Source organism: Lotus japonicus, chromosome 3, assembly GCF_012489685.1.
Source record: "Lotus japonicus ecotype B-129 chromosome 3, LjGifu_v1.2".
Lineage (NCBI taxonomy): Eukaryota > Viridiplantae > Streptophyta > Magnoliopsida > Fabales > Fabaceae > Lotus > Lotus japonicus.
The window spans coordinates 29,752,469-29,824,557 of NC_080043.1; the positions used below are offsets into that span (position 1 = coordinate 29,752,469).

At 35.9% G+C, this 72,089-nt stretch overlaps 4 protein-coding genes, 2 long non-coding RNA genes and 2 other non-coding genes across 11 annotated transcripts; 6 read left to right on the forward strand and 2 right to left on the reverse strand.

The window, feature by feature from the left end:
* Window positions 1–4,511: 4,511 nt before the first annotated feature.
* On the forward strand, window positions 4,512–4,618 carry LOC130709642 (small nucleolar RNA R71). Its single transcript, XR_009010121.1, has one exon. It is a non-coding gene; the product is annotated as a small nucleolar RNA R71 (small nucleolar RNA).
* Window positions 4,619–7,525: 2,907 nt separating this feature from the next.
* On the forward strand, window positions 7,526–7,831 carry LOC130743918 (uncharacterized). The gene has a single exon (XM_057596132.1). The coding sequence runs from the start codon at window positions 7,526–7,528 to the stop codon at window positions 7,829–7,831; it is 306 nt and encodes a 101-aa protein (XP_057452115.1).
* Window positions 7,832–22,783: 14,952 nt separating this feature from the next.
* LOC130749049 (uncharacterized) lies at window positions 22,784–25,005 on the forward strand. Of its 4 annotated transcripts, none has more exons than XR_009022834.1 (5): window positions 22,784–23,054; window positions 23,511–23,642; window positions 24,099–24,162; window positions 24,386–24,462; window positions 24,671–25,005. It is a non-coding gene; the product is annotated as an uncharacterized LOC130749049 (long non-coding RNA). The 4 variants fall into 4 exon arrangements; XR_009022832.1 differs by having other exon boundaries at window positions 24,116–24,215; XR_009022835.1 differs by having other exon boundaries at window positions 24,116–24,162.
* A 29-nt stretch (window positions 25,006–25,034) lies between these two features.
* On the reverse strand, window positions 25,035–28,871 carry LOC130743919 (non-specific lipid-transfer protein 1-like). Its single transcript, XM_057596133.1, has 3 exons — window positions 28,528–28,871; window positions 27,740–27,755; window positions 25,035–25,106 (listed from the first exon to the last, which is right to left on the reverse strand). Exons 1-3 carry the CDS (start codon window positions 28,869–28,871, stop codon window positions 25,035–25,037), a joined length of 432 nt encoding a protein of 143 aa, XP_057452116.1.
* A 5,382-nt stretch (window positions 28,872–34,253) lies between these two features.
* Window positions 34,254–35,163, forward strand: LOC130748992 (uncharacterized). The gene is made up of 3 exons (XR_009022818.1): window positions 34,254–34,547; window positions 34,833–34,952; window positions 35,104–35,163. It is a non-coding gene; the product is annotated as an uncharacterized LOC130748992 (long non-coding RNA).
* Window positions 35,164–35,448: 285 nt separating this feature from the next.
* On the forward strand, window positions 35,449–36,394 carry LOC130743920 (uncharacterized). Its single transcript, XM_057596134.1, has 3 exons — window positions 35,449–35,531; window positions 35,594–35,690; window positions 35,912–36,394. The coding sequence occupies exons 1-3, from the start codon at window positions 35,449–35,451 to the stop codon at window positions 36,269–36,271; spliced, it is 540 nt and encodes a 179-aa protein (XP_057452117.1). The 3' UTR covers window positions 36,272–36,394.
* A 24,210-nt stretch (window positions 36,395–60,604) lies between these two features.
* On the forward strand, window positions 60,605–62,071 carry LOC130743921 (uncharacterized). Its single transcript, XM_057596135.1, has one exon. It carries the CDS (start codon window positions 60,605–60,607, stop codon window positions 62,069–62,071), a length of 1,467 nt encoding a protein of 488 aa, XP_057452118.1.
* On the reverse strand, window positions 61,166–61,272 carry LOC130709639 (small nucleolar RNA R71). The gene has a single exon (XR_009010118.1). It is a non-coding gene; the product is annotated as a small nucleolar RNA R71 (small nucleolar RNA).
* Window positions 62,072–72,089: the final 10,018 nt, after the last annotated feature.

Consider the following 72,089-nt stretch of genomic DNA (forward strand, 5'->3'; position numbering starts at 1 on the left):
TGCTTCATCGAGCTCACAGGACTACAGGAGATTGTGTCACACATAGAGAGATTGGAGGTAATTAGGGGAAGAGGGAGACGAGGATGACCGGCGAGAGCTCAGAGTGAGCGGCGGACAGGGTCTCAATCAACACGCTAGAATGCGCGCCACCCCTCCTCTGGGGCGTCTTCGGCATCGCCTTCTGCATCTTTACCCAGCAGCAACTCGTCTTCTTTCATCGTGCAGGGGGCACAATCGACCCCTCATTCGGACTATGGTGTAATTACCAGAGCCCGTCGTGCATTGTCTCTAGGTGCCACAGTTTGTTCACGTCACCTGATCCCACAAAAGCCAAAACCTTTATCTTCACACCAGCAATGTGTCATATAGCAATTGGTCCCAGCTTTAAGGTTGAATTCCAGTGCTCCACGCACCACCATTCTTACGGTGGACCTTCGTCATGATTGTAGCACGTGGCAGAGAAGAAAATATCAACCGCAGGATCTCCGCAGGTGCGAGGTAGATTTCATGGAACAGCAGCGCCGGATCCGCTCTTTTATTCCTAATTTTAACATTAAATAAAAATCAGATAAATAAGATAAAAATCTCAAAATAAACCAACTAAATTCTAATCAAATCTATAATTCAAAAAGTCCTAATTAAAGATAGATAAAAACTAACAAAATAAAAATAAGATAACAACTTAAAATAAACTTATCTAATCCTAAATGAAAGTAAATAAATCCTAATAATAATTAAATAGAATATAAAGCTAATTTAAATCCTAATAAAATCTAGAGAAATAATATAAAATGTAGAAAAATACTAAAACTAAATAAAAATATTAAAATGCATGAAATAGGTCTAGAGTGTCCTAAAATGATTAAAATATCTTAAATAATACATTAAAATGCATGCAAATAAACTAGGAAAATAGCCTTAAATCCCGGGTCATCATACCCCTATACTCAACGACAGCTTGTCCTCAAGCGAAAACTTAAGGTTGCTTGTCCTCAAGCTCAAGAAAATAGTTCAAAGTAAGATGCTAGTATACATATTTTCACAAAGATACATGGAATGAGTTACTCAAAATAGTTCATGCAGAAAATGAAGCTTTAAAAAACTAAGTAACCTTTAGTAAGTGCAAACAAGAATTATATAAAATACCAAGATGTGGGGTTTCACATTTTATTCCTAATTCCCCAACCCCATATTGAGAATTCACTACTGATGGCCAACAGTCTTATTTTATTATGAGCACACACATGTTTCTTTCCTTTTCAATTTAGCTTTTTCCCAACCCTTCACAGTTATTACCAACTTAGGGCGAAATTGTTGTCTTTTATTTAACAAGGTCAGAATATGATTGGGGGTATGCTCAGTGGTGCAAATACTTCCCATTCCCTTACTCACATTCTTTCCCTATTATTATTTTTTTCATTTTTAGCACTTTAGCTTTACTTTCACATGTGTGCCCCATTTTTAACCTCACAGCCAAAAAGAGTGTAGACTCAATATAAAGATTAAAAGGAAAACTACATATTTTATGCATTATCCCCACTAACCTGGAATCTTAATAACCTTACTGCACTTTCCCAAAACTCACTGAAGTCTCTATCACCTCACTCTCCACATGTTCCACAAGTTTCACTCACACTCATGCATCAAACACTTTTTATTATAACTACTAGCATCAAACCCAAAACATATATTAAAAACAACAAGCATTATTCAAGCATAAAAGTGTGAATACCAAGAATCCAAGGCATGTGCATACTAGTGTGTGCAATCGAAATAACTAAATGTTAAATGCATGATCATGAAATTAAATGAGAGATGAGTGGTTCAGTAAAACTCCATGCACTCAGATTAGGTGCAAACTTGAAAGCACCAGGACATGGTCAGTTGGGCCCTCTAACTCAGATTAATTCCTGTAAAATCACTTAATCCTTGCAAAAATGAGCACACAAATTAAAACACCACAAAATAACTCAAATAATTCATGAGAACACTAAGACTCAATAAAAAAATAGAAACTCAAACTAAAAAGAAAAATCTTTTAATTTTTTAATTTATAATTTTTTGAAATTTTCTAATTTTTCCTGAAATTTTTAGATATATGTTTTTTCCAGAAAATTGAAGAGAAGGGAAAGAAGAAGAAAACCGCGTGAATGAGAAAAGGAAATAGAGAACAAGAATACGTGACTAATAAAACAAAAGGGAAAGAGATTGTTTTTAATTTTTTTAAATAAATGAGATAAGTTTTAGATAAAAACCAAATCTTTTATTTTTAAAATCAAACTTGGTGCTATAGCACCAACCTTTCAAAGGAACCGCGCCAAATTAGTGCTGGAAATTCCAGCCCACCCTTAGCTTATGCTATAGCCTGGAAATTGCCTTGAAATAGCATCGTTGTCGTGCTGCAATTTCCAGTGGCCGTGACTAGCAGTATTTCTTTTTTTTTTTTTTATACTAACATTAACAATAAGAAAACAAAAGCAGTAAAAAAAATTAAACCTAAGAAACCAAAACGAAATAGGAATTAAAACTAAGGAAATAAAATTAAAACTATCACTTGGGTTGTCTCCTAAGAAGCGCAATGTTATAGTCTTTGCTAGACTCCCCTAGACTCAGAATGTCATCCGGGGTTTATCCTATAGTGCATTGCACTTCCGGGATCTTTCAGCTGAGCACACATATTAGTTAGATTTTTGCATGCAACCTCAAGAGCAAAAACACAATCATTACATTTTGAATTAAGAGGGATAGGAAATTTTTCATTTTTCTTACGCTTTGGCTTCCATTGGAAGCACTCACCTTTTACCTTCTCCTCTGAGTTGAGAACCTTGCTCATTGAGTAGACTTTCTTAGTTTGGTCGCTCTGCGTGTTCTCCTTTTTCTTCTTATTTGATGCTCCAGCTTTTTCTTTAAGGAAGAACTGCTTCAATTTCTCATCACTCCACTCGTCCATCATCTCCACCAAGAATGCATCATTCTTCTCAATTTGCTTTGGCTTCTGGTCAAATATGGTGAAAGTGATTTTCTCATCAGCTACCCTTAAAGATATTGTTCCTTTTCCCACATTTATTTTCGCCTGGGAAGTGGCTAGGAACGGTCTTCCCAGAATCAATGGTATTTTAGAGTCCTCGTCCATATCAATTATCACAAAATCCACCGGGAACTCAAACTCTCCTACTCTCATTAGCACATCTTCAACAACTCCCCAAGGAGTCACCATGGAGCGGTCTGCTAGTTGAAGCATCACCATTGTTGGCTTCAGCTCTCCAATATTAAGTCGCTCGAACATTGATAGGGGCATTAAGTTGACGCTTGCCCCTAAATCACATAAAGCTCTCACTTCCTTTGAAGCCCCAAAATTAACAGGTAGAGTGAAACTACCTGGATCCTTTCGTTTAGGTGGAAGCTTCTTTTGTAGAATAGCGCTACACTCCTCAGTAAGCTCAACGATGTCATTCTCTTCACTCAACTTCCTTTTCTTAGAAAGTATCTCCTTCATGAACTTGGCATATTGAGGCATCTTTTCTAAAACTTCAAAGAATGGGAGATTCACACGCAACTTTTTAAACATCGAAACAAACTTGGAGAATTGCTTCTCCAACCTTCTTTTTGCTATGTTAGTAGGGAAAGGGGGAAAAGGAACTTTTGTAAACTTATTATTTTCTAACTCTACTTTTCTCTCTTCCTTTTCTTTCTCTTTCCGCTCTTTCTTTTCCTCAATGCTCTCTTTTTTCTCTTTTTCATTATTCTCACCCCCTTTTTCTTTTCTCTCGCTCAAAGTTATTCCGCTCCTTAATGTAATAGCAGAACAATTTTCCTTGGGGTTAGGCACAGTGTTACTAGGAAACATACCTGGCGGTCTTTCAGCGAGTTGTTTTGAGATTTGACCAACCTGGTTCTCCAGATTTTTGATTGAAGCCTCTTGGTTCTTGAAATTATTGCGAGATTCATTGATGAAACTCTTGGTGGTTTGAGCCAATTCCCCCACAATGTCTTCCAAGCTCTTCTTTCCAGCTCCTTCATCTTGTTGAGGTGGTTGCCTTTGCTCCTGATATTGACCCCGCTGGTTGGAATATTGTCCTGAATCTCCTGATTGAGTCGACTTATTTTGCCCTCCCCAAGAGAAGTTGGGGTGATTCCTCCAACCTGCATTATAAGTATTGGAATATGAATTATTTTGGGGGTTAGTCAGTATTTTTACCTCCTCATTGAATTTTGCATCATCATTGCCCACATGGCAGTCATCCAAACGCTTCACTATGGCATCCATTTTCTGAGACAACTTCTTATTTGAGGCTAGAACGACATCATATGTGTCTACTTCTTGAACACTTTTTCTGTTCTGCCTGTCGTTGTTGGAATGCATAGCTCTGGTTGCTAGATTATTAATTATCTCTAAGGCTTCACTGGTGGGCAAAACATCAAAAGCTCCACCTGGAGCTGCAGTATCTAATTTGTCTCTGGTATAATCATTCAATGAGGTATAAAAAATTATTACCTGATCAGTGAGAGAAATATTATGGCTTGGGCATTTCCTTAGAAGCTCATTGAACCGTTCCCATGTCTCATATAAGTTCTCTTGATCCATCTGGAGAAAGGAGTTGATCTCTTGCTTTAACTTCCTCGTGCGGGTTGCTGGAAAAAACTTTGATGTAAATTTCTTGGCTAGGTCATCCCATGATACAATACTGTGTGGAGGTTGAGACCTCAACCAAGATGCAGCAGAATCCCTTAAGGAAAAGGGAAACAACATCAACCTTACTGTGTCTAGAGTGATTCCCTGTTTCTTCAATGGGGTGCATTGCTCTGTGAATGTAGCCATATGAGCATAGGGATCTTCGAGTATACTCCCTCCAAATTGGTGCTGGCTCACTAGGTGCATGAAGTAAGTTGGCACCTGGAAATTTTCTGGAACATCAGTAGGTGGAACAATACTTCCCTGAAATTCAAAGCTTATGTAAGGAGTAGTTATCTCCCGGATGGATCTCCTGGCATTTTGTTCTTCTAACTCTCTGTCTCGTTGAATTCTCCGGGCTTCATAATCTGCATCATATTGCCCTTCAAATTCAGCTCGAATCCTCGCCTCAATCTGTTCCGGTGTCTCAGCCATTGTTTTTGCTTGTTTTTGCTTTCTCTATTGAGCTCGATTCTTTCGAGCAGTCTTCTCGATCTCAGGATCAAAAAGAAGGGAATTACGATCAACGGTACCTCGCATACACTAGCAAAAAAATGTTAGTAATACCAGCACAATAAAAGCAAAGATAAAAAAAATATAGTAAAATCTTAAAAGTAAGAAATAGGTTCTATTATTCTAGACTAAAGTGCAATCCCCGGCAACGGCGCCAAAAACTTGATAACTCCTAGGCAAGTGTACCTATTCGTTAAGTAGTAATAAATTATCGAACTCAAGGATTGCGGTCGTCTAAAGAAATTTAACCTATTAAATAACTAAAAAGACTAGTAAAAAGGTTTTCGGGGTAAATAATTGTTGAAAAAGAACTTAATTTAAAGTTGCAAAGTTTAGCGAAAAGCAAATACGTAGTATTGAGAGCAATCAAAAGGGGAAGTACCTAGGGTAGGATTTCATCAATTTCACTTATGTTCTTAATAGACTAATTAACTCATGAATTTCCAAACTTATTTATGATGCTTGCCTAAGTTTCTATGTGATAATCTCTTAACTATGCAGAACTTCCAATTAAATTGCTAACACTAATCTCTTAGTTCTTAGACGAATTTAATTGGAGAATTAAAACACTCAGTTACTAGCCAACACAATTAGAAGTTACCCTTATCTCTAAGGCGTAGGCGTTCCTAATCAATTTCTCACCGGATCCCTATTTTCTACCGATTTCTCAATCGCATACAAAATAGCAAAGTTAATCTTCATGCATAAAGATTCAAATATAAAAGATGAGAAATTCATAAATAAAACTAGGATTCATGAGTCAAAAACTAAATCAAAACATAAGGTCAAGAGAATCAAACCAGACACCCCAAGTACCTACGGAGGTTTAGCCAAGCATGGCTTCCATGATCAAATAATTTATTGAAATAAAAAGGGTTCTTCAAAGAGCACAAAGTGGTGCTAGGGTGAGAAGAAGGCTCAAGCTGCTCTCAATATCAATTTCACGTTCTGCTTTTTTAATCCCCCCATCACGTTCCAATCTCCCAATATATATACTTCCTCTTTCTTTATATTGGCTGCGTGTTCTATTACTTTTTCTTTTTGTTCACGTCACCTGATCCCACAAAAGCCAAAACCTTTATCTTCACACCAGCAACGTGTCATATAGCAATTGGTCCCAGCTTTAAGGTTGAATTCCAGTGCTCCACGCACCACCATTCTTACGGTGGACCATCGTCATGATTGTAGCACGTGGCAGAGAAGAAAATATCAACCGCGGGATCTCCGCAGGTGTGAGGTAGATTTCATGGAACAGCAGCGCCGGATCCGCTCTTTTATTCCTTATTTTAACATTAAATAAAAATCAGATAAATAAGATAAAAATCTTAAAATAAACCAACTAAATTCTAATCAAATTTATAATTCAAAAAGTCCTAATTAAAGATAGATAAAAACTAACAAAATAAAAATAAGATAACAACTTAAAATAAACTTATCTAATCCTAAATGAAAGTAAATAAATCCTAATAATAATTAAATAGAATATAAAGCTAATTTAAATCCTAATAAAATCTAGAAAAATAATATAAAATGTAGAAAAATACTAAAACTAAATAAAAATATTAAAATGCATGAAATAGGCCTAGAGTGTCCTAAAATGATTAAAATATCTTAAATAATACATTAAAATGCATGCAAATAAACTAGGAAAATAGCCTTAAATCCCGGGTCATCAGTGCTTTTTATATGGCAACTGATGGAAGATAAGATTGCGGTCAAATTGAACTTGCTGAGAAGGGGAATCCTTATTGAGAACCATGGGCTCTGCGATTTATGTGGTCTTGAAGGAGAAACTATATTTCACCTCATGCTGTGTTGTCATAGAGTTTGGGGCCTATGGACTGCAATTTTGGCTAGAGAACAGATATCGTTTTGCATCCCCTCTACCTTTCAGCAACTAATGTCAGAGTGGCCATCTCTTCGTATTAAATCAGATTTGCTTCTATGAAAAACCATACTTTATGCCCTGTGCTGGTCAATTTGGCGTGCCCGCAATGATACGATTTTTAAGCAGAAGGAATTTTCCTCAGAAGCAGTGTGGGATAGCCATATTATGCATATCATGTGGTGGGTAAAAGCCTGGTGGATCGAATGCCCATTCTCCATGTATGATTTTACTTAACATTTTGAGAAGATAAGACTGAAAACTATGGCTCCTAAGGTACGTGTGGCTGATTGGAACCACCACCACCCCCTCTGCGCCTGGCCTGCTTAAATTCAATGTTGATGGCTCCTCACGGGGAAGTCCGGGGACCAGTGGGATCGGGGGCGTGTTGAGAGATGCTCATGGCACTATCTTGGATCATTTTTTCCATGGCAGTAGGTTCTATGTGGGCATATATGGTAGACGTAAAAGCTATCCTCAATGCTCTTTTATTCTGCAAAAATTATGGCTTAAAAAATGTGATGGTAGAGAGCGACTCAACTCTCGCGGTTGGATGGGTGATTACTAAATCAAACCGACCTTGGAAGCTATTGAATGACATCAACCAAATTGATCATCTTATTTCTGAAGTGAACTGTACAAGAGCTTTCCACATTTTCAGAGAAGCAAATACTATTGCAGACTCTTTGGCAAAGGAAGGATGTAATCGTGTTGCTCCTTTGGTTGAAGTTCTTCACTCTGCTGCTGTCTTGAATTCCTGATTTGCAGTCTCTCCACTCTAGCGTATTGCTGCTACAGAAGTGTCGCCTATCTCTAGTGATTTGGTCTCTTGTTTTGTTGTCTGTTAGAGTTTGTTTCTCTCCTGTTCTAGCTAGTTTTATTCCCTTAGCTTTAGTTTATATATCTTTCTGTTGCTCTTTTGTTTCCGTTCTGTTTTGGTACTGGATATTTTTACTTTGGGCCTTGTTTTTGCCCAGTTGACTCTTTTGTAACCTTTGCCTTCTATGATTAAATTCAGCATCTAAAAACAAATTAAGTATTGGGTACCGATTAAGAAGGTGACGACTTTACTTATTCACGGTGCATACTTGGGTACCCATAAATTCAAATGAGTGTAGGCTACAGGAGTGAGGTGTACCAATAATGTGTGGACACTAGATCCTTATTTATACTATTCATGTTATGACCTCAGTTGAATTATAGCTTACTAAATATGCCCTCACACTTTTTAATAATTATGTATGTAAAACTATTTTACCACTGTTAAAATTATGCCACTCACGTACAAAGTCAAAATAAACATTACAAACATCAATACAATGAGAGAACAAACATGAAAAAACGAGGAGAAAAAACAGAGGGGAACGAAGACCCAGTACAAACAGAACACAGTAAGGGAAAATATAAGAACACTGAATGATTTTGCAAACCCCAAAAAATGCAAAAGCAAAAACCAATCTCACTGCAAAACACCTATTCTTCGGATCCATCCCTCACTTTCTACCGTAGAGGCATCCCTCTCACGCGCGAAGAAACCGTCGGCACCGTCACGCTCCGCGACCACAAGCCCAACCGATTCCTCAGGTTCGCAATCGACGAGGGCACTGGTTGCACCCCCTGCATCCTCTGGCTCAACCACGTCTCCTCCCCGCATCTCGCACGCCGCCGGAGGCCGCATGATATTTGCCTCATCGCCGACGCAGCTGAGAGCTCTGCCGCGCTGGTGAAGGTGGGGGTGGTTGCGCGGGTGAGGGGGCGAATCACGACGTTTAGGGGTTCGGTGCAGATCACGGTTTCGGATGTTGTGTTGGAGAGGGACCCGAATAAACAATAAACACAGCATACCGCGATCAGAATGAACGGCCAGGAAAAGGACACAATCAGTAGAAGCAGGAAAAGGCGGAATGTCCCAGCAGATTCATGTAGCCCAGACACAAATTGATTCGTTAACCCACAATTGGATCCAGAATATAAACTTGCATAAAAAATAAGGATTCCAAAAACTAAAAACTCAACAGGAAACGAATCTCATATTGATGAATCCGCTTGTCCAGACAAAGACTAGAAGGAATCAATGCAACCTCAGAATGAAGAACGAAGCGTAGAGAGGAAACAACACTCCGAACTCTAGCTGGAACCTTTCTATGGAGCCCCAAACCACGATCGTTGCAGATTCAGCAAAGTATTGTGATCAATTCAAAAACGAATAACAAAACGTAAAACCCAGAAGTGAAGGTGAAACAGGAAGAAGATATAGAACCCTAAAACCACAGGAAAACGAAAGTGAAAGAAGGGGGGGAAAGTGAAACAGGATGAACATGGGTGAAACGAGGAGAAAGAAGGTGAAAAAATTAATCTCATTATCATCAAATTTTTTCACCTAACATAAGGACTGAATTCAAAAAATAGAAGTATTGGGTCAGTTTATAATTACAATAAACTTGCAGGGTTGATTTAGAATTTTAAGAAGTCCACAATATCTTCTATCCTTAATTTCCAAATCCCAATTTTACTGTTCACGGGGTAATTTTTTTTTTGGGGCAACTACTCCTTACTTTTCCACATGATGGGCTTTTGTCTGATTCAATATTCAATATTTGGCCCAAATTCTAAAACATCATCACCCTAAGTCCTAACAGCTTCACGTCTCTTTTGTTGCTGCTTCTTCCTGTTGTTCGTCATCACCTTCGTCCTCCTACTCTCATAGCTGTGTTAAGTGGCCATGGCCCATGGCAGTCCTGAAGTTTGCGTCACTGGTGCAGTGTATTGAATGAACATCAGGAAAGTTCTATGGTACCAAGCAATGAAGAAAACAAGCTCACACAAGTTACAAACTCTAAAGTGATTCCTAGCAGGGTTGATACAAGTTGTGGACAGCTCAGCAATTCTGTTATAACAAATTTGACAGCTAAGCAAGCCAACTCAGCAAGAGGCAGTTATGGCTAACTGATTTGGAAATAGAATAGGGTGTAGTAGAGTAACATAATAGTTATGGTGTACTCTATTATAGCTAGTATAAATAAGTGCTGTACATTGTAAATCCATATACTTTCAATCTTGTTCAATACGATTCTTCTTCTTCAATTCAATTTGCTCTGCAAATTTCTGATGGTATCAGAGCTCCTACACAGGGGCTCTGCTATCTTCCGCTGCATCATTCTTTCTCGCTTAGGGTTTCAATGGAAAGCATGAAGATCGTGGTCGTATGATTCTGATCGGTGATGTGTTGATTTGTGTTCGTGTTGATCGATTGGTGAAATTTCTCAATTTCTTGCTTCCAAATTCTTAATTCTATTGAGGTACTGTTTCTTCCTGTTCGTGATTGACTTCTCTCTGAGTCAATTTCTGGTTCAATCTACTGGTTCGTTTTTTCATGGCGAGGAAGGCAAACAACGCACACGCTGAATCTTCAGGTGTCAACAATGGAGTTATTGATCCTTCACTTGATCCTTTGAGCCCATACTTCGTTCATCCAGGAGATGGACCTTCTACGGTTTCTGTCACACCAAAACTGACAAGTTCAAATTACCAGACATGGATGCGTTCGATGCGAAGAGCATTGAGCTCCAAGAACAAGTTTCGGTTCGTCGATGGAAGCATTCCAGTTCCAGATGCGGATCAACCTCTCTACTATGCTTGGGACAGGTGCAATAATCTAGTTCACACTTGGATTATGAATTCTGTTACATCTTCTATTGCACAGAATTTAGTTTACATTGAAAATGTCATTGATGTCTGGAATGAGTTGAAGGAACGGTTTTCACAAGTAGATTTGATTAGAATTTCAGAATTGCAAAGTGAGATTTACAATTTGAGACAAGGTTCATCCACAGTTACTGATTTTTTCACTGAATTGAAGACTTTATGGGAAGAAATTGATGGTTTTAGACCATTACCTATATGCATCTGCAATGCTAGATGTCCATGTCAGGGTCATGCTAAGTCTTACAAGGATCAAGATTATATAATCAGATTTTTGACAGGTCTTAATGAAGAATTTGCTACTGTTCGTTCACAAATTCTACTCATGAAACCTTTACCAACATTGAATGAGGTGTTTTCAATGGTCATACAACAAGAGAGGCAATCTGCCTCAGGAAGTTCAAGTCAGAATGTGAATGAGTCAAGATCCTTGGTTAATGCTGTTGATTCAAGAAATGGTTATGGTAGAGGCAGAGGTCAAGGAAATCAGAACTATAGTGGAAATCAGAACTATGGTGGAAGGAGTTCTACTCCTGCTGCTAACACAGGGAATGGTAGAGGATACTATCAAGGCACTGGTAGAGGGAACAAAATTTGTTCACACTGTGGGAGGATAGGCCATACTATTGACACATGCTATAAGATCTATGGTCTTCCACCATCTTTTAGATCAAATAATTCTGGATCTGTTAATAATTTTCAGTCAGATGACAGTCATCATGGTGACCATGCTGTTTTAAATGAAGAAAATCAGTCTCTGCAATCAGATACAAATCATTTTTCTCATGTTAATGGGACTAGTTCCTCATCTGTTTCTGCACCATCATTCACAGGTTTTACACCAGAACAATGTCAGAAGCTTTTAAGCTTGATTCAAGGAACTACTGATAACCAATCTGCAAGTTCTTCACATGTCAATCAGCTAAGGATTCAAGAGAATCCACATCATGTTAATCATTTTCATGCTCAGCATAAGTCTCATGATACCTCTCATGTTACAGGGAAAGGTAGAACCATAATTCTATCTTCTTATACTACTTCTGCACAAGCTTGTAGCTCCTGGATATTAGATTCAGGAGCCACTGATCATGTGTGCTCTTCATTGGATTTATTTCACACATATTACAAGATAAGTCCTATTCATGTCCAGTTACCTAATGGTACTATTGTCAATGCTCATTTGGCTGGTACTGTGGTTTTCTCTCCAATGGAAAGCATGAAGATCGTGGTCGTATGATTCTGATCGGTGATGTGTTGATTTGTGTTCGTGTTGATCGATTGGTGAAATTTCTCAATTTCTTGCTTCCAAATTCTTAATTCTGTTGAGGTACTGTTTCTTCCTGTTCGTGATTGACTTCTCTCTGAGTCAATTTCTGGTTCAATCTACTGGTTCGTTTTTCATGGCGAGGAAGGCAAACAACGCACACGCTGAATCTTCAGGTGTCAACAATGGAGTTATTGATCCTTCACTTGATCCTTTGAGCCCATACTTCGTTCATCCAGGAGATGGACCTTCTACGGTTTCTGTCACACCAAAACTGACAAGTTCAAATTACCAGACATGGATGCGTTCGATGCGAAGAGCATTGAGCTCCAAGAACAAGTTTCGGTTCGTCGATGGAAGCATTCCAGTTCCAGATGCGGATCAACCTCTCTACTATGCTTGGGACAGGTGCAATAATCTAGTTCACACTTGGATTATGAATTCTGTTACATCTTCTATTGCACTGAATTTAGTTTACATTGAAAATGTCATTGACGTCTGGAATGAGTTGAAGGAACGGTTTTCACAAGTAGATTTGATTAGAATTTCAGAATTGCAAAGTGAGATTTACAATTTGAGACAAGGTTCATCCACAGTTACTGATTTTTTCACTGAATTGAAGACTTTATGGGAAGAAATTGATGGTTTTAGACCATTACCTATATGCATCTGCAATGCTAGATGTCCATGTCAGGGTCATGCTAAGTCTTACAAGGATCAAGATTATATAATCAGATTTTTGACAGGTCTTAATGAAGAATTTGCTACTGTTCGTTCACAAATTCTACTCATGAAACCTTTACCAACATTGAATGAGGTGTTTTCAATGGTCATACAACAAGAGAGGCAATCTGCCTCAGGAAGTTCAAGTCAGAATGTGAATGAGTCAAGATCCTTGGTTAATGCTGTTGATTCAAGAAATGGTTATGGTAGAGGCAGAGGTCAAGGAAATCAGAACTATAGTGGAAATCAGAACTATGGTGGAAGGAGTTCTACTCCTGCTGCTAACACAGGGAATGGTAGAGGATACTATCAAGGCACTGGTAGAGGGAACAAAATTTGTTCACACTGTGGGAGGATAGGCCATACTATTGACACATGCTATAAGATCTATGGTCTTCCACCATCTTTTAGATCAAATAATTCTGGATCTGTTAATAATTTTCAGTCAGATGACAGTCATCATGGTGATCATGCTGTTTTAAATGAAGAAAATCAGTCTCTGCAATCAGATACAAATCATTTTTGTCATGTTAATGGGACTAGTTCCTCATCTGTTTCTGCACCATCATTCACAGGTTTTACACCAGAACAATGTCAGAAGCTTTTAAGCTTGATTCAAGGAACTACTGATAACCAATCTGCAAGTTCTTCACATGTCAATCAGCTAAGGATTCAAGAGAATCCACATCATGTTAATCATTTTCATGCTCAGCATAAGTCTCATGATACCTCTCATGTTACAGGGAAAGGTAGAACCATAATTCTATCTTCTTATACTACTTCTGCACAAGCTTGTAGCTCCTGGATATTAGATTCAGGAGCCACTGATCATGTGTGCTCTTCATTGGATTTATTTCACACATATTACAAGATAAGTCCTATTCATGTCCAGTTACCTAATGGTACTATTGTCAATGCTCATTTGGCTGGTACTGTGGTTTTCTCTCCAATGGAAAGCATGAAGATCGTGGTCGTATGATTCTGATCGGTGATGTGTTGATTTGTGTTCGTGTTGATCGATTGGTGAAATTTCTCAATTTCTTGCTTCCAAATTCTTAATTCTGTTGAGGTACTGTTTCTTCCTGTTCGTGATTGACTTCTCTCTGAGTCAATTTCTGGTTCAATCTACTGGTTCGTTTTTCATGGCGAGGAAGGCAAACAACGCACACGCTGAATCTTCAGGTGTCAACAATGGAGTTATTGATCCTTCACTTGATCCTTTGAGCCCATACTTCGTTCATCCAGGAGATGGACCTTCTACGGTTTCTGTCACACCAAAACTGACAAGTTCAAATTACCAGACATGGATGCGTTCGATGCGAAGAGCATTGAGCTCCAAGAACAAGTTTCGGTTCGTCGATGGAAGCATTCCAGTTCCAGATGCGGATCAACCTCTCTACTATGCTTGGGACAGGTGCAATAATCTAGTTCACACTTGGATTATGAATTCTGTTACATCTTCTATTGCACTGAATTTAGTTTACATTGAAAATGTCATTGATGTCTGGAATGAGTTGAAGGAACGGTTTTCACAAGTAGATTTGATTACAATTTCAGAATTGCAAAGTGAGATTTACAATTTGAGACAAGGTTCATCCACAGTTACTGATTTTTTCACTGAATTGAAGACTTTATGGGAAGAAATTGATGGTTTTAGACCATTACCTATATGCATCTGCAATGCTAGATGTCCATGTCAGGGTCATGCTAAGTCTTACAAGGATCAAGATTATATAATCAGATTTTTGACAGGTCTTAATGAAGAATTTGCTACTGTTCGTTCACAAATTCTACTCATGAAACCTTTACCAACATTGAATGAGGTGTTTTCAATGGTCATACAACAAGAGAGGCAATCTGCCTCAGGAAGTTCAAGTCAGAATGTGAATGAGTCAAGATCCTTGGTTAATGCTGTTGAATCAAGAAATGGTTATGGTAGAGGCAGAGGTCAAGGAAATCAGAACTATAGTGGAAATCAGAACTATGGTGGAAGGAGTTCTACTCCTGCTGCTAACACAGGGAATGGTAGAGGATACTATCAAGGCACTGGTAGAGGGAACAAAATTTGTTCACACTGTGGGAGGATAGGCCATACTATTGACACATGCTATAAGATCTATGGTCTTCCACCATCTTTTAGATCAAATAATTCTGGATCTGTTAATAATTTTCAGTCAGATGACAGTCATCATGGTGACCATGCTGTTTTAAATGAAGAAAATCAGTCTCTGCAATCAGATACAAATCATTTTTCTCATGTTAATGGGACTAGTTCCTCATCTGTTTCTGCACCATCATTCACAGGTTTTACACCAGAACAATGTCAGAAGCTTTTAAGCTTGATTCAAGGAACTACTGATAACCAATCTGCAAGTTCTTCACATGTCAATCAGCTAAGGATTCAAGAGAATCCACATCATGTTAATCATTTTCATGCTCAGCATAAGTCTCATGATACCTCTCATGTTACAGGGAAAGGTAGAACCATAATTCTATCTTCTTATACTACTTCTGCACAAGCTTGTAGCTCCTGGATATTAGATTCAGGAGCCACTGATCATGTGTGCTCTTCATTGGATTTATTTCACACATATTACAAGATAAGTCCTATTCATGTCCAGTTACCTAATGGTACTATTGTCAATGCTCATTTGGCTGGTACTGTGGTTTTCTCTCCAATGGAAAGCATGAAGATCGTGGTCGTATGATTCTGATCGGTGATGTGTTGATTTGCGTTCGTGTTGATCGATTGGTGAAATTTCTCAATTTCTTGCTTCCAAATTCTTAATTCTGTTGAGGTACTGTTTCTTCCTGTTCGTGATTGACTTCTCTCTGAGTCAATTTCTGGTTCAATCTACTGGTTCGTTTTTCATGGCGAGGAAGGCAAACAACGCACACGCTGAATCTTCAGGTGTCAACAATGGAGTTATTGATCCTTCACTTGATCCTTTGAGCCCATACTTCGTTCATCCAGGAGATGGACCTTCTACGGTTTCTGTCACACCAAAACTGACAAGTTCAAATTACCAGACATGGATGCGTTCGATGCGAAGAGCATTGAGCTCCAAGAACAAGTTTCGGTTCGTCGATGGAAGCATTCCAGTTCCAGATGCGGATCAACCTCTCTACTATGCTTGGGACAGGTGCAATAATCTAGTTCACACTTGGATTATGAATTCTGTTACATCTTCTATTGCACATAATTTAGTTTACATTGAAAATGTCATTGATGTCTGGAATGAGTTGAAGGAACGGTTTTCACAAGTAGATTTGATTAGAATTTCAGAATTGCAAAGTGAGATTTACAATTTGAGACAAGGTTCATCCACAGTTACTGATTTTTTCACTGAATTGAAGACTTTATGGGAAGAAATTGATGGTTTTAGACCATTACCTATATGCATCTGCAATGCTAGATGTCCATGTCAGGGTCATGCTAAGTCTTACAAGGATCAAGATTATATAATCAGATTTTTGACAGGTCTTAATGAAGAATTTGCTACTGTTCGTTCACAAATTCTACTCATGAAACCTTTACCAACATTGAATGAGGTGTTTTCAATGGTCATACAACAAGAGAGGCAATCTGCCTCAGGAAGTTCAAGTCAGAATGTGAATGAGTCAAGATCCTTGGTTAATGCTGTTGATTCAAGAAATGGTTATGGTAGAGGCAGAGGTCAAGGAAATCAGAACTATAGTGGAAATCAGAACTATGGTGGAAGGAGTTCTACTCCTGCTGCTAACACAGGGAATGGTAGAGGATACTATCAAGGCACTGGTAGAGGGAACAGAATTTGTTCACACTGTGGGAGGATAGGCCATACTATTGACACATGCTATAAGATCTATGGTCTTCCACCATCTTTTAGATCAAATAATTCTGGATCTGTTAATAATTTTCAGTCAGATGACAGTCATCATGGTGATCATGCTGTTTTAAATGAAGAAAATCAGTCTCTGCAATCAGATACAAATCATTTTTCTCATGTTAATGGGACTAGTTCCTCATCTGTTTCTGCACCATCATTCACAGGTTTTACACCAGAACAATGTCAGAAGCTTTTAAGCTTGATTCAAGGAACTACTGATAACCAATTTGCAAGTTCTTCACATGTCAATCAGCTAAGGATTCAAGAGAATCCACATCATGTTAATCATTTTCATGCTCAGCATAAGTCTCATGATACCTCTCATGTTACAGGGAAAGGTAGAACCATAATTCTATCTTCTTATACTACTTCTGCACAAGCTTGTAGCTCCTGGATATTAGATTCAGGAGCCACTGATCATGTGTGCTCTTCATTGGATTTATTTCACACATATTACATGATAAGTCCTATTCATGTCCAGTTACCTAATGGTACTATTGTCAATGCTCATTTGGCTGGTACTGTGGTTTTCTCTCCAATGGAAAGCATGAAGATCGTGGTCGTATGATTCTGATCGGTGATGTGTTGATTTGTGTTCGTGTTGATCGATTGGTGAAATTTCTCAATTTCTTGCTTCCAAATTCTTAATTCTGTTGAGGTACTGTTTCTTCCTGTTCGTGATTGACTTCTCTCTGAGTCAATTTCTGGTTCAATCTACTGGTTCGTTTTTCATGGCGAGGAAGGCAAACAACGCACACGCTGAATCTTCAGGTGTCAACAATGGAGTTATTGATCCTTCACTTGATCCTTTGAGCCCATACTTCGTTCATCCAGGAGATGGACCTTCTACGGTTTCTGTCACACCAAAACTGACAAGTTCAAATTACCAGACATGGATGCGTTCGATGCGAAGAGCATTGAGCTCCAAGAACAAGTTTCGGTTCGTCGATGGAAGCATTCCAGTTCCAGATGCGGATCAACCTCTCTACTATGCTTGGGACAGGTGCAATAATCTAGTTCACACTTGGATTATGAATTCTGTTACATCTTCTATTGCACAGAATTTAGTTTACATTGAAAATTTCATTGATGTCTGGAATGAATTGAAGGAACGGTTTTCACAAGTAGATTTGATTAGAATTTCAGAATTGCAAAGTGAGATTTACAATTTGAGACAAGGTTCATCCACAGTTACTGATTTTTTCACTGAATTGAAGACTTTATGGGAAGAAATTGATGGTTTTAGACCATTACCTATATGCATCTGCAATGCTAGATGTCCATGTCAGGGTCATGCTAAGTCTTACAAGGATCAAGATTATATAATCAGATTTTTGACAGGTCTTAATGAAGAATTTGCTACTGTTCGTTCACAAATTCTACTCATGAAACCTTTACCAACATTGAATGAGGTGTTTTCAATGGTCATACAACAAGAGAGGCAATCTGCCTCAGGAAGTTCAAGTCAGAATGTGAATGAGTCAAGATCCTTGGTTAATGCTGTTGATTCAAGAAATGGTTATGGTAGAGGCAGAGGTCAAGGAAATCAGAACTATAGTGGAAATCAGAACTATGGTGGAAGGAGTTCTACTCCTGCTGCTAACACAGGGAATGGTAGAGGATACTATCAAGGCACTGGTAGAGGGAACAAAATTTGTTCACACTGTGGGAGGATAGGCCATACTATTGACACATGCTATAAGATCTATGGTCTTCCACCATCTTTTAGATCAAATAATTCTGGATCTGTTAATAATTTTCAGTCAGATGACAGTCATCATGGTGATCATGCTGTTTTAAATGAAGAAAATCAGTCTCTGCAATCAGATACAAATCATTTTTCTCATGTTAATGGGACTAGTTCCTCATCTGTTTCTGCACCATCATTCACAGGTTTTACACCAGAACAATGTCAGAAGCTTTTAAGCTTGATTCAAGGAACTACTGATAACCAATCTGCAAGTTCTTCACATGTCAATCAGCTAAGGATTCAAGAGAATCCACATCATGTTAATCATTTTCATGCTCAGCATAAGTCTCATGATACCTCTCATGTTACAGGGAAAGGTAGAACCATAATTCTATCTTCTTATACTACTTCTGCACAAGCTTGTAGCTCCTGGATATTAGATTCAGGAGCCACTGATCATGTGTGCTCTTCATTGGATTTATTTCACACATATTACAAGATAAGTCCTATTCATGTCCAGTTACCTAATGGTACTATTGTCAATGCTCATTTGGCTGGTACTGTGGTTTTCTCTCCAATGGAAAGCATGAAGATCGTGGTCGTATGATTCTGATCGGTGATGTGTTGATTTGTGTTCGTGTTGATCGATTGGTGAAATTTCTCAATTTCTTGCTTCCAAATTCTTAATTCTGTTGAGGTACTGTTTCTTCCTGTTCGTGATTGACTTCTCTCTGAGTCAATTTCTGGTTCAATCTACTAGTTCGTTTTTCATGGCGAGGAAGGCAAACAACGCACACGCTGAATCTTCAGGTGTCAACAATGGAGTTATTGATCCTTCACTTGATCCTTTGAGCCCATACTTCGTTCATCCAGGAGATGGACCTTCTACGGTTTCTGTCACACCAAAACTGACAAGTTCAAATTACCAGACATGGATGCGTTCGATGCGAAGAGCATTGAGCTCCAAGAACAAGTTTCGGTTCGTCGATGGAAGCATTCCAGTTCCAGATGCGGATCAACCTCTCTACTATGCTTGGGACAGGTGCAATAATCTAGTTCACACTTGGATTATGAATTCTGTTACATCTTCTATTGCACTGAATTTAGTTTACATTGAAAATGTCATTGATGTCTGGAATGAGTTGAAGGAACGGTTTTCACAAGTAGATTTGATTAGAATTTCAGAATTGCAAAGTGAGATTTACAATTTGAGACAAGGTTCATCCACAGTTACTGATTTTTTCACTGAATTGAAGACTTTATGGGAAGAAATTGATGGTTTTAGACCATTACCTATATGCATCTGCAATGCTAGATGTCCATGTCAGGGTCATGCTAAGTCTTACAAGGATCAAGATTATATAATCAGATTTTTGACAGGTCTTAATGAAGAATTTGCTACTGTTCGTTCACAAATTCTACTCATGAAACCTTTACCAACATTGAATGAGGTGTTTTCAATGGTCATACAACAAGAGAGGCAATCTGCCTCAGGAAGTTCAAGTCAGAATGTGAATGAGTCAAGATCCTTGGTTAATGCTGTTGATTCAAGAAATGGTTATGGTAGAGGCAGAGGTCAAGGAAATCAGAACTATAGTGGAAATCAGAACTATGGTGGAAGGAGTTCTACTCCTGCTGCTAACACAGGGAATGGTAGAGGATACTATCAAGGCACTGGTAGAGGGAACAAAATTTGTTCACACTGTGGGAGGATAGGCCATACTATTGACACATGCTATAAGATCTATGGTCTTCCACCATCTTTTAGATCAAATAATTCTGGATCTGTTAATAATTTTCAGTCAGATGACAGTCATCATGGTGACCATGCTGTTTTAAATGAAGAAAATCAGTCTCTGCAATCAGATACAAATCATTTTTCTCATGTTAATGGGACTAGTTCCTCATCTGTTTCTGCACCATCATTCACAGGTTTTACACCAGAACAATGTCAGAAGCTTTTAAGCTTGATTCAAGGAACTACTGATAACCAATCTGCAAGTTCTTCACATGTCAATCAGCTAAGGATTCAAGAGAATCCACATCATGTTAATCATTTTCATGCTCAGCATAAGTCTCATGATACCTCTCATGTTACAGGGAAAGGTAGAACCATAATTCTATCTTCTTATACTACTTCTGCACAAGCTTGTAGCTCCTGGATATTAGATTCAGGAGCCACTGATCATGTGTGCTCTTCATTGGATTTATTTCACACATATTACAAGATAAGTCCTATTCATGTCCAGTTACCTAATGGTACTATTGTCAATGCTCATTTGGCTGGTACTGTGGTTTTCTCTCCAATGGAAAGCATGAAGATCGTGGTCGTATGATTCTGATCGGTGATGTGTTGATTTGTGTTCGTGTTGATCGATTGGTGAAATTTCTCAATTTCTTGCTTCCAAATTCTTAATTCTGTTGAGGTACTGTTTCTTCCTGTTCGTGATTGACTTCTCTCTGAGTCAATTTCTGGTTCAATCTACTGGTTCGTTTTTCATGGCGAGGAAGGCAAACAACGCACACGCTGAATCTTCAGGTGTCAACAATGGAGTTATTGATCCTTCACTTGATCCTTTGAGCCCATACTTCGTTCATCCAGGAGATGGACCTTCTACGGTTTCTGTCACACCAAAACTGACAAGTTCAAATTACCAGACATGGATGCGTTCGATGCGAAGAGCATTGAGCTCCAAGAACAAGTTTCGGTTCGTCGATGGAAGCATTCCAGTTCCAGATGCGGATCAACCTCTCTACTATGCTTGGGACAGGTGCAATAATCTAGTTCACACTTGGATTATGAATTCTGTTACATCTTCTATTGTACAGTAGAGAGGTACAAAGCTCGCTTAGTAGCTAAAGGCTATAATCAGATTGAAGGGATAGATTATTTTGACACATTCTCACCAGTAGCTAAACTTACTACTGTCAGAATGGTCTTAGCCCTTGCATCTGTGAACAATTGGCATTTGCATCAACTAGATGTCAATAATGCTTTCCTTCATGGAGATCTATATGAGGATGTGTATATGAAGGTACCAGAAGGGGTTTCTTGTGTTGATTCTGGAAAAGTCTGCAAGCTTCATAAGTCTTTATATGGACTTAAGCAAGCTAGTAGGCAATGGTATGCCAAGCTCACTAGTTTGTTAGTTACTTGTGGTTATAAGCAAGCACATTCTGATCATTCTTTGTTCACTAAAACTCAAGGCCAGAGTTTTACTGTCTTGCTTATCTATGTGGATGACATTATCTTAGCTGGAAATTCTTTGGATGAGTTTACAGGGATCAAAACAGCCTTGGATAATGCTTTTAAGATCAAGGATTTAGGAGTCTTAAAGTATTTTCTGGGTTTAGAAGTTGCTCATTCTGCCAAAGGTATTTCTTTGTGTCAAAGGAAATATTGTCTTGATTTGATTCATGATTCTGGAGTCTTGGGCAGCAAACCAGTGAGTACTCCTCTTGATCCATCTTCCAGATTATCTCAAGATGGGGGGCAACCCTATGAGGATATCTCTTCATACAGAAGACTCATAGGAAGACTACTTTATCTTACTACAACCAGGCCTGATATAACCTTTGCAGTTCAGCAGCTAAGTCAGTTCCTCTCCAATCCAACTGTGACTCATTATGCTGCAGCTCATAGAATTCTAAAGTATTTGAAAGGGAGTCCAGGAAAAGGGTTATTTTTCCCAAGGAGCTCTGCAGTACAATTGTTGGGGTTTAGTGATGCAGATTGGGGAGGTTGTGTAGACACTAGAAGATCAGTGACTGGTTATTGTTTCTTCATTGGAAAGTCATTAATTTGTTGGAGATCAAAGAAACAACAGACAGTATCTAAGTCATCCTCAGAAGCAGAGTATAGAGCCCTAGCTTCAGCCACTTGTGAGCTACAATGGCTTACTTATCTGCTAAAGGATCTTCAGATTGAACCTGTAAAACCTTCAGTCATTTACTGTGATAACCAAAGTGCCCTTCATATAGCTGCTAATCCTGTTTTTCATGAAAGAACTAAGCATTTAGAGATTGATTGCGACATAGTAAGGGAGAAATCAGAAGCTGGTTTAATGAGGTTATTGCCTATTTCTTCAAAATTTCAAGTGGCAGATTTCTTCACAAAGGCTCTTTCAGTAGGACCTTTCTCTTTCCTATTAAGCAAGCTCAACATGTTAGATATCTACCATGGTTCAGCTTGTGGGAGGCTATTGAATGAACATCAGGAAAGTTCTATGGTACCAAGCAATGAAGAAAACAAGCTCACACAAGTTACAAACTCTGAAGTGATTCCTAGCAGGGTTGATACAAGTTGTGGACAGCTCAACAATTCTGTTATAACAAATTTGACAGCTAAGCAAGCCAACTCAGCAAGAGGCAGTTATGGCTAACTGATTTGGAAATAGAATAGGGTGTAGTAGAGTAACATAATAGTTATGGTGTACTCTATTATAGCTAGTATAAATAAGTGCTGTACATTGTAAATCCATATACTTTCAATCTTGTTCAATACGATTCTTCTTCTTCAATTCAATTTGCTCTGCAAATTTCTGACAGTGTGACGTTTTTTTCTTGGCATCTTCTGTAGGAGCCTCGAAGAAAGGGCATCCTATAACCTCCAACCTTCAATTTCGTTGGATGCTCGGTGGTCATCATCTCACCTCATGCTGCCAAATCCAGCTGTTTCATTTGCTTTACAGATGGGTTCCAACCTCCGTGCATTTTGAAGGCTCCCCCGTTCACTTGTAAGCAACTTTCGCCTCCTATAAATTTACCCATATACTGAGTGTATTTGTATGCCCGTCGTTGTGCCCTTGCTGAAACGTTAATAGATATGGCTGGGCGTGGTCATCTCTTTGTACTGAGTATTACTCATCTCTTTGTTCTGTTGTTTGACTTTGTGTGTGTTCTATGATCTTTCTTTCTTTCTTTAATATGGGGTCGTGGTCTTCTACTTCCATCTTCTAGAAATTTCTCCATAGATCTATTTCAGTTTGTCAGGAAATTTTAAAGCACTGTGGGAACATTTTTCCATAAGTGATTGGAGAGGGTTAAGTTGACCCGTCTTATAACTTACAGAGGCAAATTGTATAATCAATTAGTTTCGAATTTATACTCATTCCTTAAATCGTACATTTAAGCATCTCTGAGATATTTCCTGGACTCATTTGATAGGACTCAAATTTAGGAAATGTTCGTAGGTACTTGAAACAGGTTCACTAGCTTCACCTGTTGGAGCTTGGAAAGATAATGCAGTTCATATTATCAGTAAGATGCTCAACCAACCAGTTATATGTATTTTTGTGCCAATACTTCCTCATATGTTGGCTAAGGTAGGCATGAATGGATATTATGTTAACTTTGTAGGAGCTTGATAAAAATAACACACACTCTCTGTCATCAACTATGTTGAGTTTTGTAGAAATTGATGAAAATTGAATCTCATATTTTTCCATCCCATGTTTTGTGACAGATTTCATTTTATCCAATTATTTGAAGCACTGCACTTTATACTGTGTACACATCTTCAGTTTCAAAAAAAAACTTTGTAGGAGCTTGATAAAAAAAACACACACACTCTCACCCTCTCACATCATTTTCATTGTTTAATCATATGAATAAAGAATTAAAAAAATGGGCATTGAAAGCTTTGAAGGGGGGCAAGGAGGTTTACAATCGGCATTTTATCTTATCTTTTTGTTATCACTTTATCTCTTTGAATTAGTCATGAGCCCAACTAATCCCTTTTTCTTCGATCTCCTAATAATTGAATGGAAATTTTCATGTAGTTATTTCCACATTTCAGGAGGTGGTAAATGCTATTGAATGCAACAATGGAAAGTATGACTTGAAGTAAGATTTTTGAAGATTTTGTTGAAAGCGGATTTCATCTTTTTTTTTTGTCGGTTAGTTTTACAATGCATCAGAACTGAAACCTCTTTTGTGGGGTTTATTTGTATCTAGAGTCATAATTTAGTTTTATGACTTCTATCTATCTGTTTGTTTTTTAGGATTTGGTAAGTTGTGAAAATAGGGAAACTAATTTAAACTAACTTGTTTGTTTTTTTCATTGCAGTGACATCTCCTAAACGGATTATAGAACTGATGCAAGAGGAAGGCTTGACTAATGGTGAAGGGAAAAGCTATTTACAAGTGAGTGTGATTGTATTTAATCAGATTAAGAGTATTAGACTACACATGGTTGATATTATTTTCATTTTCTATATTTAACAATAATTTAATAGTCTATTAAATCTTATTGGCATGCTCACTGAAACTAAGACAAAATATTTAGCAATTGTATATATGATTCTGTTGTGGGGAGTGAAGGATGGTGTTGTGATGGTTGTGCAATGGCCAGGTAGCAGAGTTGATGTGGAGAATATGGTCTCTTAATTTTGATTTATGGGTTGAAGAATTGGTGCTCTAAAAAAGAGAGAAGAGATAGGGGCTGATAAGGGAGTGATGCTAAAAAGGGAACACCGAACTTGGACCTGTGCTGGACTTATCCCTTAATTTTGATTATGGTTTAGTAGGTTTACCTTATGGATGGTTTGCTTTCTAGGTTTTTTTCTTTCTAGCATTGTTAATTTTAAAATTTGAATCTTGCAATGCCTAAAAGAGTGACATGTGCTCGATGATAGAAGCTGAAAATGGTGATTGGTAATTTTTGTTGAATGCCATAAAATTCAGAGATGAAGAGAAACCTTAATCATAGGCAAAATTCAAAGATGTAAAGAATCATTCTTATGTACAGATAGAGCAGCAACATGCTTAGGCAACCAGAGTGATATACCCTGTGCAAAATCAATAAAGCAAAATGAAATCTATGATGGAATAAAGATCTTGTGACTTTTTTTAATCTTTCACTATCCTTATTCCTTTACGTCTTTGGGCTTTGCAAGGCTAGGGACAACCTTTTCCAGTTTTGGAAACAAACCAGAACTCTGGCTATATATTTATACTCAATGTTTGGGGTTGAGTTATATTATCATAGCAGAGTTGCTGGTGTTCTTCATTGGGTTACCAAAACAAAGCTGGTCTCATCAAAGCTCGCAAAACCGTGAACCCGACATGTGTGCAGGTCTCTTTTTTTCATTGTTTTAATTGAGAAACTAATATATAATTGAGTGTTGTATTTACCATCATCAATTTCCAGTAACTTTCATTTGACACACCTTCCTTCTGTCTCTCCATATGTGCAGTGAATCCCTTTAATTATTGACAGAAATTGATGTCTCCTTGAAAAGCCTTTCAGAACACCAGAATTAAAAGGAAGTTAAATCATGATTTTCACCTTGGCAATACATATAGGCAAGCTAAATCATTTGTTGATTTTCATAAGAACTAAGAAAAGATGGGAAGTAAAAGCAGTGAAGGAGATTTTGCAGAGGGAGTCTTCATAAATAAGGAATGATGTAGGAATGTAGAAGGAATAACAACTAAACCAGAGCATCGTGATTTCTCATACTGTCCTTTTTGCTTTCAATCTCTTAACATCAGTTTTGCTTTCAAGCTCTTGGGAAAATCTATTCATGGTTTTGAAGAAGCAATATGGTATCTTATGGCTTTGGGGATATAGAAGATCTTTATACAGAATCCAGCACAAGAAATATAATCTTAATTTGTAGATCCAATTTTAGCATGAGTTAGTTTTGATGCAGCTGGTAGGGGATCTTAATTGGTTTATCATGTAATTGACATTTTGAGTTTTGGGTTTTCATAGAATTAATCATATAGGGTATAATTGCTTATATGACTTTATTGCTAGATTGTCTTATTCTTAAATGAAATTTGAAATATTTTTGTTAACACATAATTTTAGACTAGACTAACTTGAATGCTACATTTAAAAAATTAAAAAAATCCTACTTATACATTGCAAATTTTAATTTCATGGCTTTACATATTAGTTAGGGAAAAAATAATAGTCAGATGGTTTCAATATTTATAATTAAAAAAATTGCACCATTAAAAATCAAATTGCATAATTTTTTTTTGAAACTAAATTGCATAAATTTAAATGGATGGGACGTTGTACATATCCCATACATATATACTCAATGGTTGGCAATCAAGTGGTGATATCCCCTCAATAGGTTTTTTTTCAACAATGATATATACACAGCTTATGTTTTAAACACTTCATTTTCACCTATTTTTATTTCTATTTCTCTCCTATTATCATCTACTCACATCTTATATTTTCTCTCTCTTACTTTTTCTTTTCTTCCTATCTCTTTCCTCCTCCACCTCTCTCCACCTCATTTTAGAGGTGTGAACATAACATTATTCAGTTTTTTTTTTCATTTATACGATCTATAAGTAATTTAATAATTAATATTATATAAAATTTAATAGTCATAAAACCAGATAAAATTACGTATGAAGCCCCGTGCATCACACGGGTCTCAATCCTAGTTATTAACAAATAATCCAAGTGTAATTTTCCTATTGGGCCGCGCCATGTCACTCCTGTATTTAACCCATGATTTTTTTGCTTGTACCCGAGGAAATGCCTCATTCACAACCAAGAAATTATTGAGGTAGAGATAGAACCTACATGGCTACATGGGAGGGCAAAGTTAAGCCACTGTATGCGATGCGTATTTTGGACATCTGACTCGTGGACGCTATCCAGCAAATGATGATACAAATTTTGCAGATAACACACAATCTGTGCATTAAGGTAAAATGTTTCACTTCAATCGCATCAATTTTTTTTTCTAATATTTCAACAAAAGAATGAATAGAAGCGTATTTGATGTATTTTATAATACTTAAATTAAATCATAATTTGATATATGAGTATGTAGAGCAGTTTCTACTTTCTATCTTATGTTATATTTATATGACAATTATCACACACACATGTATATATATATATATATATATATATATATATATATATATATATATATATATATATGATAATGCTAATTTAACTTATGAGTTAAATCCTTTGTCTATTGGTTTCTTGAGGTCCCTAAGTTGGTAAACATATATACTGCGTACCGGAGACAAAAAGGTAACTTTTTTTTTAAAGCAATATATATATATATATATGAAATGTTGAAAAACAACCCTCACAATAAGAGCACAGTACCTAGCCAGCATACATGACCAAACCTTAAACATAGAAAAAAGCTAATGATACATTTTAGGAAAATTAAACTTAGTGTGGAATCTAATTATTAATCAATTCAAACAACAATCTCGATCATTTATTTAAGCTAAAAGCATTACATGATAAACCACATAGAAATGATTAAACTCGGTGAAGTCTACAACAGAAGACCAGCTCGCCTTTTATTCTTTTTCCTAGTAGCTTATAGTTCCTTGGAAAATTTATCGCGCCTGATTCATCATCCAAACCCTTCTCTTTAACTGATTCTGCAATTAATTAAAAAATAACAACAAAAACCATTACCCTATCAAACATATAGCTAGAGAACCAGATCATGTAAATAAAGGTAGTTCAATTAATATTAGCAATCCATTAAACACAACTTAATAGAGTGTTCATTAAGAGGGATTAAGTTATTTTTAGCCCTATTATTTAGTGTTCATTTTATGTCATACTAATACTAACGAAATTATGTAATGTCAGTAAAAAACGCGCAAGTATTATTGCAATTTTGAAGTTACCTAAGTGATTTTAAAGATATATATGACACAATTTTATTAATAAAAACATGAAAAATAACACAAATATATCAGTAAATAAGATTTCAGAGTCATTAACCGAGGTTACAGCCACTAAGTCCCAAGTACTACTATTAAATGCTCTATTTTTTATTCAGCCCGTGCCATTTGGAAAAAAAAATCAATACAACTCCTTAGTATAATTACTTATTTCAATTTTAACAAACAAACTTGAAAAGTTACTGTTTTCTATCTAAGAAATGCAGTACTGACGGGCCACCACTAGGCGCAAATGCAATTGATCAGTAATCATGACAAATGGGATTGTCTAATCTACATCAGTAAAATATACAGTACGTGTATATGTATATTTTAACTTCTAGAGCAATTACTAATTAGTGACAAAAAAAAGATTTGTAACACATCAGGTTAATAAGATAAGAACATTTGAAGCAAAAACTATTGAATTAGTGGATAGTTTGCATGAAATATTGATTATTCATTATTTTTTGAAAGGTGAAATGAATTCGTGTATATATATTGAGAATTTAAGTGTGAGTTGAAGTTATATACCTGGCACAGTCGATGGAGGTACTGATCTTATAGGGAATGCGAACGTTGCATTTGCCGGGGAGAGACTCAGCATTTCTAAGGTTGATTCCTTGGACTCTAGCAGCAGCAGACTTCAAGCAGTTGCAAGCGGTGCGGCGGTCCACGGTGGTCCTCGCCGCATTCGCAATGCTCCTAATTCCGTTGCAGCATCGCGGAGGAACAGGGCCGCCGCGCTGGAGATAGCTCACGCAGGGTATGAGACTGCTCGCGATTTGCCCGCACGTGATGGCATGTACGGCGTGCGGTGTGCATGCCACCAAAGCCATGCACACAAGAACCATGCATGCCAACTTGGGGTTAGCCATTTCTCAAAAGTTTGTATATATGGAAATTAAAAGTAAATGTTTATGTTTGGTGATTATGAGTGTATGAGTGTGTGTGAGGTTAAGTGAGAGTGAGCGGGTGTTTATATAGTGATCTTGAAGAGGGTTGGGTTTGGTGGTGGTTGTGTTGTATTCAATGCTTGTTCATCTCGAGAGACTTGGGATATGGGCTTTCTGTATGGTATTTACTCTGCTTCTATTTGGAGTTTTCAATTTATGAACGGGACGGCACCGCATGGATATTTCTTGAAGAATATTTAGAACTTCAATTGAATGAAGAGCTTCTATTTTTTTAGCTTGTTTTCTGTAAATGATGCGTGATACTCACTCGTCCGTTTTTTTATAAGTTACTCCATCGTTTTCAAAATGTAAGTTGTTTTAGAATTTATATTATATTTTAAAATATAAGTTGTTTTGCAAACCAAAGCATTTTTTTTCTCTTTCTTCCTCATATACCCTCAAATATTATATCTTTTAATTATCACCTCTAATTTTCACCTATCACAACTCTCAATATGCACTTAACCAATAATAACATGTCTCTCCTTAATGTAACACAACTTTAATGCTTTGTTTGGTAGAGAAGAGAGAGATAGAGAAGAGAGTAGGGAAGAAAGAAGTTGAATAGAGAGAAATAAGTGAGAAATATAGTGGATTTAGAGGTTGTTTGGTATGATAGAGATAAAAGAGAGATAGAAGAGAAAGAATGACGTGTAAAGTTATATTTTGGGTAAAAGTACATTTTCTCTTAACATATATAATATTAAAAATAGAGATAGTGATAACTTTAAGGGCAAAATAGAAAAGAAGAAAAAGTAGCATCAACTTTATTGATTTCTCTTTAGAGAATCCAAAAAGCTACCCATCTCTCTCCAGGTTCTTCTCTCCTCTGTATCATTCATCTATCTATATAGATACAATTCAGACTATCTATCTATATAGATACAATTCAGAAGTTTTTACTAGCACTGAATGGATGACGTGCCCCCTTCATATGCAAAGATGGATTTAACTTAATAGTTAGTTAGATTTTCTGGTGTGGACACGTGGATTCACAAATTTTGTTCACAGTATGGGGTGATGGATATGCTACGTGTGAATGCTATGATGACTTGATGACTTCATCCATTTTTATAAATTAAGATAAATTAAGATGTTCATGAGGGTAGTAAATGGGTGTTGTTATGGGATTGGATGCATGGAAACTTCTATATAGATGAGCTCTTGGCTGATGTTCATTGGGGTTAGTAATTGTGCATGTATTCCACGTGTTTCCTTGCATGTTGAGGTTGGACTTTTTTCTGATCCATGTTATGAAAGCATTATAATAGGAAAAATAAAATAACCAGATTATGAGGGACATGTTGTGATTCTGAGAAGGATTTTGGTTACATGTCCGCCTATGAAGGTGGTAGTGCATTATAGGTGTTATAATGAAAATGTTGAAAACATTAAGACGGTGAAAGAATGTGTTCTACTTTTGTCAGAAGAGTTGAAGCAGAGTCAAGAATATTACTGACACTGTGTATGTGAAATGAAGAAATTGTGGTACAATTGTGAAATTATGCATGAGATTCAAATTATAGTTTCCCGCTGAAGCCAGTCAAGTGTTCTATAAATAGCAAGGAGCTGGATGGATTGAGCACATCAAGTTCACAGCAAACATAATTCTGTAGGCTCTCATATAAGTGTGATTTTGGTGTTGATGGCAAAGATGTTTCAGGTTGGTGATGAGGTTTCGAAATTTTTCCAGGAGAAGGAACATTGGAAGATTACGGTGAAAGTGATTAGGAAGTGGTTGGCTGAAGGATTCAAAGGTTCTAATGATATTCTCATGCACCCTTAATGTCCCTCCATATGAATTTTCACTCTGTTTAGGCTTATGTGTTTGCTTCATTTTTTAAAATATGAAGTTCATCTCTCATAATTATAATATGTTCCAGAATGAAATTATAGCTAACAAATGGGCTAAAACTGAGGTCGTATTTTTTTCTTCACATGCATGGTTTAAATTAAAACTCTATCACCAAATGGATTCTGAAGTCTACACACATCTAAATGCATATGGTTAAGCATTTTATTGTACCATCAAGATATCTACTGAGCATGTCCAATATGATCAGGTTGCCCTAATGCTTTCAGGGATGGGATCATCGAGTGATGTTTTCAGATCAATGGTAAGAATTACTCACTGTCACGGACTACAGTACAGGCTCATTTATTTGTTTAGGTTTGTTTACTCCACTAAGGCACATGAATTACTGCATTCTCAATCATAGAACTATTTCCTCTCATTTAGAAAGTGAATTAGTATTGTTTCCTCTTCCTCTCAATTATATTTACCATGTACTTGTTGTCACTACTTGAATGACTAAATGCTTCTCACAAGCCTTATTATCTATTAGTAAAAATTGGGAAAGAAAGATAAGACATCATAAGTCAGTTTTCTTAGTGGCTTTTCTCATTTATATAAATTGGAAACAAATACCTTAAATATCTTAATGCTTCTCACCGGTCTCTTATTCTCGCAGGCATCTTCTACATGGTAGATGGCAAGCAAGAATTGCCTGTGTTGCTGGTAACAAAGACCTTTTCGTAAGCACCGTTGCAAGTTAGTCCCCAATGTTCTTTATGATTACTACCAGAAAATCGCTGTTTAGCGACGAATTTAGCGACCGAAATATTTCGGTCACTAATAGCGACCGAGTTTGCGACGGAATTCTTGATATTTTGGTCATACTTCAAGTTTGACTTATTAGCGACCGATTTAGCGACTGATTATTTAGCGACGGACATTTCTGTCGCTAAATTTGTAGAATAAAAATAATAAAAAGATGTAGCGACTGAATTAGCGACAGATTGTGTTAGCGACCGAAAAATCCGTCGCTATTAGCGACTGAATTAGCAACGGTTATATTAGCGACCGACATTACCGTCGCCAAAAAGTATAGCAAAAATAATAAACAAAGTAGCGACGGTATTAGCAACTGAATATTTAGCGACTAATATATCCGTCGCTATTAGCTACTGATTTAGCGACGGCTAAATTAGCGACCGGAGTTTCCGTCGCTAAAAAGTATAATAAATATAATACACAAAGTATCCTTTGAAAAATTGTAATGCCTTGGATTCGAACCCATGATCCACAGCTATAATAGCCAAGACTTGCCAGTTGAGCTATTTAACTTCCTTTGTTGTGTTTGCGTTAAATATATATATTAATGAATAAAATGTAACCCTAATCTTATCAAAACTCATTGTCAATCTACCAAATCAGACCCTCTGCTTCTCAACTCTCTCTCGCTCACTCTCTTCTCGAAGCCGCGCGAACCTCCATCGTTAGGGTTTGATGACCCTAGTTTAGTAGTGTTTTTAGGGTCATTTCTTAGTTTGTTTTGAGTCTTTTTGTTGAGTCTCATGTAGTGTTTCATGCATTCTCATGCATTTTTATCTTTATTTGTGTTTCTACTTTGTTTTGGTAATTTCATAGTTTTATAGGGACCTTTCATGCATTTTAAGTAAGTTTAAGACTTGCATATCTTTTCTACTTGAATTGAGGGTCTTTTGTGCTAATAAACTCTTGGAAATCCTAGATATTTTCCTTGCTTTGTTCCCAAGCAGCTAGGTATGAAAACTGATGAAGAAAGAAGGTCAAAAGGCTTGGAAAATTGAAGGGAGGCTTAAAGGGGAGTTAAGAAGAAGGTCAAGAGGCTTTCTAGCATGTAGAGAGCGCTCAGGCGCTCGTGTTGAGCGCCTGAGCGCCAATTGATTCGCTGTTTACATGATGCTAGAAAGGAATTGGCGCCTGAGCGCTCCTGTTGAGCGCCTGAGCGCCAATTACCTCCAGAGGCTGCTTTTTCCACTTGGAATTGGCGCTCAGGCGCTCTGAATTGGCGCCTGAGCGCCCAGACTCGACCTGTTTGCCTATAAATAGGCTTTTTGTCATTTCTTTTGTAACTTTTGTCATTTCTATACATCCCTAAATAAGTTAGAAGTAGGGTTAGGCTCTGGAGCTTGAGGAGAAGCATTCTCCAAGTCCATGTTCCAGGTTTTATCCTTCTTTTCTTGTATGGATTCCATAGCCATGCTTGGCTAAAACCCCTTTTGTTTTGGGTTCTTTGTAAGACTTTGGATGTTTTAGCTTTCATTCCTTTTCTATTCATGTTGTTCTGAGTAAACCCTTGAATCTCACTCCTATGCTTTATCTCTCAAGCTTGAATGCATGCTAGCTTTTTACTTTTCTATAATCATAACGATAGTTTGTTATAGAATTGGGACTTGTTGTGAGATTACCTCTTCTATACTTGCTGCTAGGAATAGAGGAAGGGTTGAGGTTTGTTGGCCTGAATTGCATGCTTAGTGCTTCTAACAAATGTTTAGGTTATCAAGGAATTGAATCTATCTTTTGATTAGAAAGGGTTTTCTTTACGAGGCATCGATAGATGACTATCTAGGCTAGAACATCAAGGAGAGACTCAGGATTAATTGAATAGGAAGGTTTGCTAAAACTGAATTTGTTGAGCAAGAACCCAAGGCAATCTCATCTCTGAATTTCAATCGCTTTTTTACTTGATCACTTGTCTTTTTACAAACTCAAGAAACAACCAATCATTAAACTGAATTTTATTTGCTTTCCAACCTTGAACTTGATTCTTAAACCGAATTCGCATTCCAATTCCCTGTGGTTCGATAAATTAAAACCGGGTAGATTCTGTACACTTGCAGAAGAACCAACAGGGTTCCTCTTTATCTTGGTATGAGTTTACTTTTTGGCTCTCTTTACTCTCGCATCCTGCTCTCGCTCACTCTCTTCTCTTACAGGTCACGAATAGAAAGAGGAAAAGGTCGAGGAGGATGAGGATGAGGGATTCGATGATGTAAGTAAATCCTATTTCTTACAAATCCACTCTTATGCTTGGAAACTCTGTGACTTGAAGTGTTGATCTGTAACTTGAACTGATACATAATTCTTGCTATTTGTGTGACTGGGGTCTCCTTGTTATAACTTGCCTTTCTTTTCATTCAAACACCATGTTTTGTTGGGGAGAAATTCAACATAAGAAAACTAGTGAAGAACACCTCTTGATTTGATTGACACTGTTTGTATAAGACTTGACTTTTAGTTGGAAATTGTCTCTCAACAAGAGGTACAAAGTGTATCAAATAGTTTCTGGTTTCAAATTTATTTTGCATCAATTTTGCCTTAGTGTGTCAAGGTACAACTACATGGGCTTCTTCTATCAAGTGTTTGAAACTAAACCCCACATCAGGCAATAAGAAATTCAGTTTGCAGACATTCTTTCACAAAGCCAAATACATCCACAATAATTCATAAACTTCACTCTAAATTTGCATAAACTTCACAATAGACTAGTTAATTACATTTGTGGCTGTTTTGTTTGTAGTTTCAGGGCCTGATTGCTATCCTTGGAGGGGCTATGTTTGGTTAACTATTTGTGTGGCAGCTTGATGAGTTTCTTTTTTTCTTTTCTGTCATGGGAATTGAACCTGGTTAACTATATTGGATTACATCATGGGCTGGGTATTAAGTTGCAGCACTGAAACACGTATAATTCTATTGTGCTCTCATGTCCAAAGACTATGTTTGCTTCTGTTGGTGGCATATACTTTTGGGGGCTTGTTACTGATGCAGTTTGGGTGAGTTTATTAATTTTAGGCTCAAGTGTATTATATCATCTTTGCTTATCAAATAAAACTTGCAGTTAGTGGGGGACTTGGATTGAACATTCATGTTATTTCATTTTCTTGCTTTTTTGTAAGTTTGTAATATCTCAGATTCTCATTGGTTCTAATACATAAAGTAAATATTTTAATAAGCACTAACTTAGTGAGTTTGGTTAAAAGGAAAAATAGGGAACCATGCATATAGTCTTCAATGATGGGATAAGTTCTCTTTCCTCTAAACTATGCTTGTGTTTACAGGTTTTTTGGTGGATGAGAGTATGAATGAGTTGCAAACTCATTTACATGGTTTTTAAATTTCTCCCGCAAATGGTCACTTGTTGATGCTCTTAAGTCAAATACTTTGATCTTTTGCCTAAGGTATGCTATTTAAGTTCTTAACATTGGATGTGTAATGCTAGTTTGTTTGTGTTGTCATGGATTGAATGTTGTATGAACTAATGTCATCAATGGTTGTTAGATGGAGTGTAAATATGTTGTACATAATATTCCATGCTTCATTATATGACAGAATATGGACATCCGTCAAATTCGCGGTTGGATGTATAATAGAATCATACCTAGCCAACGGGAGCATACAAGTGCATTTTTGAATGGACTAATTGAATTTATTGCTCTTGCATGCCAAAAAGCAGCAGACTTGACTAGTGGAGAGATTAGATGTCCTTGCACTAGATGTAGAAATCTCAAGTACTTAGATCCCGAAGAGGTTGAAGTTCATCTTTGTAGGTGGGGATTTATATCAAATTATTGGTATTGGACATGTCATGGAGAAAATGATCCAACTTTATGCACAACATTTAATACTTGTCCAAGTACTAGTGGCACTGCACAAGAGGGTCATAGATTTGAAAACATGGTTTACGATGCGTTTGATCCACAATTTAGAATGCATCCTATTCAACAAATAGAGGAGTCTCCAAATAAAGATGCTCAAGAGTTTTATGATTTACTACATGCAGCGCAGAAGCCATTGTGGCCAGGTTGTACTAATCATACAGAATTTATGGATTCAACCCTTCTCCAATAGACTTGTTTCGCACTACACATCAACACAAGGATGGCACATTTGTGGATAAGAAATTAGAGCATGTAGATGTATGATATGCTAAACTCTTCTTTAATTTAGTATACATGAATTGCATTGAACTAGTCTATGAGACAAATATTTATGGATTGGTTGAGCTCTTGTAACATATTTTAGTGTTTTTGTCTTTGTTGCTCATACAAGGATGTGCTTGAAATTATGGTAAATGTAAGTTAGGTATTGTAAAAGAGAATTTATGGTTGATTTTATTGTAACCAATTCTTGCTAACAGGGTGCATATGTGCGTGAAATGGAAGATAGGACGCAAAGAGCATCTGAGCAAAATCTTCCTCCGCCAAATGAGCTAGATGTGTGGCGTGACGTGGCTGGCGTTAAAAAGGATAGAATATATGGGTTGGGATTGGAGTCCACTGTTATCAATAAACAATATCATGGCTCATGTTCTTCATCAACTGAATGGGTAAGAAGATCAGAATTTGATCAATTGAGAAACACTATGGAGGAGACTCAAAGAATGGTAAAACAAATGATGGAAGAAATGATGCAACAACCACCTATGCAAACTCCAAATCAAGAGGAGTTAGAAACTGAGGAGTCAGAGAGTGAGGAGGATCTTGGTGGTTTTCCATGAAAACTTTGTCAAGCTTTGTTTCTATATTTAATGTAATAGACTATGTTTAATGTAAAAGTAATCTACTAGACTAGTTTAAGTAGGTCATGGTATACTTTTTGTAATGATTCAGTAATGAATTTAGGTGGATATGTTAAGATTGTGTGTTTTGTGATGATTATGGTTATATTCATATTTTTAACACTAAAAAAATTTGTTACAAAACTGTTTATTTTTGTCAATTTTATACATATTTCCGTCACTGAAGTCATCACTAACTTTCTAAATCTGTTGCTAATTCCGTCGCTATATTATAGCTGAAGTCGTCGCTAAATCGGTCGCTAAATTTTGTCGCTAAATCAGTCGCTAAAGTCCGTCGCTAAATCAGTCGCTTCATTCCGTCGCTAAATCAGTTGCTACAAGTCCGTCGCTATATAGGTCGCTAAATCCTGTCGCTAAATCGGTTGCTAAATTCCGTCGCTAAATCAGTCGCTAAATTCGGTCGCTAATTCGGTCGCTAAAATTCGGTCGCTATATGAGTCGCTATATCGGTGGCTAATTCGGTCGCAACGTTTAGCGACGAGTGAAATAGCAACCAGCAAAGATCGGTCGCAAAATCGGTCGCTAACTGTTTTAGCGACCGATTTAGGCCATTTAGCGACCGATTTGGTCCGTCGCTAAATGACTGTTTTCTGGTAGTGATTGGATCAGTTAATTTGCTTCAAGTTTCTTTGTTGTATTTAGTTATAGTGAAAATTTGTGTTGTCCAGAAAAAGAAACTAGAAAATTGTGTTTTTGTTGTCCTAACTCCTGACATTCTTTGAGTGGTAGATTTCGAGTTGAATTCATGTGAAATTTGCTCCTTTTATTGGTGCTCTAGCTGGAAAAAGAGGCCTTAATATTTCTTGATTCTCTAATGTGTCACTCTTGACCTTGCTTTTGATGACAGACCATCCTGATCTTTCTACAGCCAGTATAGTCATTTTTGGCATAGAGTCTTTATCCATAAGTGCTGAGGGAAATCTTGACTTTTTTTGCTTGCCTGAAGAACAACTCTTATCAGCTTCAACAAAGGATTAAAATTGTTGAGCTAGACAAATTTTCTCAAGGCCTGGTGTTAAAGAGAATATTAGCTTTGACCCTCACTTCATGGTTTGGTCACGGATAGAGAGGTCACAAGGTCCAAGTCAGGTTATGATCATGGAGGTTGTTGGGTTCTATGTTCAGGATAAGGTCATTAGGTGTAAAGCTATGCAGGCACAAATCTAGCACTCTAAAGAATAATGGAATTTGGAAATAGGTTGTTTTTACACTTCATCTTATTAAAACCTTTTATTAGACTCTCTCTCTGCTTCAAATTTGTAACTTCCTAAATGCATGTGATGATGTACTTGAAACTTACTATGATTGAGTCTTTTGCCACTTGCATCACTAAGTTTTCTATAATGCCTAGACATGGTTGATTCATCAGTTATATATTGTATTGGTGAGCTTATAGTGTATCTCTATTACCGACATCTTTTATGAGATACTCTTTGAGCCAATTTGAAATTGTTGTGGATTATGTGAATCCAAGTCGTTTATGTTCTTCAATATTATCAAAATGAATAATCACGGTTGAAGTTACTTTTTTGTTTTTATGGTTTTTGTTTAATGAACTTATTTTGCTGTAATATACCTTAAATCAGTTGCACCTGACCTTCGTTAGGGGAGAAATTTACTTCTTTTCCCTAAATTCAATCCATAATTTATATTTATTTATGTTTAAAGAAAAAATTTAATAGAACTTAAACACTTTTTTATTTTTTTATGTTTAAATTAGGTTAAAAAGTTTTCAACGGTGAGGAATATTCTACATGACTATGCTTTCATGTTAAAATAGGGAGGAATAATTTACTTGATGAATGCTCTGACGGGGAGGAACATTTTACATTAAATTATTTTCATGTACAAATTAATATAAACACAAATTTTAATAAAATTTCACAACTTTAATTTCATGTTAAAAGTGCATTGTATAATAATATAGTCCACTTTAATTTTTCTACAAATTACAGGGTAAAAGCTCTTACGTGGAGTAACGTTTTACAAAAATATATTTTCTTGTTAAAAAAAATTCATAGGGCATTTTCATAATTTCTTATTAATAAAAGAAATAATTGCATGTATATAAAACTATGAAAATTTGATGGTGAAACATGTAGTACGAGAATGTAAAATTAGTAATATTATTTATAATTAAATTTTTACAATAAAAAGGTCAGTCGGTATGGGTATTTTACATGAAAATATTTCATATTATAACTAATATAAAAATAAACATGTCAGAATGTGGAGATCATGCCAATTTACTACATCATAACTTATAATTTCTTGATGGACATAATTTTGAAAGACAAACAATGTTCAACACGATACCGATGTTAATATAAATGTTGATGCATGAGTTCGGGCTTAGTCAGGTATAAATAGTAAGTTAACAATGTAACATAAGCAAGACAAGGTCGTGGGTTGTTTCTCATGTGTGATAGGTGTGCGACGGGCTTATGGAGTGGAAGTTGTAGCCATTTTTCACGCTTTATATTGTACACTTATTCCATTAGGTTTTTTTTTTTGGAAAACACATATTCCATAAGGTTGATCAAGCAATTATGATAGTTAAGTGTTTCATATTTATAATAATATAGAACATGATAATTAACAAACCATTAACGGTTATGGTGCTCGTGCATAGCACGGGTACAAAATCTAGCTTGGAATTGTTATCCTGCAACGCTTCCAGATCTAAAAATATTAGGTTAGCCTATAATACGTATTTTCATAATCTTTTAAATAATTGAGGAATAAACTTACATAAAAACATTAAATTTGGATAGTGAAAATATGTTATGGAGAGATTAGAAAATATGAACATATCACATCGACATTTATTTAGGTTTAATTATATTGTCAAAAGCTCACACGAGGGTGAACAGTTTACATGAAAATTATTTTATGTTAAAACTAATAAAAAATAAATTTTAAAATAATGTAAGTACTTTTTTCATATCTTTTCAAAAATTAGAAGTAAGTATATATAAAAGCATGAAAATTGATAGTGAAAATTATGATGATTAAAAAATATTCATGTAAAAATATAGTCTATATTTATTTGTGTTTAAACCTTAAATTGAAGAAAAAACCCTCACACGGGGAGGAACATGTTACATGAAATAATTTGTTAAAATTAATAAAAAAAAATTAATACAACTTAAACACCTTTTTATTTTTTATGAATAAATTATAGGTAAAAAGTTTTCACGATGAGGTATATTATACATGAAAATACTTTCATTTTAAAACGGGGAAGAACATTTTACAAGAACGGGGAGAAAAAATCACAGAAGAAATTAAACATCGGTGAAGAACCCAGTGGCAATGTGGTCTTAGAAGATCTAGTTCGGAACATTTTCAATGTCCATTTTAATTAGGCTTAAATACTCTGGAAGTCCTTGAAATTGTCCCCCCGTATGAAAATAAGTCCCTGAAATTTTTTTTCCGATTCCAAATCCTTGAAATTATTTTTTTAATCATAATAGGTCCCTACTCGTGTTTCCAGCCTATGTGGCTTAATTTTTGCTGAGTCAATTATTCCACGTGGCTTTTATATATTTTTTAAAAATACACATGGATTAAAAAAATAACATTAAACATTTAAAAAATAAAATTTTAATGTAATTAACCCTAAATCCCTAAATCTAATTAAACTTAAATGTTTAATTTTATTTTTTTAAATGTTTAATTTTATTTTTTTAAATGTTTAATATTATTATTTTTAATCCATGTGTATTTAAAAAAAATATAAAAGTCACGTGGAATAATTGACTCAGCAAAAATTAAGCCACATAGGCTGGAAACACGAGTAGGGACCTATTCTGATTAAAAAAAATTCAGGGATTGGGAATCGAAATTTTTTTTTTCAGTGACTTATTTTCGTACGGGAGACAATTTCAGGGACCTCTAGAGTATTTAAGCCTTTTAATTATCACAAAGGTCAACCAATTTTCAGTGACAATATTACAAAACTGAGGGAAGACCATGTAATGCAAAGAACTTTGATTATTGGATTTATTTATCAAGAAAATTTTATAGTTAACAAATTTTTTTATGTGAATCTCAATCAAATTCAATATAGAATTCGATCTGGTCAAGTTGTGTTTGATATTGCAGATCCAAGTACTTTTAAGGGCTAATATGGTATCTGATGACAAGGGGAATGACAGGATAATTCATTTAATTAGCAATGATAAATCTACTGATGAAGATGAAGGTGAAATAGATGGGTGTTATATCAATTAGTAGTAATATGTCAATCATATTTGGTTAAAACAAAACATTATACATATACCTATGCTTTATTAATTTGTACAAGTTTATGTAGTGAATTAATATACTTTTTTTTGAACGTGTAGTGAATTAATATACTTTTTTTTTGACATAATAGTGAATTAATATACTTACTTGTGAGTTATAACAATTTTTTTTTTAATTTCCTATCTAGACATATGCAATATTATATAGCGTAGAAAATTTTAATCTACACTGATGGGCTTAATTCCACTTTGGGCCTTGATGTTTCACAAATGTGCGGTTTGCTTCCACTGTGTTTAAAAGGTGCGATCAACATCCCTCATGATTCTAGAAGGATCTATTGATGCCCTTACGTTAAGTTACGTTAGTTGACTAAAACGGAACTCGCTGACGGTGCATTTATTATATATATATTTTTTAAAACAGAATTATGAAATTCATTAATTCTGAAAAGACAAATTAGTGACGGAAATAATCCGTTACAAACTTAATTAACTTCGTCACAAAATTGATCTTCATCTTCCTCAACTGACCTCTCAAAAGTCAAAACAAAAACCAAACACCATAAGTAGGAGAGGATTGAGAGAAGAGGATGGGAAAAGGATGCTATCAATGCAGAGAAGGGGGCGACATTAGTTTTTGCCATCAAACGTCCCTTCCTTTATCATTTGATTCTTCATCCATGTGCTTCTTCATCAAAAAAGTAGAAGACGTTGTGGATCTGGGTCTGGAAGGAGAAGAAGAAGTTAACCAAGAGAGGCTAAGAAGAGGTTGTGCAACCGCAACCGCGTTCTTTCTTCCAACAAGCTGATCTGTACACCTCCGCCGCGGCGCTCGGGGTTGGACCGTCAGGGATGAGCAGCGACGGAGGTGGAGAAGAAGGGGCGAGCTGTCAGGACTACTGTGGTTCTGGATCGGGCTCGACCATTGAACTCCGATCTGGGTTCGAACGGTGCGGTGGAGGTCGGAGTACGACGTCACGCGGGGATGATCGACGGTTGAAGTACCCAAACCCCATCATCTTCTCCTTTCGATCAACCTCGACCCACCCACCAGATCTCCAGCGAGATGTGAAGAAATTAAGCTCTCATCATTGGAAGGAGAGCAGTAAACCTTCATCTTCTCCTTCCTTCAAGAATCGTTCTTAATCTCCATTAATCGATTAAGCTTTTGAGAAAGTTAATGGGTGAGAGCTATTACAGTTAATTGCATATTAAAGGAATTGATTTTTACAGCAGTTGCAAATTTGGGTTTGTGTTCAAAGAAGTAGAATCTGGGTTTTATGGGTGGGGGTTGCAAATATGGGGTTTTTTTTTTTTTGATTATGAAGTATTGTTGATTTTTTTTGGATAAACCAAGTAATTATATAAATAAAGAGGCACCAGAGGTGCAAAAGAGTACAAATAAAAGAATACAACAATACCATAGTCAATATTAAAACAAGGGCAGATCAAACCAGAATTGCTCAAAGGTATATCAGCAAAACATATGACAGTGGCAGACTTGGATCAAATAGGATAGGAAATTGTTTCAGGCGTGAGAGACCTTCGATCCTCTTGTCTCCACCCACTGTCCCAGCAAGCAATCCCGCTTCCTTCTCACTGTTTCTACTGTCTGAAATACACATGGTCCTACAAGAACCAATGACCCCAATCTGATTTCGTTGAAAACCAGTAACCTCTGTTAAACACTTTCAATGCAAAGAATTGTTGATGATGTTGATAAGGATGAAGAAAATGCAATTAATTACTTTCAGCTCCGTTTAGTCAACTAACGGAACTTAACGGAAGGGAACATGGGATGCAAACCGCACATTTGTGAAACATCAAGGGCCCAAAGTGGAATTAAGCCAAATAATTATTATGTCTTCAATTATCAAAAAAAAAAAAAACAAAATATAGTATTTTAATATTTAAAAAAAATCCATTGTATAATTATTCCGTGCATAGCACGGGCATCGAGTCTAGTACCAAACAAGGTTGGTATTGCCATCTCTCTTCCAATTCTCTCTTCAGCATCTCTCTCTCTCCCATCTCTATGCTAACAAACATAGTGTAAATAGGGGTATTTTAATTAATATTTATCAATTAATGAGTTCTTAAACAATGTGCACAACCTAAAACAATAAATATTTTGAAACGGAGGGTGTATTTTTTTATAAACAATATTTCTAAATATTACTCGCTTTCTGATATACTTTCTTTTTATAATTATAAAAGTTTAAAATAAATTTGGTGTTCCTTAATATAAGACTTCATACTAATTTTAAGAAAAAAAATATTATTTTTTGTCATATTTACCCATTGCATTTAATAAGATAGAATGGGATAACATTAAAGAGATAGTTGAACATAGTTATTCAATGATGAAAAAGATTAGGGTAAATATGGATGGTTATACTCCCTCCATTCCAGAAAGACTGTTTTGTTATGCACTTTTCAAATATTCGAAAATGTTTTTTATTTTAAAAAGTCAATGCATTTTTTCTATTTTTTTTTCACCTATACCCTCATTTAATAATTTTTTTTTGTCTCTTATCACCTTTATTAGCCAACCACAACTTTTCCTATTAAGTCTATCTAAGTAGAATTTAATAGCTACACATGATATATACTAGTAAAATTAAAAAAGGGTAAATCTCCTAATTATACTATCAATGATTGTCATATTAGTCTTTGTGCCACAACTATAAACAATAATTTTAATTTTGTGAAACGGAAGAAGTATTTATTAATTTTTTAAAATATACACTCATATATAATATGAAATAGATAGTAAATTTTTTGAATAATAACTCGGAAAGACAAATTCAGAAGGCATTAAGTGACAGTATTCTAAACAATATAATAATTATTTATTGATCATAATAACTACTTTTCTTAATTTAAGTGAATTATTGTTTTTTATAGGTAAGAGTGAAATTAAGGGAGAGTATATAGGCAGGGGTGGAGGGACGAGGTGGCTCACCAGTGCCTCTGCGTCACTCTTATTTTCAATTTTCATTTGCGTATGATGATGTAGATTTTTCTTAAGGCCCTGATCCTAAAATTAATATAAAGCTGGAAGTATAAAGCTGAAAATAACCTGCTACTATAGCAACCACCCCGGTAAAAACCCCAAAAGCACGAAAACGTGCTTAAAAAAACCATTCATAAACCTACTGTCTACCCCACTGGATAAGCCCCCATTGAAATTGAAAAACGACTAACAAGTCGCTCGCCACAAAAAGGGACCCAAACAACCAAGCAAACCAAAGACCCGCCAACAAAAACCCAACTAGACGCTATAGAGCAGTGTCCAAGAACCTGAACTAAGAACAGAAAGAAACTACTAGAGAAAATATGAACAACAACACATGGCAGCACCTTTTGATCCTCAGCACAATTACATTGATATGTTTGACAATTAAACTAATTTATACATATAAATAATACTAGTGTTTTTTACCCGTGCGTTACACGGAAAATATGTCTATTGTATTTAATACATTAATTAATATTTTGATTATTAAAAATATATTAAACAACGAATAAAATAGAAAAGTCAGAATTGATGAGTAAAGTGGACATAAAGACTTTTCTTCTAAGCCCGATTGAGACCAAGAGGAACTCGTTTCACATTCTTCGTAAATATGAAGACGATAACACAAATCATAGTATATATAAGGAATAATCAACATATTAATCTTAAAAACAATTAATGTGATAGTAGCACAAATCAGGATTGTGTAAGATATATCATAAAGTATAAAATTATTGTGTTTATTCCAACTAAGTAGGGATGACAATGGGTAGGTACTATAGTACCATCTTCATACCCGCGTTTTTAAAAATTACATGTACCTGTCTCCATACTCACGTGGGTAGCATCCGAAGCTCTCTACCTTTAGACAATTCAATGTCATTACAGGAAGCTATCCATCTTTGCCAAAATCTAAATCTATGGATGACAATGAGTCTCAAAATCATAGGGTACCCGCAAAAAATGCCCACTATGGGTAGGGTAAAAAACCGCTAAATGGGTATGAGGTTGAGTATAGATAATTACCCGCAAAAAATAGAGGGTATGGGTGCGGGTATGGACACTATAGTACCCAACCAGCCCATATCCGCACACACATGTTATCATTATTATTATTATTATTATTATTATTATTATTATTATTATTATTATTATTATTATTATTATTTGGGAATATATTAACAAACTAACTTAAGCTATAACTTTCAAACTCACTCTTTTTAAAAAAAAGTTTGGGATATATTAATTAATACTCTAAAAATAAATAATAAATAAATTAAGATAAAATCAAGAAATAAACCACCTAAATCCTAATCAAATCTAAAATTTAAAAATGTCTTTTTTGTAAGATCAAGGTTTGATCAGTGGTTGCATCTCTATGTTTTGATGATTACAATTAAGGTTTGTGATGATGAACAATTGTGGTACCCTAACGTTTGTCTTTTTAAGTTGTGACAAACAGGTTCTGAATCTGACCCAAGCCTATTCGTTCAGAAGAAGAAGAACCAAGGGTTACTAAAAAGAGAGCTCATTATCCTACCATGTTCGTTCTGAACAGTGGCAAATACTTCAGAAGTTCTGAAGATGGAAGCTCTCAAGAAGATCTGAAGAACTCAAGTCAGAAGTTCTGAAGACCAGATATTCCAGTGGAACGGTCCAGAAGCAGAAGACTCAAGTTCTGAAGACTTGCAAGAAGTTGGTTCTGAAGACCCAAGCTATTCTAGCTCTGACGATCAGAAGTTCTGAGGAACTTGTTCAGAAGCAGAAGTTGCATGGTCAGAAGACTCCAAGCTTCAATCTGACGATGATCAGAAGCTTCACCTACATTCATCTGAAGCTCCTTGATCTCAAGTCAACCGGTGAGAGGACAGGTCGCTATCACAGTACAACATCGTACAAGTCTCAGTCTGTCCGCCACCTACCTTGTACAGCCTAGCAGTCTGATATTACAGAATTGCCACTCCAACAGATAAAACCCTAGCAACGGCTACATCACAAGTCTTGGAGTATATAAAGGCTGAAGAAAGAAGAAAGAAGCCAAGAAACTTTGCTGAAAATATTCAACACATACGAACCATTCTCTTAGCATTATTTCTTCACTGTTCTTAAACTTCTGAGTTTACTATTTGCTTGTTAGAAGCACTTATTGTAAACCCGAAACCTTTTACACATTTTGTAAAGTTCATCAAGAGACCAAGGTTGGTCGGATCTTGAGAGGACTGAATCAAGGCTGATTCAGTATTTAGCTAGTCTTAAGAGGATCGGTAGATCAGCTTCTTAAGAGGATACTAGTGAGAAAATCAGTGTATTGTTAGTCACTTAGCAGGTTGCAAAGTGCAGTTGTAACACTCATTGATTTTAGTGGATTGCCTTCATCAGAAGAAGGAAGAAATCACCTTCACAGGTGGACTGGATTAGCTTGAGCTTTTATCTCAAGTGAACCAGGATAAAATACTCGTGTGCTTTACTTCCTATTTTTCAGCACTTAGTTTTTATCTTTGAGTTTTGAAAAAGCTTAAAAGTATACCCGAGATTCAAAAACTCTATTCAACCCCCCCCCCTTTCTAGTGTTTTTCGCACCTTCAATTGACATCAGAGCTCCGGTTCTGATTTTAACACCTAACAGTGTTCAGTGATCCAGAACCTTGTGTGAAAAACAAATCATGGCCCAAGCCAATACTTCCGCTGACAACAACAACAACAACAATCAACTCAGAGCACCAATCTTTGATGGTGAAAAGTTTGAGTACTGGAAAGATAGAATAGAGTGCTATTTCCTTGGCACTGACCCAGATCTCTGGGATATGGTCATTGAAGGCTATACTGATCCCGTAGATGCTTCAGGAGTGAAGATCCCCCGTTCAGAAATGACTGACGCTCAGAAGAAGCGTTTCAAGGATCATCACAAGGCGAAGTCCATGCTATTCAGCTCAATATCATACATTGAGTATGAGAAGATCTCTGACAAAGAAACTGCTAAATCCATTTTTTACTCCTTGGTCATGACACATGAAGGAAATGAAGAGGTCAAGGAAACCAAGGCTCTTGCTCTCATACAACAATATGAGCAGTTTAAGATGGAATCTGGTGAAACCATTGAGGAGATGTACTCAAGGTTTCAAACTCTGATTGCTGGAATCAGAGTGCTAAACAAGGGCTACTCTACTGGTGATCATGTCAAGAAGATTATCAGAAGTTTGCCTAAGGAGTGGAGAGCTTTTGTCACTGCCCTGAAACTCTCCAGGAATTTGAACTCGTTGAAGTTAGAAGAGCTCGTAAGTCATCTCAGAAGCCATGAGATTGAACTCAAAGGAGACAAGCCTCAAAAGAAAGACAAGTCAATTGCTCTTAAGTCAAAGTCTGACAAAGCAAAAGCCTATCAGGCAGAAGAAGAAAATTCATCTGAAGAGCTATCAGATGCGTCTGATGATGAAGAGTTGTCTCTCTTCACAAAGAGGCTAAGCAAACTCTGGAAGAACAGACATAGCAAGGGAAAAGGACCAAAGAGAAGTTCAGGAAGATATGAATCTTCATCTGGTCAGAAGAAATCATCTGGAAAGGAAGTTACTTGCTTCGAGTGCAAGGAATCTGGGCACTACAAGAGTGACTGTCCCAAGCTTAAGAAGGACAAGAGACCTAGAAAAGTCTTCAAGAAGAAAGCCCTCATAACCTTTGATGCAACTGATTCAGAAGAAGCTGAGTCAGAAGAAGATGAAGCTGTGGAGGCTCTAATGGCTACCACTAGCAGAGATGCTGAAGCTTCAGAAGATGATTCAGACTCTGAGAATGATGATGAGGTATTCTCTGACTTTTCTCTATCTGAGCTAATAACTGCCTTATCTGAAATAATGAAGAAACATGATATTTTGCTAAATAAGCATAAAGAGCTTAAAAAGAAGTATGCTGCTAAAACCAGTTCTTCAGAAGTTCATGAGAAGTCAGTCTCTGAACTCATGGATGAAAACTATATTCTTGTCAATGACAATGCTGTTCTTCGTGCTAAAAATGATGTGTTAGAAGATCAACTTGCATCATCTGATGTTAAGTATGAGACAAAATATGAGAAAGCGTTTCAAAAGTTCCTTGCAAAGGGCATAGACAGAAGTCTTATGGCTTCAATGATCTATGGCATGAGCAGAAATGGGAACAGTGGCCTTGGCTACTTTCAATTCATGAAAGATAAGTCATCTGAGCCCAAACGCGAACCATTGCATAAGCATTTCGTTCCCGCTGGCACGGTCATTCCAGAGAAGGTTAAACCAAAGGTGGTGAAACCAAAGGGAAAGTTCAAACTTGACATGTCTAGATACTATACTCAGGTTCCTATGCATTATCCTCCTGTTGCACCCAAAGTTCCAAGAACTTCTGGGAAAACTAACAAGAAAGGACTCAAGATATGGGTACCTAAAACAAAAATTATTCCTGTTGCAGACATCTTATGCAGCTCAGTTAAGACACCTGTCATGGTACCTGGACAGTGGATGCTCGCGACACATGACGGGCACAAGGTCTATATTCCAAGAACTGACACCGCTTAAGTCAGGAGGAGACGTTGGCTTTGGAGGAAACCAGAAGGGAAAAATTATTGGAAAAGGTTCCATAGGAGATGGAAAAATTCCAGTTATCAATGATGTACTTCTGGTGGAAGGATTATTTCACAACTTGCTTTCCATAAGCCAAATTGCTGACAAAGGATACGATGTGATCTTCAATCAAATCGGATGCAAAGCTGTTAGACAGACAGATGGATCTGTTTTATTTTATGGGAAAAGGAAAAATGATATTTACAAAATCAGATCCTCTGAACTGCTATCTCAGAAGGTCAAGTGTCTCATGTCAGTTAATGATGAGCAATGGATCTGGCACAGACGTCTAGGACATGCAAGTCTCAGAAAAATCTCTCAACTTAGCAAGCTAAATCTCGTCAGAGGATTGCCTCGTCTGAAGTACTCATCAGAGGCTCTGTGTGAAGCTTGTCAGAAGGGAAAATTCACCAAGAAGCCTTTTAAAGCAAAGAATGTGGTATCTACAACAAGGCCCCTTGAGCTACTTCACATTGATCTCTTTGGACCAGTGAAAACTGAATCCATTGGAGGAAAGAAGTACGAGTTAGTTATTGTGGATGACTATAGCAGGTGGACATGGGTAAAGTTCCTAAGGCACAAAGATGAAACACATACCGTGTTCACTAACTTCATTACCCAAGTTCAGAAGGAGTTTCAATCTTCTGTGATTACTGTCAGAAGTGATCATGGTGGAGAATTTGAGAACAAAGCTTTTGAAGATTTATTCAACTCTCAAGGAATCTCCCATAACTTCTCTTGTCCTCGCACTCCTCAACAAAATGGAGTAGTTGAGAGAAAGAATAGAACTCTTCAGGAGATGGCTCGCACCATGATGCAAGAATCAAGTATGGCCAAGCACTTCTGGGCAGAAGCAATCAACACTGCTTGCTACATCCAGAACAGAATCTCCATTAGACCAATTCTGGAGAAAACTCTGTATGAGCTATGCAAAGGAAGACAACCTGATATCTCTTACTTCCATCCATTCGGAAGTACTTGCTTCATGCTCAACACTAAGGAGCAATTGGGTAAATTCGATTCTAAAGCTTTAAAATGTTATTTTCTTGGTTATTCTGAAAGATCTAAAGGTTTTAGAATTTATAATATTATTCATCAAACTGTTGAGGAATCCATCCAGATTAGATTTGATGATAAGCTTGGCTCAAAAAAGTCAAAGCTGTTTGAAAGATTTGCAGATTTAAGCATTGACTGTTCAGAAGCAAATCAACCAATGAAAAGCCCAGAGGATGTTGCTCCAGAGACAGAAGCATCTGAAGATTTTCCAACAACTTCTGATCCACTTCAGAAGAAGAAAAGAATAGTTGCTTCTCATCCAGAAGAACTGATCATTGGCAACAAAGATGCTCCCGTCAGAACCAGGTCTGTGCTCAAACCTTCAGAAGAGACTCTTCTGAGTCTGAAGGGATTTGTGTCTCTCATTGAGCCAAAATCAGTTGATGAAGCTCTTGAAGACAAAGGCTGGATTCAAGCAATGCAAGAAGAGCTAGATCAGTTCACCAAGAATGATGTATGGACCTTAATGCCCAAACCCAAAGGTTTCCATGTCATAGGAACCAAGTGGGTATTCAGAAACAAGCTGAATGAAAAAGGAGAAGTAACAAGAAACAAGGCAAGACTGGTAGCTCAAGGCTACAGTCAACAAGAGGGAATTGATTACACTGAGACCTTTGCTCCTGTAGCAAGGCTTGAAGCTATAAGGCTACTGATTTCCTTCTCAGTAAATCACAACATCATTCTCCATCAGATGGATGTCAAAAGTGCCTTCCTCAATGGCTACATTTCAGAAGAAGTGTATGTCAAGCAACCTCCTGGCTCTGAAGATGACAAACACCCAGAGCATGTCTACAAGCTCAAGAAGTCACTCTATGGATTGAAGCAAGCTCCCAGAGCGTGGTATGAAAGGCTCAGCTCCTTTCTTCTACAGAATGAGTTTGTAAGGGGTAAAGGTGACAATACTCTTTTCTGCAGAACCTATAAGAATGACATTCTTATAGTTCAGATTTATGTTGATGATATCATTTTTGGTTCTGCTAATCCCTCCTTGTGCAAGGAATTCTCTAAGTTAATGCAGGCTGAATTTGAAATGAGCATGATGGGAGAACTTAAATACTTCCTGGGAATTCAAATAGATCAACGACCAGGAGTCACCTACATCCATCAGAAGAGGTACACCCTGGAACTTCTGAAGAAGTTCAACATGAGTGACTGCAACATCTCAAAGACTCCAATGCATCCAACATGCATTCTTGAGAAAGAGGAAGTTTCCTCTAAGGTTTTTCAGAAGCTCTATCGTGGAATGATAGGCTCTCTTCTTTACTTAACTGCATCTAGACCTGATATATTGTTTAGTGTGCATCTCTGTGCTAGATTCCAATCAGATCCTAGAGAGACTCATTTAACTGCTGTTAAGAGGATCCTCAAATATCTGAAAGGAACTACTAACCTTGGCTTGATGTATAGAAAAACATCAGAGTATACACTTTCAGGTTTTTGTGATGCTGACTTTGCTGGAGATAGAGTGGAAAGGAAAAGCACCTCTGGAAGCTGCCATTTCCTTGGATCAAATCTTGTATCTTGGTCAAGCAAAAGACAGAACACAATTGCTCTATCAACTGCTGAAGCAGAGTATGTCTCAGCTGCCACTTGCTGTACACAAACCATATGGATGAAGAACCATCTAGAGGACTATGGATTGTCTATGAAGAAGGTTCCTATCTACTGTGACAACACAGCTGCTATTTCACTCAGCAAGAACCCCATTCTACACTCAAGAGCAAAGCATATAGAGGTAAAGTATCATTATATTCGTGACCATGTTCAGAAGGGCACTCTATCATTAGAGTATGTTGATACTGACCATCAGTGGGCAGATATCTTTACTAAGCCCTTGGCAGAAGATAGGTTTTTATTTATTCTTGAAAACCTGAACATGGATTTTTGTCCAGAGTAAGGTTTTCTTCAGAACTTCTGACCTTGGTACTTCTGAAGTCATCAGATGTTACCTCCTTCAGAAGTTACTCGATTAGAAGCACTTAACCCACTGGTTAAACTTCTGTGGTAGACAACAATACACGTGTCACTTCATTTGTGACATAGTTCCTTGAGTCGCGTGGTATATCTGCTATAATGATGACGTCTACTCTCCTCTACTATGCTATTTTCAGACTATATATTTTATAACCGTTGATTTTGCCTTTAATTTCTTAGAAAAACTGTCAACGGTTACCATTAAACCCACTATATGCACTGTCACACACGATCTCCCACTCACTTACACTTACGGTTTTGAAACTATCCGTGTGCATTGCATTCATTCATATTCCTTCCTACAACATTTCCTCCTCTCTCTGAACCCTAAACCTCCATCTCTGAAAATCATGGGCAAATCGAGGAAAACTAAGGCGAATGTTCCTGCTTCTACCACACAAACTGCCAAAGATCAAGAGAAGCAAAGATTCGAGGAAGCTTAGAAGATTCTGAATGCACCAAATGTAGTCACCTGTGCAAAGAAAGTGGAAGAACTAAGTGTGTGCTGCGAAGCAAGAGTTGATTTTGATAATCTTGCTCAACATGGGTTTGATATTAGGAACCAAGTCAATTTGCAAGGATGGTCTGGGTACTTCAACAGGCTCGTTGGTCCAATCTATCACAAATTGGTTGTCGAGTTCTGGAAGAATGCAGTCTACAACGACTACTACGTCGTCTCCCATGTACTGGACAAGAAAATTGTGATCTCTGAAGAATCTATAGCAAAACTGCTGGGTATGGAGTTTCAGCAGGGAAAAAGGATCAAGAATGTTGAAGCAAATGTTGCGGGAATGAGGACCGTGGTCAACAAGGCGCTTTATGACAACTGGTCTTACGAGAAAACCAAGTACAGCTTTAAGGACTTGAAGTCTGAGATGAAGATTTGGCAAAAGATCTTCATGCACTGCATTCACCCTAGAACTGGAGGAACTGATTACCTGAATGCAACTCAGAAGGTAATCATGTACTACATTTCAACTGGTGAGCTTATATGTCTGCCATTCCTACTTTTCAATTATCTGAAGGAGTGTATTGAGAAATCAAGGACCACAACTGGTTCTGAGAACAAGAGATTCATCTCTTACATTCCGTATGGAAGGCTGCTGTCAGACATCTTCGTCCAAAATAAGCTTGTCAAGACTCTATCAGATCTTGGACTTCACGAAGATCTGGCCATGACAGTTGGTGATGAAGTTCAGAAACAAGGGCAGATTCACGTTGATACTGTTGTGACTTCAGAAGCTGAAGCTGCCACTCATCCACAAGCATCAGAAGTTCCCACTTCTGTTCCAGCTCCAGAAGTTGCCATTTTAGCTGCCCGGATTGACAGGATTCAAGATGATCAGCAGCGATTGTTTCAGATGGTTGAGCAACAAGGACAAGTTCAGTCTGAGCAGAGCAAGCAGATTGCAGAGTCCTCAAGCAAAATGGAAGCCATCATGAAATTTCTTATGGACAATCTTCCTTCCACCTCCAAGCCCTGAATTTCCCATCTCTATCATGCATGCATTTATTCATTATGACTGAATTTATTTCATGTTGACCGTGTTAAGTTTTTCTTTCTCTGATTCAATGCACCGTCCATTAGTAACTCACATGCTTTTATGATTGATAAGTTTTATGCATGGTTTTCTGTTACTTTTCTTCTTTATATTCACTGCGTTCATCTTCCCCTTCACATTCAATTCCATTCTTCTCTATTCTTATCTCCTCCAAATCACCATGACTACTTTCAATTTGATATCTGAACTCAAGACTCTGGTATTCGACCAAGTCTTTCCATGGAGTGTCAATCTATCTTCTTCTCAGATCTCTCACGCTCTTGAGAAGATTGAGACTCTTCTGAACTGCTGGCTCACTTCTCATCAAACTCTCTGTCTTCAGAACCTTCAAGAAGTTCTGACTGACCTCCTGCGTCTGACCACTCGCCGGAAGGACGTTGAAGATCAGCTCCAGGGCATTTGCATGCTTCTGGAATATGAAGCAGTTAACGATGAAGCGGATCCAGAGGCGGTCCAGGAGACTGTTCACTTGAAGGAGGAACTGGCTACTCAGTTAGCCTCAATTGATACGGACATTCGTCCTCTCCACCTTCAACTTCTCTCCATGAAGAATTCTAGAGCTTTCCTATTTATCTAGGATTAGTCTTCTTCGTTCCTCTCGATCCTTTGTACTTCTTCTCCGTTCAGTAATAATAACATATTTTATTTGCCTCATTTCTTGTTATTGTTATTGTTGATTTTGTTTTTCACTCTTTTTGATTATGACAAAAAGGGGGAGTACATAAAATGGTTTTGATAAACTTTTATGGTTTTGATAAACTTTTATATTATATAAAACCAGTAGAGGAGAACAAGTATCAATACTTATAGCACATAGATATTGTCAAGCGTCTCAGATAAGGAATACATTTTGAACTAATCTTGCTTCTGACGTCATATTCCAATTATATCTAGACAAGACTCTATGTTATTATGTGATATACGCTAAGTTCTGAACCATCACTTCTGATGAGTATACATCTATTCAAGCGTAAAATCTGATCACATAACCAGACTCCGAATCTAAACTATTCACCAATTCATCAAGTCATAGATTCAGGGGGAGTCAGGGGGAGACCCTAGCTCAGAATCAGGTGCTGCCCTTGATTCAGAAAGAGCATAGCAAACTGTTACACAAGGATAAGTTTAATCTCTGATCTTTTCTCTCTTGTGTATTCAGTTTTTTTGTGTAAAAATTGTTCATCAAAATACTTGTTTTGTCATCATCAAAAAGGGGGAGATTGTAAGATCAAGGTTTGATCAGTGGTTGCATCTCTATGTTTTGATGATTACAATTAAGGTTTGTGATGATGAACAATTGTGGTACCCTAACGTTTGTCTTTTTAAGTTGTGACAAACAGGTTCTGAATCTGACCCAAGCCTATTCGTTCAGAAGAAGAAGAACCAAGGGTTACTAAAAAGAGAGCTCATTATCCTACCATGTTCGTTCTGAACAGTGGCAAATACTTCAGAAGTTCTGAAGATGGAAGCTCTCAAGAAGATCTGAAGAACTCAAGTCAGAAGTTCTGAAGGCCAGATGTTCCAGTGGAACGGTCCAGAAGCAGAAGACTCAAGTTCTGAAGACTTGTAAGAAGTTGGTTCTGAAGACCCAAGCTATTCTAGCTCTGACGATCAGAAGTTCTGAGGAACTTGTTCAGAAGCAGAAGTTGCATGGTCAGAAGACTCCAAGCTTCAATCTGACGATGATCAGAAGCTTCACCTACATTCATCTGAAGCTCCTTGATCTCAAGTCAACCGGTGAGAGGACAGGTCGCTATCACAGTACAACATCGTACAAGTCTCAGTCTGTCCGCCACCTACCTTGTACAGCCTAGCAGTCTGATATTACAGAATTGCCACTCCAACAGATAAAACCCTAGCAACGGCTACATCACAAGTCTTGGAGTATATAAAGGCTGAAGAAAGAAGAAAGAAGCCAAGAAACTTTGCTGAAAATATTCAACACATACGAACCATTCTCTTAGCATTATTTCTTCACTGTTCTTAAACTTCTGAGTTTACTATTCGCTTGTTAGAAGCACTTATTGTAAACCCGAAACCTTTTACACATTTTGTAAAGTTCATCAAGAGACCAAGGTTGGTCGGATCTTGAGAGGACTGAATCAAGGCTGATTCAGTATTTAGCTAGTCTTAAGAGGATCGGTAGATCAGCTTCTTAAGAGGATACTAGTGAGAAAATCAGTGTATTGTTAGTCACTTAGCAGGTTGCAAAGTGCAGTTGTAACACTCATTGATTTTAGTGGATTGCCTTCATCAGAAGAAGGAAGAAATCACCTTCACAGGTGGACTGGATTAGCTTGAGCTTTTATCTCAAGTGAACCAGGATAAAATACTCGTGTGCTTTACTTCCTATTTTTCAGCACTTAGTTTTAATCTTTGAGTTTTGAAAAAGCTTAAAAGTATACCCGAGATTCAAAAACTCTATTCAAACCCCCCCTTTCTAGTGTTTTTCGCACCTTCATTTTTTTTACTCTAAAAATAAATCAAAAATAAATTAAGATAAAATCAAGAAATAAACAACATAAATCCTAATCAAATCTAAAATTTTAAAATGTATTTTTTTATGAGAATCAATCTGAGAATGACACGTGTTATTTTTTTTTCCAATTAGTGAATATTCTGCACCCTAGACGATTTTCTTTTCCTCAATGCTTTTGCTTTTGATTAAGAAGAGAAAAGCAGGAATCCTTGAAGCATATGACATCTTACAATTAGTTGAAGAACAAAATCAATTCATGAAGAAGATTGAAACAGAAACCCAAAATGAAGTCTTGAAGAACAAAATACCCTCCTTCACGAATTTGAAAGGACTGTGGTGAAAGAATTGTATTTAGTGTATTTGTGAATCTTGGGGTGGAACCCTTGTGAAACAAAAAATCAAAGGAACATTTCAGTCATGAGAAACAAAAAATGGTGTATTGCCCCATATGTGCGCACCCCAGCAAATTATCTATATATGTGAGAAAAAAACAAAATAATTCTCCCACCCAAAATAATTGTGGTTACTTCACCAATAAACTTATACTAACAATCAATTTAAATTGAACTTAAGAAAATATATAGAGTAAAGCAAGATAAGTTACTCAATTGGCATACTAAGGGCCCGTTTGGTGGTCAGGATAGGATATGATATGTGAATAGGATATCAACAGGATAGGATAAGAGCAGGATAGACTCTTATCATATCCTGTGTTTGAGGTGCACATGATAAGAACAGGATATGATAAGGAAAAATGTATCAGATTTATATTTGAATAAAAAATACATTTAAAATTGATCATTCTATTAAATTTAATTTCTTTACATTTTCGTGAATGAGTCTATATTTTAAAATAAATAAAATTAATTTAAATTTTATTAATTAGCCTATTTTATTGTTTTGAAGATGCCCTATATGTTAAATAAAATTATGCAGTTAACCGATTGGTTTTCACTTAGTTGTGACACGTGATAATTAACAATAAAAGTTAACTAAATTAAGAATATTATTATTTCAAAAGTACTTTATATTTGAATTATAAATTATTATATAAGTAGATAAGTAGTTTTAAATAATAGGAGATGAAAATAAAAAATTAATCTATTACTATTAAAAAATCAATATTTGTAATCAATGTTTTTCACTTAGTTGTGACACGTGATAAACAATAAAAATTAACTAAATTAAAAATATTATTATTTCAAAAATACTTTATATTTAAATTATTATATAAGTAGATAAATAATTTTTAGATAATAGGATATGAAAATATTAAATTAATCTATTATTATAAATAAATCAATATTTGTAAGTGAGTAGTCTATTTTACTATTTATGAATAATAATTTTATTTATTTTTATTTTAGTTAAATTAATATTTTTATATTTATTAATTAATATTATTATAAATTATAAATTATATAATATTAAAATAAATTAATTTGGAGTTAGGATACTGAAAGAAAATATATAACTGGTATCCTATCCTGCTCTATCCTAGCTCCCCCCTTAGGATAACTTTTACACATGATTGACAGGATAGGATAGGAGACAGGATAGTGTTATCATATCCTGTTGGCGCAACAAACAACAGATAACAACAGGATATGATTATTATCCTGTCTTATCCTATCCTGTCCTGGTCACCAAACGGGCCCTAAAACATGAGTATATGCAAAACTAATGAGTTTGAGGAAAACATGAACCAACCTTAAGAATGGGCTAAACATACTCATGAAGATTAAATGTGAGCTCTTCATATGCTTTCATCAATTTGACTGACCTGTGCATCATTAAAAAAAAATTAGTAAGTTGTGCATCATTCACATACAGTGCAAATAGTATGCTTATACACACAACTCAAACATGATGAATAAAAACGTGCAAAATTTGAGAAATGAATATAAATTCAGGCTATCCTAAGTTTCATAAATTTCTATAAATTATACCAAAATCTGGTTTAGAATGGCTTCACACGCATGGATTTCTACAAACTATACTAAAATCTGGTTTTAAAAAATACAAAAGCGGAAGAAGAACAATAGAAAAAACATTACATCAGAATCAAAACATTACGTCTTCAACAATGATTCGTTAAAGGGTTTATGCAAGAATTTGTAAACTTTTGGATCAAAACACACAAAATATGTGAAATTTAAGAATCCAAGATTGAATTACGAACAAAGGATAAACTGAAATGGCACAAACCATCAATCACAACATGATAAACTCTTCTTCACGTAACATCATCTTACGGCATACCTCTGTCCTGATCGCGACATGTGGTAGAGGTAGAAATAGCAGCTATCAAATCTCTGCGTGTCCATGGTAGCTTTGTGGACCCTCAGCACCAAATCAACTCCCTTTTCTTAGAATTAGCATTAAATAAATAATAAGATAAATCAATATATATTAGAAAAGAATAACTTCCATCAGACCAATTTGATGTGTTGTCACTCCCAGATTAATTCTCAGGCCAATTTGATGAGGTGTCACTCCCAAATTAATTCTCATGCCAATTTGATGAGGTGTCACTCTCAGATTAATTCTCATTTGATATTAAAAATATTAAAAAAAAGCATATATGTACATTGTTTTTTTAAAAAAAGAAAAACAAATCCGTGAAAAAAAAGCATATATAAAAAAATCTGAGAAACTTTTTCATAAAATATTAAAAGATTTGTCATAATTATCAAAGATTTACCTAGATTAAATAAAAAACAAAAAAATTCAACAAAAATACCATAAAAATTAATTAATAAAAACTATCAAAATCTACCAAATCACAATAAAAACTCATAATATTATGAATTAAATAAAAATCCGAAAATTCACTAAAAATATTATAAAATTTAATTAATACTCTAAAAATAAACTTTTGAGAAATTTTTTCATAAAATATTAAAATTTCAAAAGATTTTCCCTAATTATCTAAGATTTACCTAGATTAAATAAAAAACTAAATATTCAATAAAAATACCATAAAAATTAACTAATAAAACATTTCAAAAAAAAATTAATAAAAACTACCAAATCATAATAAAAACTCATAAAATATTTAATTAAATAAAAATCTGAAAATTCAATAAAAATAACATAAAATTTAATTAATACTCTAACAATAAACTTTTTCTTCACCTAAAATTTATTTCCATAACAAGTCTTGAAACCGATTTTTTAAAGGTAATTTTAAATATGAGAAACGTTTTCATAAAATATTAAAATATTAAAAGATTTGTCCTAATTATCTAAGATTGACCTAGATTACTTCTTACTAATACTGCATCATCCATCTCCTCGCATATATGCCTCTACTGTGAACCGGTTGGCATGGAGGAAAAATGATGAAGATCACTCGAGTATGCAACTTGCATCACGTGGTGCTGATAATTGTGTAAGTTGATAATTGTGTAAGTGTTTGACATAAATGTTGTTGAGTAATTAGATTATTTTCCTCATCCTCTTTTGATATATTTGTTAGAATGATTTTCTATCCTTATAGCTATTGCTAAGGATTTTGATGGAAGCTCAAGTTTCGAGACTTGAGAATCAAGATGCAATAGATACTGCCATAGTTGGGATGCTGACAGATCCAAAGGAGGTTAGTCAATTATATATTATGCCCTGTGATTCTTCCAAAAAATAATATTTCATAGTTGCATGCCTGCAACTCTAATCCTCACATGCTTACAATATTTTTTATGTATACAAGTTTGTATAATAATTTTCTTTCCCTACCAACTACTATCAAGGCGCGTGTTGGTATCCAAGAAGTACATTTTCTTCCTTTCAATCATATTGATAAGCTGATAAGTACCAAAAATACCTGATTTTCTCTACTAATTTGGGTACTTTTCTGTTCTAGATGTGTACATTATCTTCAAAATTATCCCTCAATAGGTTAATTTAGTAAGTAGATAGTTTTTATATAGACAATATATATATATATATATTAGCTTTATCATTTAAGCTCTTTGGTTTTATTGTAGGAAGAAAATCAAGAGATCCAAACAATTTCAAATCAAAAGAGCTACAAATATTGAAGTTCGCTTAAGCCAAATGCTGGCTCGCTTAAGCCAAATTATATGGCAGTAGCAGTGGCAAACATATTGATCTTCGCTTAAGCCGAATGCTGCCTCGCTTAAGCCAAATTACATGGCAGTAGCAGTGGTTTTGGAAGACAATTTGGCTTAAGCGAGAAATGGTCTCGCTTAAGCTGAAAGACGTTACCTGAACATGAAGAAACCTCCTCGCTTAAGCGGAACCTTTATCAGCTTAAGCGAAACTGTGCCCTGTTTATAAAAGGCTCGACCAAGATCAGAAATGTATCATCTTTTGACCTATTTTGGACTTTTGAGAGAGAAAACTTCAGAGAGAAGAAGGGAGGAACTTTGGGAGCTTTGATTCACCATCCATCAAGCTGGAATCATCACCGAGGACGACACGGATCATAACTTTCGTCTTAGTTCCTCTTGTAAGCATAGCATCCATGTCTATGGATAGCTAAACTTCTCTTTGTTGGGATTGGATGTAATACTTGACTTAAATGTATCCATCTTAGTTCTCTTTCATATGAATCTATTCTATCTCTTGATTTCAATGATATGATCTTGATTTTAATGCTTGTTTTAGCTTGATCAACTAGAACATGATTTGAGATTTGATATGTGAGTGAAAGCTACATATTTGAATTAGATTTAGGTTGTATCATCTAATTTACCTGATTGCTAGACATAGGGTTAGGTTTATTAGTCGCTTAACATCTGAACTCATTACGTTTTGCTTCGTTAGTTATGCGAGACATCGATAATTAGAGAAGTGAATCGTTAATCTGCTCATGTAAGAAATTAATGAGATAGATAAGAACTGATGTGATGAAGTCAAGGATAGAATAGGTTGTATGTGTTGAATTATAGGATATATGAGAGTTGATGTGTGAACCCCAATCCCAACAGCTTTCTCAATCTGTTTTTAAACCCGTTTTTATTACTGTTTTATGTCCACAGCATTTCTCAAAACAATCAACCAAACGCTTCTTGAACTCTTTGCTTAAGTAATTTAGCTAAAGAACGGCGTTGTATTTCCAATTCCCTTAGGACGATAAAAACCCTTTACTATACTACAATTGAATCTTGAAAGGGATTTGAAAGTAGTTGTGGTAAAAACATTTTCAACAAAATGGCGCCGTTGCCGGGGAATTGCGTCAATACAAAAGCATTGCTTTAGTTTCTCATCTTGAGCAATTGTGAATATAGTATATAGTTTTATTTTATCTTTTTATTATCTTGTTGACTGACTTTCTTGGCTAGGTTGTATTTTCACTTTGTTTATGCGAGGTAAAACTCCAGCTGATCAACTATTGTTCGATCCAGAGATTGAAGCTACAGCTAGGAGAAACAATAGCAAGACAAGGAGGAGAAAACAATTAGCTGAGCAAAGGAGGGAGCAAGAAGCATCGTCTTCCTCAATCTCTTCAGTAAGACAACAGACAGAGACCATGGCTGCAGAACTAGCTGGTGGTGGAAATGAGGATACAAATGTAGGATTTGTGAACTTCACTCCAAGGAACATAACCAGGATTGGTAGGCATGCAGGTGCTGCTAGGCCACCTGAAGTGAAGACTGGATTGGTGCAGCTGATGTATGCTCATCCTTTCGCTGGCTTGGATCATGAGAATCCTTACACTCATCTGACAAAGTTTTATGAACTTTGTTGTACTGCTGGAATTAGCCAAGCTGAGGAAGAAGCTGTATTTCTGAGGCTCTTCCCTTTAACTTTGATTGGGCAAGCAAAGGATTGGTTCTTGGATCAACCACAGACAACTTTAGCTGATTGGAATGAATTGGAAAAGAAATTCATGACCAGGTACTTTTCTGAATCAAAATATATGGATTGTAGAACTGCTATTTCTACTTTTTCCCAAAGTACAGGTGAAAGTTTGCGTGAAGCTTGGGAAAGATACAAATCCATGCTGAGAAGGTGCCCGAATCATGACTTTGATGCCAAGACGCAAATCCATCTTTTCAGAAAAGGTCTTCAACAACAGAGCAGGATAATGGTGGATGCAACTTCAGGAGGTTCTTTGATGACAAAGTCTCCAACTGAGGCCATTCAGATCATTGAGGCTATGGCTCTAAATGACCACCAAGATCAACATATTAGAGGACCACCAAGGAGAGGAGGCGTTCTGGAATTGGGATCAAGTGATGCTATCTTGGCCCAAAACAAGCAACTGCAACAACAACTGGATGAAGTGAAAAAGACTCTGAGTGATCTTCCCAAACAACTTCGGGAGATGCAAGATTCTTCTTCCAGGAAGCAGGTGAACAGGTGTGATGTGTGTACTAAGGATCATCCAACAGAATACTGTCAATTACAGGAAGAGGAGGTTCACTACCTAGGAAACCAGCAGAGGCAAGGGTACCAGAACAACTATCCCAGGGGAGGTAATCAACAATACAACCAACCTTGGAGGCAAGATGCAGGGCCTTCCACCAGCAGGGCACCACCACCTTACCAGAATCAGTCATACCAACAGCCGCCACAGAGCAGGAATCCAACATTAGAAGATACAATGAATCAGTTCATGCAGATGACTATGACCAATCAGAAGAACAAAGAAGCTTCTATTAAAAATTTGGAGATCCAAATGGGCCAAATGGCTAAGCAGATGGCAGAGAATCAGAAAGGAAAATTCACTGCAAATACTGAGCCTAATCCAAATCAGAAGTGTAATGCGATTTTCACAAGGAGCGGAAAGGAGGTTGGTAGAGATGTTGGTGAAGTAGTGAGTTAAAAAGAGGATAATAGTGAAGAAAAAGAGAAAATGAGTGATAATGAGGAGATTGAGAGGGAGGTGTTGAAAAATAAGAGTGATAGTCTAAATAGGCAAGAAAAGAGTGATGAAGAGAAAACAAAAGAAAAATGTGAGGAAAAGGTAGGTGATAGTGGAGAGAAAAGAAAGGTGGGAGAAAAAGAGAATGCATTTAAAGACAAAGAGAAAGTTATCCAAAAACCCCCACTTGAGAAGAGACTTCCTTATCCACATGCTCCTACCAAGGCGGACAAGGAAAGGCAATTCACTAGGTTCATGGATATCTTCAAAAGGCTTCAAATCAACATTCCATTTGCAGAGGCTTTGGAACAAATGCCAACATATGCAAAATTCATGAAAGAGTTGCTGACAAAGAAGAGAAAGTTCCAGGATGAAGAAGTGGTTCATTTAGGAGCTCATTGCAGTTCCTTTATTCAGCATTTCATACCTGAGAAGATGGATGATCCTGGAAATGTAACAATTCCAGTGACTATTGGTACTTTAGCTGTGGGAAAAGCTCTGATTGATTTGGGAGCCAGTATAAGCCTTATGCCACTTTCCATAATGAAGAGAGCAAGTGGTATGGAGCTTAGACCAACCAGGATGTCTTTACAGCTTGCAGACAGATCAATCAAATATCCAGTTGGCATAGCAGAGGATGTACTGGTAAAAGTTGATAAATTTTTAATTCCCGCTGACTTTGCTATTATTGATATTCCAGAGGATGAAGAAGTTCCAATCATTCTGGGGAGACCCTTCATGAGGACAGCAAGAATGGCGATAGACATGGACATTGGGAAGCTGAAAGTGAGAGTCCAAGATGATGAAGTTCAATTTGATCTCTATGAGGCCATACAACATCCAAAGGACAAAGGACAATGTTTCAAAATTGATGCAATTGATGAAGTTTGCAGAGAAGCTGATAAAAAGCCTTGTGTGTTTGATCCTTTGGAGGGTGAAACAGGTAAGCCAGTGATCATTAGCAGTTCTCTATCACCAGAGGAGGAGGAGAAGCTGATTGAAGTTATCAAAGCAAATCAAGAAGCTATAGGTTGGACCTTATCTGATCTTAAAGGCATTAGTCCTTCTTACTGCATGCACAAGATCATGATGGAGGATGATTTCAAGCCTGTAGCACAACCACAGAGAAGATTGAATCCAACCATGAAAGAAGTAGTCAGAAAGGAAGTGGTGAAACTGCTAGATGCAGGTATGATTTATCCTATTTCTGACAGTTCTTGGGTAAGTCCAGTGCAGGTAGTTCCAAAGAAAGGAGGCATGACTGTGATTACTAATGACAAGAATGAGCTGATTCCGACAAGTACAGTCACAGGTTGGAGAATGTGTATTGACTACAGAAAGCTGAATAAGGCCACAAGAAAGGACCATTTCCCATTACCATTCATGGATCAGATGTTGGAGAGATTATCTGGGCAGGCATTCTATTGCTTCCTTGATGGATACTCAGGCTACAATCAAATTACAGTCAATCCAGAAGACCAGGAGAAAACAGCTTTCACATGTCCTTTTGGTGTTTTTGCTTATAGGAAAATGCCATTTGGATTGTGTAATGCTCCAGCAACCTTTCAGAGATGCATGCTTGCAATATTTTCAGATTTGGTGGAGAAAATCATTGAGGTTTTCATGGATGACTTCTCTGTATTTGGTGCTTCCTTTGATTTATGCTTGGAAAACTTGGACACCGTACTGAAGCGGTGTGTGGAAACAAATCTGGTTCTAAACTGGGAAAAATGTCACTTCATGGTGACGGAAGGAATTGTTCTTGGGCACAAAATCTCATCAAGAGGAACTGAAGTGGACAAAGCAAAAGTGGAGGTTATTGAGAAGCTACCGGCACCAACAAATATCAAGGGCATCAGAAGTTTTCTTGGTCATGCTGGGTTTTATAGACGCTTCATCAAGGACTTCTCCAAAATTGCCAAGCCATTGAGTAATCTCTTGAATAAGGATACCTCTTTTCTCTTTAATAATGCTTGTTTAGAAGCTTTTGAAAAATTGAAACAAAGTTTGATATCTGCTCCTATTATTATTGCACCTAACTGGACTCTTGATTTTGAACTAATGTGTGATGCTAGTGATTATGCAGTTGGAGCAGTTTTAGGTCAGAGAAAGGATAAGGTTTTTCATGCAATTCACTATGCTAGCAAGGTTTTAAATGAGGCTCAGATAAACTATGCTACTACTGAGAAAGAATTGCTAGCTATAGTGTATGCACTTGAGAAATTTAGAAGTTATTTGATAGGTTCAAAAGTTATCATTTTCACTGACCATGCAGCTATCAAGTATCTTCTGACAAAACCTGATTCCAAACCTAGATTGCTTCGATGGATTCTCTTATTGCAGGAATTTGATTTGGTAATCAAGGACAAGAGCGGCAAGGAGAATCAGGTAGCTGATCACTTATCAAGGCTGGTGAATGATGAGGTGACCACAAAAGAAAAGGATATAGCAGATGCATTTCCTGATGAGAAGTTGTTTCTAGTTCAAGAGAGGCCATGGTTTGCTGATATGGCCAATTTCAAAGCTGCAGGTGTGATTCCAGAGTTCAATTTTCACCAGAAAAAGAAGTTTCTCAGAGATGCAACTCAATTTGTGTGGGCTGATCCTTATCTCTTCAAGATGGGAGCTGATGGTTTGTTGAGAAGGTGTGTAGCTTCAAATGAAGCCAAGGATATTCTAAAACACTGTCATAACTCTGCTTATGGAGGTCATTACAATGGAGAGAGGACTGCTGTTAAAGTCCTCCAATCTGGTTTCTATTGGCCTACTCTTTTCAAGGATGCTCATTTTCATGTTCAGAGATGTGATGAATGCCAGAGGTCAGGAGGGATAAGTAAAAGAAATGAAATGCCCTTGCAGAGTATCTTAGAAGTCGAGGTTTTTGATTGCTGGGGTATGGACTTCATGGGACCCTTCCCATCTTCGTTTTCTAATGAGTATATCTTGGTAGCTGTCGAATATGTTTCTAGATGGGTGGAAGCAGTGGCGACCCCCAAGGCTGATGGCAAAACAGTGATCAAATTCTTGAAGAAGAACATTTTCAGCCGCTTTGGAGCACCAAGGGTGATTATTAGTGATGGAGGTTCTCATTTTGTGAATTCTCAGCTAGCTAAGGCATTGGAGCATTATGGTGTTAGACACAAGGTAGCATCACCTTATTATCCACAAACCAATGGGCAAGCTGAGGTATCTAACAGAGAGATTAAGAAGATTCTGGAGAAAACTGTATCAAGCTCTCGAAAGGATTGGTCTCAGAAATTGGATGATGCTCTGTGGGCATATAGGACTGCTTATAAGTCACCAATAGGCCTAACTCCTTTTCAACTGGTCTATGGAAAATCTTGCCATTTACCAGTTGAATTGGAGCATAAAGCTTATTGGGCTCTTAAATTTCTTAACTTTGATCTGAATCTTGCAGGTGAGCACCGGAAGAATCAACTGCATCAGTTAGAAGAATTGAGGCTTCAAGCCTATGATTCTTCCAAACTGTACAAGGAAAAGGTTAAAAAGTACCATGACAGCAAGATCATCAAGAAGACCTTCAGGCCAGGTCAACAAGTACTCTTATTCAAATCCAGATTGAGGTTATTCCCTGGAAAGCTTAAAACCAAATGGTCAGGTCCGTTTATGGTTAAAGATGTCAAGTCTTATGGAGCTGTTGAGTTAGAGGACCCTGAAACTAAAAAGACTTGGGTGGTAAATGGTCAGAGATTGAAGCCTTACCTAGGTGAGGATGTGCATAGGTTCACTGCAGCAGTGACCTATTTGGAGGATCAGTGAGAACAATATAGGCGTCAAGCTAGTGACGTTAAAGAAGCGCTTCCTGGGAGGCAACCCAATGTTCGGTTAGATTTTACAGTTTTCAGTTATTTTAGTAAGTGACATAGTGATTTTGTGAAGTTTCTTAAAACTGTGCACTCATGTGCTTCACAAGTTAAATTTAGTATTTTGAGTGTCTTCAAAGGCTTGGAAATCAATGATTTGATGGATTTGTAAAAGATAGGGTTGTGACTTGTTTTTGCATGTGAACTTGAGTAAATTGTGCATCATGTGATTTTCTGTTTAAAACCTGAGTCTTAAAGTTGTAACAAGTCTAATTTGATGCTTACCATGCATAGGACTGGATGATTTTTGAGGTCTGTGTGTTTTGAGAAAATTGAGGTATGTAGTAGTGTGCTCATGATGAAAAACAAGTCACTCTCTGCATTAACTGTACAAAATTGCTTTCCATAGCTTTTGAAGAAACTCATGTTTGTGTTTTAATGTTAGTTTTCAAATATTAGAATAGGATCCAATGCGAAAATTTAGGCTTTGAAGTGAAAGTGCATTAAGACTGCTCATTGTGTAGTTTTCTTGATCTTGGAGTGTGCCATATGGCGATGTGCTTCCGCTGTGAAGTTTAAGGCTTCTCACAAGTTTTAAATGATATGAATAGTGAGTCTAAGGAATTAGAAAGCTAGGAAAATGAGAAAAGAAAAAATTGAGGTGTTGGGTTGTGAAAATAGCAGAATTGTGTGTAAGGTGTGAGTTAGTATGAAATAAGAATCTTGTGTCTCTTTTCATGATTTTAATCTTCACACAAGTTTCTTAGATGATAAGTAAGTGGTTTATCTTCTTATGAAGCATTGAGAATGGATGAATCAAAATTTGAGGTATCCACTTGTGTAAACAGTCAAAAAGAGTGCTACATTGAATTCATGTTCTTTGATGATTAACATGTGAAATTCAAGTGACTCACAGGTTTAAATTGAAGATAGAAATGTCTCATTATGATTGAAAATCAAGGAAGAAGATAAATACAAATTTTGGAGGTTAGACTTGTGAATTTTGACAAGACTTGACAGTATTCTGCTGCATAATTACAGGTAATTCGCTTAAGCCAGACAAAGTATCGCTTAAGCCAAATTCAGAAAAAAGTTACAGTGCACCATGGGTTGAATTTCGCTTAAGCCAGAAGCAAGTTCCGCTTAAGCGATACTCTAAACAGAAAAGATAGTACTAGAACTGGTATGTTGGCTTAAGCAGGACATGTCTCGCTTAAGCGAGATACTATATAAAAAAAAATAAGAGGAAACACTCACTCTTTAAAAACACAAACAGCAACCCAATTCTCACACACAAATCACGTACAGCACCACACACAAATCACGAATCCCACCTCACACACAAAATCAAGAATCACTTCCTCTCACACACAAGAATATGCAACTTGGTTCCATTGCACACACATGAGCAGGATTTTCAACTTGGTTCAGTCTTCTCTATTTTTTCCTTCTCAATTGTACTTGTGATTTGGGGATTTAGGTTTCTACTTCTCAGAATGGTAAAAACAAGAAATTTGAACAAAGCAAGTGGCCCTATTGCAAAAAAACAAAGAGGTGATCTTTCTCGTGCAGGAAAAAAACAAAGAGAATGTGCAACCTCAGAGGAAGATTCTCCAGAACAATTCGGGAAGAGGTTCCAATCTGATGAAAAAGTTAAGAGATACAAAGCTTTCTCAAAACAATCAACCAAACGCTTCTTGAACTCTTTGCTTAAGTAATTTAGCTAAAGAACGGCGTTGTATTTCCAATTCCCTGAGGACGATAAAAACCCTTTACTATACTACAATTGAATCTTGAAAGGGATTTGAAAGTAGTTGTGGTAAAAACCTTTCAACATAAGCGGACAACATTGACTTATATTGATCGTGAAGGTAAGGTGACTTATCTTACAGTAAATTACTGCGATCAAGCCATCAAAATCCTTTTGTTCTTACCCTGGAAAACTAGGCAACATGTTGAATTGAAAATTGATGTATATTGCCTATTCACCTTTCATTCATAAGGGTTAATGATGAACTATGAAGTAGTAAACTAATAATGATGCTACTTTTTTTGTTTTGCAAATGTAAACAAGAGGATTATTCAGAATGAGAAGAAACCAGAAACCAAGTTTCTTTTAGTTACTTGCAAATCAGACGGTTAGTGCTATATGGCATGTGAGTATGAAAGATATGTGTGTACACTTTAATGTTTAATCATTCATGTTATGATTTTTTTTGTGTGAGTATAAAAAAATGCTCTTGCAATTTTGACTCATTGTGGTGAAGGTTAAAGGTCTCTCAAGGCTTTTAGCTCTTTAACTTGATTGAACCCTAATTACTGATCATACATAAATGAATATTTTCTTGGTAGAAAAGAAACATAATATATCTCTCTCGGGTTAAAAGTTTAAATAAAAAGTATGAATTTTTTTAGTGAAAATATAGCTTACATTTATTTTATGTTCAAAGTTCAAGAAAATAGAACTCTTACGGGAAATGATCATTTTACATGGAAACACATCTAATAAAAAAAGAAACTAAAATATATTTTTAGTATTATTTTTCATCATTTTTTTTCTAAACAATTATAAATTTACTATTTTTTTTTTAAATATACACACTCTAAATGTTTTAATCACACGATAAATAGTTTTCATAGGAGGTTTTTACCTGGGAATTATATTTTAAAATTAATAGAAAATAAATTGTACTTTTTCATAGTACTTTTCATAATTTTATGAATAACTTTATGATAGTTTAATTTGATAGAGAAAATATGACATTACAGAGTAAACATCTTCCAAGAAGGGACATTATATATGAAAATGAATTTGTGTTAAAATTAATAGAAAAAATTAAATATAAATAATTTTAGTATTTTTTTTTTCAAAATTTCAAGAGCATATATTTATATATGTATATAACTATAATAATTTGATAATAAGAATAGTATGAGGAATTAAAAATTTTAATACATCCGTACTATAAATTTATGACCTAAATTTATTAGTGTTAAGATATTAGTTAAAAGATCTCACGGGGAGGAGCATTTTACATGAAAAATGAAAATTTGTACGAGTTAAAAATAATTATAATTCATTTTTGTCTAACTTAAGTGTATTTTTAATAATTTAAACTATAATTATATATTTATGTATTGTTACATATTTAAAACACAAAAGCAATACCCTTTATGGAACACGGGTATACATCTTCACAAACAAAATACAGTTATACCTCACATATGCAAAACTTACAAATCTTGACCTATTAACTTATGTGTTTTTCAAAATATTTATTTTAGTTAATTGAAATTCAGTGTATGTTTACAAAACAGTAGAATTAAGTTTCTGAATTTGTGCTATTTAAATATCTACATCTTTATTATGATTGTTCTTACATTCTTAGCATCTTAAATATTGATCGATGTATCAAATACAATAAACAAATTTCCCGTGCAACGCGCGGGTAAAAAACACTAGTTAAGATAAAATCAAGAAATAACCAACCTAAATTCTAATCAAATCTAAACTTTAAAAAGGTACTAAATAAAGATAGATAAAAACTACCAAAATCTAGCAAATCACAATAAAAAAACTCATAAAATCCTGAATTAAATAAAAATATGAAAATTCAATAAAAATACCATAAAAATTCATTTATACTCTAAATGTAACTCAAAAATAAAATAAAATATTTCATGAAATTAAAATTAAATAAATAATAAATAAGGATAGATAAAAACTATCAAAATCTAGCAAATCACAATAAAACTCATAAAACCTGCATTAATTAAAAATCCGAAAATTCAATAAAAATTAATTATTATACTCTATAAATAAATGTAAAATAAAATAAAACATTTCCTGGAAGTAAAATTAAATAAATAATAAGATAAAATTAAGAAATAAACAACCTAAATTCTAATCAAATCGTACTAAATAAAGATAGATAAAAACTACCAAGTCTAGCAAATCACAATAAAAACTCATAAAATCCTGAATTAATTAAAAATCCGAAAATTTAAAAAAAATTAATTAATATACTCTAAAAGTAAATCTAAAATAAAATAAAGTATTTTCTGGATTTAAAATAAATAATAAGATAAATTAAAATAAAATTAAGAAATAAACAACCTAAATCCCAATCAAATCTAATATTAAAAATGGTATTAAATAAAGATAGATAAAAACTAACAAAATCTAGCAAATCACAATAAAAACTCATAAAACCCCGAATTAATAAAAAAATTCGAAACTTCAATAAAAATTATTCAATATATTCTAAAAATAAATTTAAAATAAATTAAAAGACCAAATCTTGTCTTTTAAAATAATATCAATCAATTATTTTAGAATATATAAAATTAAAACATATATCAATTGAAAATTATATCTTCTAAAATAATATCAATTAATTAGGTTAGAATATATAAAATTAAAACATATATCAATTGAAAATGATATCCTCTAACAAATTGACACGTGGAATAATTTTTATGAGAATTAATCTGGTGCTGACACGTCACTAAGAATTAATCTGGTGCTGACACGTCACTATGGAAGTTCTTCTTTTCTAATATATATTGATATTGATATTGATATTGATATTGATTGATCACAGAGGAACATGCACATTTTTTTTGATTTTTATGTATTCTCACTTTCAGTTTTACCAAATTTATAATTGATTAGTATCTATTATAGCCAAACTTTTTATATATTTTTTCTTATAAAAATACCAATTATATTAACTGATTTACACATACAGCGTTGTTTGGTTTATTGTTCGATAAAATTATGTTTCATATAATGAAATTCGATAAAATGAAGGATAAAAGGTTGAATATGTGTATATAAATTATTCATAAAATAATTTTAAAAAATAAATATTGTTTACACACGAAAAAAGTAAAATTAATTTTTATTTCATCTTTAGCCACCTTAATGTTGAAACTCTGGCTACGTGCCTGCTATTGCATTAGCATACACAAGTTACCGACATGTGTAGGTTATATTTATTTAATTGAAGTTATTTAATGTTAGAGATGCATGTGGAATTTAATATTTGTCAGTTTAGAGAAGGGATATACTATATACATTGCTATTTAAAACACTCACTTCTTAATGTTTATCCATAGTCAACGTTTAAATTTAGCAAATTCCGATCCTCTAGTTAAAATTGACCTACACCTGTATAGCAAATTCCTCTAGCAAATTCACTCAAGCCGGAGGCCACTTCAAACAATTTCAAAATTGCTATCAATGCGACTACATTGGAAACTGTATAGCTTCCTGAACAGTGACTTGCAAGTTGGAGATGAGTCACTTCTACTTTTTGATTACCAACCTTAATGATATTAACTCGGAGCTTCTTTTCCACAGCGCAGACCATATTGCATAGAGCATTTCCATCTCTATCATCTTAACCTTTAATTTTTAGCATTTTATGTGAATCTAAAATGTCACATAAACTCCAAACAAATATAAGCAACTCATGTAGATTTTACTCCTATCACGAATTCTTAATTTTAAGTTTTTAGTACTATTCTTCTGGTTCTACATTATTTATATTTTTTATTTCTATAAAGCAATCAAACAAAACTGATAACGCTATAAAGAAATCTGGATGCGAGATAAAATATATATTTGTAGCTTAAGAACTCATAAAGAAAAATTGTTCATATATGGAAGAATTAAGAACTCGCACATCAACATTTTTTAATGCTTAAAAACTTGTTTCTTAATTCTTAGCTTAAGAGCTCACTCTAAAAACTAGGGATGAAGATGCTCTTAAACCTTAAGCCACAATGATGAACAAGAAATTTTTTTTAGTCAAAGATGTATAGAATAAAACCCAAAAGGTTGTGATAGGCCATTTTCTGGGCCACATGCCTTGGGTCCACATTTAAGGCCCAAGAAGAGCAATGGCTGAGTGACTTTTATTCATGGTTTCTATTGTTCGAAGGAAGAAGAAGGCTCAAAAGGAAGAGAAGAATTGAAAAATATTGAACAGGCGCAAAGAAGAGGATAGGAGAAGAGGGGGACGTAAGTCCTACATGGAACACACATCGACAAAGAGATGGATGGCAGCGGAGGGACGGAAGACGACAGAGGAAGTGAGAGGAGGCGCAACACTGTGTTGGCTTGAGAGTGAGGCGAGATGTACTGTTGG

Excerpts from the sequence above, each read along its gene's own strand:
- LOC130743921 (XM_057596135.1), top strand. The coding sequence starts at position 60,605 with ATGCGAGGTAAAACTCCAGCTGATCAACTATTGTTCGATCCAGAGATT.
- LOC130743918 (XM_057596132.1), top strand. The coding sequence starts at position 7,526 with ATGGTAGACGTAAAAGCTATCCTCAATGCTCTTTTATTCTGCAAAAAT.
- LOC130743920 (XM_057596134.1), top strand. The coding sequence starts at position 35,449 with ATGGTTTACGATGCGTTTGATCCACAATTTAGAATGCATCCTATTCAA. Across the intron at positions 35,532-35,593 it reads CCAAATAAAGATGCTCAAGA|AATTTATGGATTCAACCCTT; the intron begins GTTTTATGATTT and ends CTAATCATACAG. Across the intron at positions 35,691-35,911 it reads AGAAATTAGAGCATGTAGAT|GGTGCATATGTGCGTGAAAT; the intron begins GTATGATATGCT and ends TCTTGCTAACAG.
- LOC130743919 (XM_057596133.1), bottom strand. The coding sequence starts at position 28,871 with ATGGCTAACCCCAAGTTGGCATGCATGGTTCTTGTGTGCATGGCTTTG.